The 54,981-nt window shown below is 45.0% G+C and overlaps 1 protein-coding gene and 1 long non-coding RNA gene across 2 annotated transcripts; both read right to left on the reverse strand.

Moving 5' to 3' along the window:
* Nucleotides 1-14,633: 14,633 nt before the first annotated feature.
* LOC124662101 (hydroxycinnamoyl-CoA:5-hydroxyanthranilate N-hydroxycinnamoyltransferase HHT4-like) lies at nucleotides 14,634-15,044 on the reverse strand. The gene has a single exon (XM_047199990.1). It carries the CDS (start codon nucleotides 15,042-15,044, stop codon nucleotides 14,634-14,636), a length of 411 nt encoding a protein of 136 aa, XP_047055946.1.
* A 21,939-nt stretch (nucleotides 15,045-36,983) lies between these two features.
* LOC124659028 lies at nucleotides 36,984-37,904 on the reverse strand. Its single transcript, XR_006989419.1, has 3 exons — nucleotides 37,687-37,904; nucleotides 37,550-37,580; nucleotides 36,984-37,470 (listed from the first exon to the last, which is right to left on the reverse strand). It is a non-coding gene; the product is annotated as an uncharacterized LOC124659028 (long non-coding RNA).
* Between the last annotated feature and the right edge of the window lie 17,077 nt (nucleotides 37,905-54,981).

Consider the following 54,981-nt stretch of genomic DNA (forward strand, 5'->3'; position numbering starts at 1 on the left):
GTTCGATTAAACCTTGGTTTCTTACTGAGGGAAACTTGCCGTCGTGCGCATCACACCTTCCTCTTGGGGTTCCCAACGGACGTGTCAAATACACGCATCAAGCAAATTTCTGGCGCCGTTGCCGGGGAGATCAAGACACGCTGCAAGGGGAGTCTCCACTTCTCAATCTCTTTACTTTGTTTTTGTCTTGCCTTATTTTATTTACTACTTTGTTTGCTGCATTATATCAAAACACAAAAAAAATAGTTGCTAGTTTTACTTTATTTATTGTCTTGTTTGCTATATCAAAAACACAAAAAAGTTAGTTACTTGCATTTACTTTGCTTATTTCATCATGTTTCCTTTTAATTTTACCACAAAGAACATACCGGTAGGACAAGGGTCTATCATTGGGAGAAACAATATAGAAGAATTTTTCACCCATGTTAGTACCGTTGAAGATTTTGAAGATAGACACCTGGTAGACCTTGCTCCCACTTATGAAATTACTGTTGCTGCTTTAGTTCGCTTGTTGGAAACTAAATTTGTTAATCTCAATCCTATAATCCAACACATGTTTCTTACACTTGGTGATATGGAGGAAGGGGAAAAGAAAGATTTTGTTTTAGAAACCCTTCTTAGAGAATTTGGTGGTCTAGCAAGAGAAGCTAGAAAGGTTTTTGCTAAATTTAATATGCTTGGTTCTCATACTAATTTTGTTAGCCTCCTTGAAAAAATGGATATGGATAGGATAAGGTACACTAATAATACTAATGATGGTGGGGAGATCAAAGCACCAATACCATGTAAACTCCTAGCTATGAATGATGCACTAGAACATAACTATGCTTGGCTTGTTCTCGAAAGTTTGTTTGATGAGAGTAGCAAGCCCAAGACTAATGAAAAGGGAGACGCTGAAACTTATGTATCTAATATACTATGCATGGTTGAGAAAACTCCAAACCCCGCTGTAGGTGCACCACCCTTCGATGTTACTTGAGTTACACTTTCTGCGCCTAGCTGAAAGGCGTTAAAGAAAAGCGCTTATGGGAGACAATCCATGTTTTTACTCCAGTATTTTTGTTTTATATTTGTGTCTTGGAAGTTGTTTACTACTGTAGCAACCTCTCCTTATCTTAGTTTTATGTTTTGTTGTGCCAAGTAAAGTCTTTGATAGAAAAGTAAGTACTAGATTTGGATTACTGCGCAGTTCCAGATTTCTTTGCTGTCACGAATCTGGGTCTATCTCCCTGTAGGTAGCTTAGAAAATTACGCCAATTTACGAGCGTGATCCTCAGATATGTACGCAACTTTCATTCAATTTGAGCATTTTCGTTTGAGCAAGTCTGGTGGCCTAATAAAATCCATCTTTACGGACTGTTCTGTTTTGACAGATTCTGTCTTTTATTTCGCATTGCCTCTTTTGCTATGTTGGATGAATTTCTTTGATCCACTAATGTCCGAGTAGCTTTATGCAATGTCCAGAAGTGTTAAGAATGATTGTGTCACCTCTGAACATGTGAATTTTTATTATGCACTAACCCTCTAATGAGTTGTTTCGAGTTTGGTGTGGAGGAAGTTTTCAAGGGTCAAGAGAGGAGTATGATGCAATATGATCAAGGAGATTGAAAGCTCTAAGCTTGGGGATGCCCCGGTGGTTCACCCCTGCATATATTAAGAAGACTCAAGCGTCTAAGCTTGGGGATGCCCAAGGCATCCCCTTCTTCATCGACAACATTATCAGGTTCCTCCCCTGAAACTATATTTTTATTCGGCCACATCTTATGTACTTTGCTTGGAGCGTCGGTTTGTTTTTGTTTTTTGTTTTGTTTGAATAAAATGGATCCTAGCATTCACTTTATGGGAGAGAGACACGCTCCGCTGTTGCATATGGACAAATATGTCCTTAGGCTCTACTCATAGTATTCATGGCGAAGTTCTTCTTCGTTAAATTGTTATATGGTTGGAATTGGAAAATGATACATGTAGTAAATTGCTATAATGTCTTGGATAATTTGATACTTGGCAATTGTTGTGCTCATGTTTAAGCTCTTGCATCATATACTTTGCACCCATTAATGAAGAAATACTTAGAGCTTGCTAATTTGGTTTGCATATTTGGTTTCTCTAGAGTCTAGATAACATCTAGTATTGAGTTTTGAACAACAAGGAAGACGGTATGGAGTCTTATAATGTTTACCATATGTCTTTTATGTGAGTTTTGCTGTACCGTTCATCCTTGTGTTTGTTTCAAATAGCCTTGCTAGCCTAAACCTTGTATCGAGAGGGAATACTTCTCATGCATCCAAAATCCTTGAGCCAACCACTATGCCATTTGCGTCCACCATATCTACCTACTACATGGTATTTATCCGCCATTCCAAAGTAAATTGCTTGAGTGCTACCTTTAAAATTCCATCATTCACCTTTGCAATATATAGCTCATGGGACAAATAGCTTAAAAACTATTGTGGTATTGAATATGTACTTATGCACTTTATCTCTTATTAAGTTGCTTGTTGAGCGATAACCATGTTTCCGGGGACGCCATCAACTATTCTTTGTTGGATATCATGTGAGTTGCTATGCATGTCCGTCTTGTCTGAAGCAAGAGAGATCTACCACCTTCATGGTTGGAGCATGCATATTGTTAGAGAAGAACTTTGGGCCGCTAACTAAAGCCATGATTCATGGTGGAAGTTTCAGTTTGGACATATATCCTCAATCTCATATGAGAATAATAATTGTTGCCACATGCTTATGCATTAAAGAGGAGTCCATTATCCGTTGTCCATGTTGTCCCGGTATGGATGTCTAAGTTGAGAATAATCAAAAGCGAGAAATCCAAAATGCGAGCTTTCTCCTTAGACCTTTGTACAGGCGACATGGAGGTACCCCATTGTGACACTTGGTCAAAACATGTGCATTGCAAAGATCCGGTAGTCCAAGTTAATTAGGACAAGGTGCGGGCACTATTAGTATACTACGCATGAGACTTGCAACTTGTAAGATATAACTTTCATAACTCATATGCTTTATTACTACCGTTGACAAAATTGTTTCATGTTTTCAAAATAAAAGCTCTAGCACAAATATAGCAATCGATGCTTTCCTCTTTGAAGGACCATTCTCTTTACTTTTATGTTGAGTCAGTTCACCTATCTCTCTCCACCTCAAGAAGCAAACACTTGTGTGAACTGTGCATTGATTCCTACATACTTGCATATTGTACTTGTTATATTACTCTATGTTGACAACTATCCATGAGATATACATGTTACAAGTTGAAAGCAACCGCTGAAACTTAATCTTCCTTGGTGTTGCTTCAATGCCTTTACTTTGATTTATTGCTTTATGAGTTAACTCTTATGCAAGACTTATTAATACTTGTCTTGAAGTACTATTCATGAAAAGTCTTTGCTATATGATTCACTTGTTTACTCATGTCATCACCATTGTTTTGATCGCTGCATCCACTACATATGTTTACAAATAGTAAGATCAAGGTTATGATGGCATATCACTTCAGAAATTATCTTTGTTATCGTTTTACCTGCTTGGGACGAGCAGAACTAAGCTTGGGGATGCTAGATACGTCTCCGACGTATCGATAATTTCTTATGTTCTATGCCATATTATTGATGATACCTACATGTTTTATGCACACTTTATGTCATATTCGTGCATTTTCTGGAACTAACCTATTAACAAGATGCCGAAGTGCCAGTTCCTGTTTTCTGCTGTTTTTGGTTTCAGAAATCCTAGTAACGAAATATTCTCGGAATTGGACGAAATGAAGACCCAGGTGCCTATTTTTCCATGGAGCTTCCAGAAGACCGAAGAACACACGAAGTGGGGCCACGAGGTGGCCAAACCATAGGGCGGCGCGGCCCAGGTCTTGGCCGCGCCGACCTGTGGTGTGGGCCCCTCGTCTGGCCCCCGACTCTGCCCTTCCGCCTACTTAAAGCCTCCGTCGCGAAACCCCTGATGCGAAAAACCACGATACGGAAAACCTTACTGAGACGCCGCCGCCGCCGATCCCATCTCGGGGGATTCTGGAGATCTCCTCCGGCACCTGCTCGGAGAGGGGATTCATCTCTCGGAGGACTCTACACCGCCATGGTCGCCTCCCGGAGTGATGAGTGAGTAGTTCACCCCTGGACTATGGGTCCATAGCAGTAGCTAGATGGTTGTCTTCTCCTCATTGTGCTTCATTGTTAGATCTTGTGAGCTGCCTAACATGATCAAGATCATCTATATGTAATTCTATATGTTGTGTTTGTCGGGATCCGATGGATAGAGAATACCATGTCATGTTAATTATCAAGTTATTATACATGTGTTGTTTATGATCTTGCATGCTCTCCGTTTCTAGTAGAGGCTCTGGCCAAGTTTTTACTTTTAACTCCAAGAGGGAGTATTTATGCTCGATAGTGGGTTCATGCCCGCATTGACACCGGGACGAGTGACGAAAGTTCTAAGGTTGTGTTGTGCTTGTTGCCACTAGGGATAAAACATTGGCGCTATGTCCGAGGATGTAGTTGTTGATTACATTACGCACCATACTTAATGCAATTGTCCGTTGCTTTGCAACTTAATACTGGAAGGGGTTCGGATGATAACCTCGAAGGTGGACTTTTTAGGCATAGATGCAGTTGGATGGCGGTCTATGTACTTTGTCGTAATGCCCAATTAAATCTCACTATACTTATCATGTCATGTATGTGCATTGTTATGCTCTCTCTATTTGTCAATTTCCCGACTGTAATTTGTTCACCCAACATGCTTTTATCTTATGGGAGAGACACCTCTAGTGAACTGTGGACCCCGGTCCATTCTTTAATACTGAAATACAAATCTGCTGCAATACTTGTTTTACTGTTTTCTCTGCAAACAATCATCTTCCACACAATACGGTTAATCCTTTGTTACAGCAAGCCGGTGAGATTGACAACCTCACTGTTTCGTTGGGGCAAAGTACTTTGGTTATGTTGTGCAGGTTCCACGTTGGCGCCGGAATCTCTGGTGTTGCGCCGCACTACATCCCGCCGCCATCAACCTTCAACGTGCTTCTTGACTCCTACTGGTTCGATTAAACCTTGGTTTCTTACTGAGGGAAACTTGCCGCTGTGCGCATCACACCTTCCTCTTGGGGTTCCCAACGGACGTGTCAACTACACGCATCAACCACCAAGACAGTAGTTGACCGGACGCAGCCGTCGTCATACCAATCTCAGTTAGGTCCGGCCGAGCCCAGCGGACCTGTAAAGCCCCCGTGGGTTTGAGGAGAACCAGTACCAATAGAGTCTAGCCAAGCCCAGAATGGGCTCGTAAATCCCACCGCCGCGCTACAACAAGCCGGCCGTTGGAGCCGCCAACCCCATCACCAACCACTTCCCCTCCACCTGCAAGGCAACTGGAGAAGGGCAGAGCTCGCCGCCCCTCCCCCGACCTAGATTGGGCCCAAAGTGGCCTCGATCTAGGCCAAATGGGCTCAACCGCCGCCAGCTGTCGTGCGCTGCCCACAGCCCCGAGCCGTGCCGCCGTGACGCCACCGCCTGACCATCGCCATCGCCGTCGCCTGAGAAGCACCACCGCCAACACGGGAGGACCCCACCTCGCCCGCCTTGCATGCGGGTGGAAACCGGTCCGCCGCCGCCGTCACCTCACGGGTCTTTGCCAGGTAGCATACGCCAACGATGGCGGTGGGGGAGAGGGGAAGAAGGACCTGGCGCTAGTAGGATTTGGGGGAGTCACCCGTCTGCGTTCGCGCGGGACGGAGCGGACGCCCTAGGTGTGTCTTACTTTGGACATAGATAAGTTCTTACCAGCAGTCTTACAACCATATAAAAGATACCCCCCCCCCCGCCCCTCCGTTCCTTAATTATTGTCGTGGCTTTAGTTAAAGTTTAAACTATAATCAAGACAAGAATCATGTAAGTTGGGGTGGTATTGTGTTTTTCCATTCGAGATTAGTTCGTAGTTCTGGTGGGTGTAGTTATGAAATCATAGGAGATAATTATATATACTTAATTATGCTTAATGTTACTTCTTCCGTTTCAATGAATAAGGTTTTTCCTGAAAAGTCAACCAAAGTAAACTTTGTCCAAACTTTCAGAAAACAATAACGACTATAATACACTACATATAGATATCATATTGTAATGCATTTCATGATGTATCTAACGGTATTAATTTCGTCTTGTCCATCATACTAATATAATCTAAAAAAAATTAAACTACATGATTTGATTTCTTAAAAAATATATGCCTTTCTTTTTTTACTTGCGTGAGCTGTACCTAAAGTAAATCGACTCTTCTTTTTCTTTCAAAAACAAAGGCATATATTACTAAGACGGCAAGACCATAATAAGATTGTCGTGGTGGCTTTCCCTGGGAAAAAAACACGGCGAGACCATTCTGCACTTAGCTGGCTATATATACGGCGTCCCTGAACCGACCACCCAAAACCCAGAGCGAGACCACATACACACTCGGGCCGGCGCATCTAGCAAGCTCACACGGGCGTGATAATGGCCGACGTCGAGAATCCGAACCTCGAGGACGACGTTCACGCCACGAAGGTGGAGACCGGCGAGAAGATTGATAGCTTGGGCCTATGCGCCGGAGCGTGGGTCACCTGGACGATCCTCGCTGCCGTGGGCGCGGTGGTGTTCTTCTGCCCCTCCGTCCACGCACCCAAGGCCGTTCGAGTCATGGCTAGCATCGGCCTCGCCGTGGCGATCGTGGGCTTCGCCGCCGGGATCGCCTGGTGCGGCAGTGTCATATGGCCGGCAAACCACCACGGTCTCGACCGGTAATCGTTCCAGTTTGTACTTTGTAAACATCGCGCGTTGTCCTTGCTATGTGAAAGGAACGAAAATGTACATCTGTCACGTACGTAGTGTGCGTCTTTCCTATATAAGATTTGTCGTTGGAATTGGCCGTTGTGCTTCTATCACTGTTGATGCTACCAGACGAGGTTGCCCAATATGGCAATATGCATATGCGTGTGTGCCCAGTATATATCTTGTGTTCTTGCAGTTGCACCATGTGTGGTGAGCCACATGTTCTACCTACTCAGGGCATCTCCAGCGGAGCGACGCAAACGGTCGCTCAGCGACCGTTTTCGTCCGCCGTGATCGGAAATGCGTCTGGGACCTGTTCCAGCGGGGCGACGCAAAGTGACCGGGCCGTCCGCGGAGACACAAACCTGGCCCAAATATACGTCAGGTTTGCGTCTCCGCGGACGCTCGGCGGTCGCGCGGAGCGTCCTCCATTTCTTACCCGGTCCCGCAGGTCAGGGATAGCGAAATCGACCGCTTCGATTTGCTTATTTGTCCCCTTCTTTGCTGCCCTAGTGCGTCGCCACCACCCCAACCCCATCCGCCGTCGTCCGGCCGCAGCGCCGCAGTAGACGCCGCCGGCTGCGTTCTTGCCGCGCGGAAGAGCAGGACCATACTCGGGCTTGGCTCCGCCGCGTACTTGCCGGCTGTTTTCGAGCGAAACGCTCCCGGTTGCGCCACCCTTCCGCGCCGCTCACGACCTGTTCGGTCAATTGCGCCAGTAGGTTTCTACTCGTGTTTTCGGCGCTATTGTGCGCGGCCATTGATCCGCAGTTTGTATCCATGCAGATGGACATGTGGCAGATGTTGGACAAGTTCCGCGCGGAGGTCGTCGACTCCTCTTCCGACGAGGAGTCCGATGAGTCGACGCAGACATTGGCAACTACTACGGCCTCCATGATCCACGAGTTCACCTCTAACCCGGGGCCGCAACACCGGGGCTCTGTGAAGGGGCGCTCCAAAAACCGCCGCGCAACAGAGTGGAAGGGCAGGCCCGCCTCCACAAGGACTACTTCCACCTCACCAATCCGATCTTCCCGGAAAAACTGTTCCAGCGCCGATACAGGATGTCAAGGGACCTGTTCTTGGTCATTCTACGGGGCGTCAGAAACTACGACCCCTACTTTCAATGCAGGCGCGATGCAACAGGTGCTTTAGGTTTCACCTCCTACCAAAAATGCTCCGCGGCTATTCGCATGCTCTCATATGGAATGGCTGCGGATATATTCGATGAGTATCTTCGAATGGGTGAGAGCACCTGTCTTGAGACCATGTACAGGTTTTGCCGAGCCGTGATTGCCGTGTTCGGAGAGTATTACTGTAGGGAGCCAACTGTTGAGGATACAAGGCGACTCCTGTCTATCAACGAGTCTAGAGGCTTCCCAGGAATGATTGGCAACATAGATTGCATACACTGGCAGTGGAAAAACTGTCCATTTGGATGGCAGGGTGCGTACAGCGGGCATGAGGAGGGAAGAACTGTCATTCTTGAAGCAGTCATATCTCAAGATTTTATGGATTTGGCATTCATTCTTTGGCATGGCCGGTTCCAACAATGACATCAATGTGTTGCACCGATCACCGGTTTTCAACAGGCTCATGCAACGCAAGCTCCCCGGGTGAGCTATGAGATCAATGGAAATGCATATGACAAGCCATATTATCTTGCTGATGGCATCTACCCTAACTAGGCCACATTGGTGAAGACTATCCGTAATCCAAACTCCGAGAAGACGAGGAGGTTTGCCATTCAGAGTATCATTGGTTAAGACTGTCCGTAATCCAAACTCCGAGAATCCACCAAATCTATTGGTAATCATTCAGAGTACAAAGAACTCTAAAAGTAATAAATACAAATAGACCATTGGTTTGTGTAAAAAAACAAATAGACCATTGGACCACATAACAAGGACTACGACTAGCCGAGTGAGGCAAAGGTGTGCTGCCGTCCTCGACCCCCTCCCTCACTGGAGCTGAGCAACACTCGTCGTAGTAGAGTTTGTTATACTCCCTCCGTTCCTATATATACTAGATTTAGATGTGCGCCTTGGCGCACGATCCCGTGAAGTTCGTGATGATGTTTAGTTTGCATATCGACGATTAAAATTAACTGCCAATATGATAATATATTTGTTAGGCTTTACAAAAGTAGCTTCTATAAACTATATTACCTTGTAGAAGTTTGATGGGTCTTTAAAATAAAAACATTTGCCAAGCCAATGGGGCACCAAAGAGTTTTACTCTTTTCAACCAAAGGCCCTTCTCCTCGAGGAAAGAAATAACCTCTCCAGCATATAAGCAGAAGGCTGAAAACCATTGAACAAAGTTACTTTGTTTCAAGTTAAATAAAAAAAATTATGTGTCTTGGCAATACCAAATAAAGAGCCTTGTACAATCACCCTGCAACATTGTAAAGAATAAATATTGGCTTTACCGTTAATTGGTCATAGTGAAAACAAAGTGTAGCTTAATTCGGATGTACTGACTTGAGGCTTCCATCGTGGAGGAACATTGGGCATGCTTGCATGCATATCTACCAAGCAAGTGTACCAAAAATATGTGTACGTTTTACTGAGCATGTACATGCCACGAGATGAGGCAAAGAGCAAAAATACGAAATGGGAAATAACGGTAGAGATTGAACATGCATCTCTACCAACCAATTATACCAATTTTTCTGTATGTTTTGTCAATCATGTACATGTCGGGACGACAAGAAAGCAAAAGAACTTACGTTTTCGAAGGCTCGCATTACACTCCAACATGACATGCTTATTCATACTAACACGACACATACAATTGAGCAATGCATAATACAAAAAACGAAATGGGTTCTTCAACGTTCAGTTTGGAATTGATCTACGGGATTGAAAGCTTAGTTGTATGCTGCCAAGAGAGGCTTCTCATCCTTCCTAGTCCACTGGATGCTGTATGTTCAGTGTGATGTTTCTCTCCAGAAACAACACCTTATAATACAGTTAAGGATAATAGGCAATGCTCAGTTATCTCCATGCAGAGAAAGAGCCTCAATAAATATAGGAAAAGCAATAAAGGTACTTTTCACATACTGACTTCTTTTATTTTTAAATGTGGGGATTTGGGAGCGGCGATTTGGCTCCCGGGAGCATTTGCTCCCGGTTTTTTCGAAAAATTAAAACAAATCAAAAACTTGTTAAAAAAAATCGAAAAAAATCATGCATGTATCTGACCACGGCACGCATCACCGTGTAAAATTTCGTTGCAAAATGTCATCGTATGCGCCTGGACAAAAATGACAAATTTCTGATATGAAATGAGATCCAAAAATATGAATCTCAGATCTGGAAATTTGTCATTTTTGCCCAGAACGCATACGATGATATTTCGCAGCGACATTTCACAAGGTGGTGCGTGCCATGGTCAGGTACGTGCATGAATTTTTTCGAGATTTTTTGAAAAGTTTTGAAAAACAAAATTTGTTCCCCAAAAATCCGGGAGCAAATGCTCCCGGGAGGCAAGACGAATTTCCGGGATTTTCAGTGCTATTTATTCAATCTGATATTGGGTACTGGGAACACGGTGAGAGGTCGCTAAGGTGGTGTGCCAGAGTGTGGTATAAGGAGCACATGATGCAAGTAGGAGCAGGCAGTCGGTAGCAGGTAGCAGCATACATTGGTGGAAAAGGGCCTTTGGTCGCGGTTCGCAACTGCCATTAGTCGCGGTTGCGCAACCGCGACCAAAAAGCCCCCCCTTTAGTCGCGGTTGCTTACGAACCGTGACTAAAGGCCCGTCCACGTGGGCGCCAGGCGACCGTCGGGCGGAGGACCTTTAGTCGCGGTTCTTCCGGCGAACCGCGACTAAAGCCGCCGCAGGTTTAGGGTTTTAGGCCCCCTAAACCTGCCCCCCTAAACCTGTTTTCTGTTTAATTTGTATTGTTTTATTTCTTTTGTGCTTTATTATAATTTTGAAGGAGTTTCACATATTCTACGGTACTACATACATGCATATGAATGTACAATTTCAAACAAATTTGAAATTAGAACCAAAAAGAATTCAATAGGAATATACAATATATATTCAATATCATCGGATGACCATATACAAGTTTGAACAAGTTTCCATACATAATTTAATGCATGTATAGTTCTACGTCCTCGTAATGGTGTTCTCCTTTAGGATCGAGGACTTCCCTCCTGAACCATCCAGCTAGTTCCTCTTGAAGTGGTCGGAAGCGAGCTTCTGGACTAAGCATCATCCGAAGGTTATTCCTCTGAGCATTGAGATCACTCGGAACGCGCTCAGAGGTGTATCTCCGGATCATCTCACAGACATAGTATCCACATAGATTGGTCCCCGGTGGCTGAATATCGCCACCATTCTTAGCCTTTGACCGCATGAAATGTAGCTCATTTTTGAAATCACCGACCTTTTGATATGAGAACCGTCTCCAAACCCTACGAGGCAAAGAAAATTAAATGAACAAGAGAGTTATTAGTTAATTACTTGAAGCTTAATTAGGAAATGAACGAAATAGGCCGATCGATATAGAGCGCAAATGAATGAAAACAATTACTTTTGAATCATTTTTCTCATGTCGGCCCAAAGCGCCGGATCCATATTCAGAGAGTCGTGGACGACACATTATGATTTGTCAACTTTAATTACTAGCAGAATCCAGTGAAACCTGCGGACACGATACATGCACAATACGTCATGCATAACTCATCGATTAGCCGGCCACATACCATGCATGGAGTAAACAAAAGAGAATGTGCTCAAGACATAAACACTCACCCAAAATGGTAAGGAAATAGAATATCACTTTTGAGTTCCTGCTTTGTAAGAAACTGCCACAGGTCTGCCTCCACGTCGGCGGGGTGATGCTGTAACGTATATCCATTAACGATGTGTGGGTCAATGAACCCAACATCATGGATGTTCCTTACTCAGCATTCCTTAATCTTCAATCTGCATGTATAATAGCGGACACAACAATATAGTTAGGACATATATATTATGCACACTAGTAGGAAAAGCCTCATCAGTGGCGCACCAAAAATGGATTCTGTGGCGCATGGGAGGTGCGCCACAGAAACGTCGCCACAAAAATAAGGTTTCTGTGGCGCACCTGCCCATGCGCCGCAGAATTAAGGTTTCTGTGGCGCACTTGTTCGTAGGTGCGCCACAGAAAAGCGTGCACCACAGAATTGCTTCTTAGTGCGCCACAGAATTTGCTTGTATTATACACGATTTTGTGCTGCCTGCTATACATATGCAGTTTATACACAGCAATACATATACACAATACAGATACACAGGTTATATACATCAACATTCAGATATAATATAAATATCATGTACATTGCACAGATATAACATAGACATCATCATCACATTACTTAGAGCCCGATCGAGATACATATATAGTGGCAAGTGTCAAATGTTTTGCATACAACTCTTAATTCATACAAAATTCACAATTTCGAGATACAAAGTAGTCTTCATCCGGTTCCTCCTTTGCTCCGTCATCTCTACCCACCAGGCTCGCTTGCATCGGGGTCCTTCATCCAGTTCCTACTATGATGAAAATGGAAGAAAGTGAGACCAACAAGTCCGATGCACAAGAGAAATGGAATAAATGCCTCATACATTGTTGGTCAACACAAATATTAACATTCAGGGACGGTGTAAGTGAGACCAAGTCCGATGCACAAGAGATTGATATTTGTGCTATCTTACCAGACTCACTTACGCCGCCCCCGAGTGTACGGTGACCAAACATTTTAATCATCGGCATTTTGAAAATGTCAAAGCAAATGGAATGACAAAATGGAATAAGTGCCTCATACATTGTTGGTCAACACAAATATTAACATTTAGGGATGGCGTAAGTGAGACCAAGTCCGATGCACAAGAGATTGATATTTGTGCTATCTTACCGAGCTCACTTACGCCACCCCCAAGTGTACGGTGACCAACATTTTAATCATCGGCATTTTGAAAATACCAAAGCAAATGGAATGACAAGGGCCTCATACTTTGTTGGTCGAAACAAATATTAACATTCCGGGACGGAGTTAGCGAGCCAGGTAGGATGCACAAGAGATTGATATTTGTGCAATCACACGAGGCTCACTAACACCGCCCCGAGTGTACGGTGACCAAGCATTTTAATCATCGGCATTTTGAAAATCTCAAAGCAAATGGAATGACAAAATGGAATAAGTGCCTCATACATTGTTGGTCAACACAAATATTAACATTTAGGGATGGTGTAAGCGAGGCCGGGTAGGATGCACAAGAGATTGATATTTGTGCTATCTTACCAGGCTCACTTACGCCACCCCCGAGTGTACGGTGACCAAACATTTTAATCATCGGCATTTTGAAAATCTCAAAGCAAATGGAATGACAAAATAGAATATGTGCCTCATACATTGTTGGTCAACACAAATACTTTGCGGAAGGGCCCCTTTCCCCGGTCGGCGTTCAGTCAACGGGTGCTTGACGACACAACAACGCCGATCCGCATCTCCGGCGCGGAACCACGCCGGTCCCTCGCTGTCCAGTGAACGAGTCCTTGATGCAAAGACCGTGCCGGCCTGCCCAGCATTATGCCGGGCCGTGTTGCCGCGCTTCAAGCCGTGTGTCCGCGCCCGCATCTGTTCGCCTTCTTGCCGGTGAACCAATAGGCTGATCGTTGGAATAAGGAAACCGATGACAGCCGGTCGCAAGATTAAATTGCGATCGGCCGTCATCGGCTTCCTTATTCCAACGATTAGTCTATTCGTTCACCGGGCAAGAAGGCGAAGAGTGCGAGGGCGCATGATCGACACGGCCTGAAGCGCGACAACGAGGGTCGGCATGATGCTAGGGAGGCTGGCACCGTCTTGGCATTAAGGACTCGTTCACGTATCGGACGGCGAGAGAAGAAAAGTGGTGCTGCGCCGGAGAGGCATGTCGGCGTTGTTGTCTCATCAAGGACTCGTTCACGGAACGGCGGCCAGGGAAAGGGGGCTCGTCTACAAAGTATATTGCGGCGTATAGGTGACCAAACATTCTAATCATCGGCACTAAAATGGAAGAAAGGCCAATGCAATTAAGAAGTAGCTAGTATGAACTAAATGGAATGCCTCATACTTTGTTGGTCGAAACAAATATGAACATCCCGGGATGGCGTTAGTGAGGCCAGGTAGGATGCACAAGAGATTGATATTTGTGCCATCACACCAGGCTCACTAGCGACACCTCGGAGTGTACAGATTGACCGAACATTCTAATCATCGGCACTAAAATGGAAGAAAGAGCCAAGTGGTATCAACTAAATGGAATGCCTCATACTTTGTTGGTCGAAACAAATATTAACATCCAGGGATGGAGTAAGTGAGGTCAGGTAGGATGCACAAGATATTGATATTTGTGCCATCACACCAAGCCTCACTTGCTCCACCACTACTAGAAAACAGGCTATCAGTGGCGCACCAGTTTTTGCTATCAGTGGCGCACTAGTGGTGCGCCACTACTATCACGCCACTACTAACAACTAGCAGTGGCGCACTAGCGGTGCGCTACTGCTATCTGGCTTAGTAGTGGCGCACCAAGTAGTGCGCCACTACTAGCTTCGCGGTGCGCCAGTGCTGAATGTCTTGAGGTGCGCCACTACTTCCTTACAGAGTGCGCCACTGCTAAAATGTCTGAGGTGCGCCACTACTTCCTTACATAGTGCGCCATTGCTTGTTGAGTAAATAATAAAAAAAAGGCCACGTGGGATAGGCCCTGGGTGCAGTAGCAGTGCATGTGAGTTGACCCATCGATAAAAGTCACTTTTATTCAGTTATTATAAATCATTGTTATTACAGGACCCAAATGAAAAAATACAACCCAGTTTCCAAACTTTGCATCTAGAACCCTAAAAAGAACCAAAAAAAAGCAATCAACTCCTGCACGCCCCCTTCTCCTCGTCCCGATCTCGACCCTGCCGTCCTCGTCCCGCACCAGCCGCCCCGCCATCGGGTAGAAGGGCACGAGCGCGTCCGCCAGCGCGCGCCGCATCCGGTCAGCGTCGAAGAAGGAGCCGTCTCCGGCGTCGGCGCCGGAGTCGGGGCGGCGGTAGAAGTAGACGCTGGGCGTGTGGAAGCGCGGGACCACGAGGTCGAGGTTGGAGTTCCAGAGCCTCTCCCGCGGCCGCTCCGCCGCCGGGCGCACCATGGTCGACCGCCTCACCGTGATCGCCGCCGCCATCTGCATGCCGCCAGACGCATTCGGACGAACGGATCGTGAGCAGAAGGAAATTATAAAAAATAAAAAGCGCGTGTGCCAGGAGAAAGTGAACAGAGCGGAGGCGGAGGGTGGCTGACCTTGAAGTTGAAGATGAAGACGGATCGGATCTGCGGTGGGGGAGCAGAAGACGTGATGGTTGGGCGACAGCAGCAGCTCTAGGTGGAGAGCTGGTTGGCGAGAGGTGGGGCGGAGGTGGTTATATAGGCCCGGGCGGGCGGGGGCGGGGCGGCGCAGCTCCCGTGGCTCCGGTGAGGGGTTGGTGTGGGAAGGCGACCGGAGGCGATAGGGACGGACGGATAGAGGAGCAACGGGAATGTGGTGGCCGGCGCTCGGGATCTGGATCTGTGGATCTGTGGATCTGTTTGGGGCGATAAGTTTGGGAGGAGGGTGGAGATGTCGTGGGGTGGTGGCGATAAGTGTGGGTGGGTGCGGTGGGGTGGTGGGTGCGGTGTGGAGGTGTCGTGGTCTGTGGCGACACGTGCGCGGTGGGTGTGGTGGCGCACCACATCTAGTGCGCTATAGATATGGACATCACAGTGGCGCACCAAATATAGGTGCGCCATTGCTATTGAAATAGCAATGGCGCACTTATATTTGGTGCGCCACTGCTAACTCTAGATCAATCTATAACCCAGTTTTATAATTAGTAGTGGCCCACGATTACACTAGTGCGCCATTGGTATTTTTGTAGCAGTGGAGCACCTATTATTGGTGCGCCACTACTATATAGCAGTGGAGCACCACTAGAGGGGTGCGCCACTACTAGTGATCTTACGGCTAGGCCTTTTTCTAGTAGTGCACCCCCGAGTGTACGAGTGATCGACCAACCATCTAATCATCGACAACTAAATCACTTGGGGTAATGTTAAAATGTTTGTCTCCATATTTGGGAGACATTTTTAATATTGGAGTCTAGCTAATGGAAATCAAGAACTAGTCTTGATCTCCAAATGGTGATTAGAGGGAATTTATTCATCTTAAGCAACATTAGGGACAAATGGGATCATGCAAGGGACTTGGGTCATTTGGATCATAAGGCATCAATTAAGGAGGCAACCAGTGGACAAAGGGAAACATTTGATGATCCATTATCATAGGCAACAAAGCAGACAACTTTTTCCCCTCTAATCTAGCTAGAGTCCTTAAAAGAAATCCATCATAAGCATGGTCAAATACACATATATATAGCATGGGGCAGATGCTCCAAAGGGATTATATATTCATCACTTGGTAATTTGGAGAGCAAACAAGCAGTAGCCATATCACTCAATCCAATAATATAGTAATTTGGATCATAAGGCATCAATTAAGGAGGCAACCAGGGGACAAAGGGAAACATTTTATGATCCATTATCATAGGCAACAAAGCAGCAACTTTCTCCCCTCTAATCTAGCTAGAGTCCTTAAAAGAAATCCATCATAAGCATGGTCAAATACACATATATAGCATGGGGCGGATGCTCCAAAGGGATTATATATTCATCACTTGGTAATTTGGAGAGCAAACAAGCAAGTAGCCATATCACTCAATCCAATAATATAGTAATTTGGATCATAAGGCATCAATTAAGGCCTAACAGAGCATGCAAAACATTTGAAGATCATTGGGGTAATGTTAAAATGTTTGTCTCCATATTTGGGAGACATTTTTAATATTGGAGTCAACCCAAGTCCCAAGCCAGAGCTACACACACACACGACCAAACAGCTCACCGGGCAGGTGTGCATGCCCAACGAAGCACACACGGGCCGGTGAGTCACCACATGCTTGCCAGGCCAAAATGGGTAGAATACCCAGTTTGTATCATCATCCGGCTACTAAGCCATTTGGTGGAAGCAACCGAAGATCAGCCGAAGGAAATCACCAAGGGAACATTGGTATGTCAGTATGGTGACACTACCGAGAGAAATCCAACATGGATTAATCCCTAACTAGCCATCCAAACTCACCTAGCACCACACAGCCTAGTTATACCATCGGAATATAGACATTTAAATGTCTATTTTGTTTTCAACAGAAAAAGCTACTGGTAATCTAGTCATGGATCACCCGGATAGCATGAGAGAGTCACAACAACAGCCACAGGTAAGGGGAGCCACCCTTGGACAACATAAAGGCTGTCAGTGGCTACCTCAAACCCATAGGAACATTCACTAAGCCACCGCATCATAACCCAATAGGGCTCAAGCATGAGCTAGGGTACCCAATCAATGATTGGCAACCCTCTAGCTACATCCAGATCCATCCATGAGATCATTACTTGCTCAGCGAGTTCATCTCATTTATCTAATCAATCAAGTTAAACTAACCGGATAAATGAAATGCATAATTAACGATGCACCAGACTATTGCAAATGATCCGGAGGACATTTAAATCCGACAAAGTAATTTGGAGAGCAAACAAGCAAGTAGCCATATCACTTGGTAATTTGGAGAGCAAACAAGTAGTAGCCATATCACTCAATCCGACAAAGTAATTTCGTCGAGCACTTTGTGCCCGCACGGGAGAGGAAGAGGGAGGGGAGGGAGAGGTGGAGCTCACCGACGATGTCTGTTGGAGGAGCGGCCGGGTAGAGGAAGAGGGAGGGGCCGGGTAGGGGTGGACGAGGAGGTCGACGATGATGGCGAGGGCGGCGGCTCCTCCTCCTTGACGCGGAGCCGGCCCCTCCTCCTCCATGCGGCGGCCGCCCCTCCTCCTCCACGCCGCGGCGGCTTGTGCTGCTGGTGGCGGGGATGGGTGGAGCGTGGCGGCATGCGGCCCTCGCGGAGGAAGGAGGCGGCGGCGGCGACGACGACGGCCACGCTCACCATGGAAGGCAGCGGCGCGCGAGGGAGAGGAAGAGGGGTGGACGAGGAAGTACGGGCGGCGACGCGCGAGGGAGAGGAAGAGGGGTGGAGGAGGAAGAAGTACGGGCGGCGGCGCGCGAGGGAGAGGAAGAGGGGTGGAGGAGGAAGAAGTACGGGCGGGGGGGGGGGGTACGGGTGGTTATAGAAGGCGCTATTTCTGTGGTGCACCAGCACAAGTGCGCCACAGAATCAACTACTTCTGTGGCGCACAAGCACAAGTGCGCCACAGAATCAACTACTTCTGTGGCGCACCAGAGCAGGTGCGCCACAGAAACACTTATTTCTGTGGCGCAGCAAGCCATGTGCGCCACAGAAATACCTAAACCTAATTATTGGTGGTGGCAGGATGTGGGCCCCACATAATTTCTGTGGCGCACGGCACGGTAGTGCGCCACAAAAATAGCTTATTTTTGTGGCGCATTCTTCCTCGTGCGCCACAAAAAATCTTTCTGTGGCGCATTTATTTTGGTGCGCCACAGAACTAAGCTTTGCCTATAAGGGTTTTCCTACTAGTGGCAGGCAATATGAACGAGATGGGGTAGAAATAAATCACTTACAGAACGTAGCAACTGATGATAGATTTGTCGAGCTCGCGCAGATTGAAAAGCTGGAACAATTCACTCGGATGAATTTGTACGGAGTAATGTTTGAAGTGATGCTCATATCCAACTTCCGCATAAATATATTCTTTGGCGTTTTTATTTTTTATGTAACCCTTGTACCATTTCAACAGACCTTTCATTTGTGGAGGTAGATCCTCTTCCTGCGCAGGCTCGACGAGAGGCCCATTCTTCACATATGTAAGTACTACCTCCTTCACTGGCGCCTCATCAAGGCCTAACAGTTCACGAAGAGAAATACCTAAGTTGGCCGCTTGTTCTCTGGCACTCGTTACAGTCAATCCCTGTGCTGCCGCAGCTTCTATGATATCGGGGGCATCCGGACCGGCGGCTGTCACTATAAGCGGGGCAATCGATTGTTTACTTTGTTCCCCGAGCTGGGCAACTCGTTTCCCGCTTTTTTTACTTTCTAATTCCGCTTTCTCGGTCTCCTCTTTCTTCTCCTTGAACATGCGTGCCTGATTACGAAGTTCACGTGCATAGTCGTCAGGCAGATTCTTCGCGGCTTGGGACGGTGTGTTCAAAAATGACTTAGCCCACTTCTTTTGCTCATCAGAAAATACTGGCTTGGGCTCGGGCTCTCTTTTCTTCTTGCAGCCCGCCTTCCATTTCTCATATTCAGCCGTCCCGGCCGCCTCGACTTCCTCGGCACTACGTTCCCAAGGCCTCGTGGGGAGAGGCTTCAGTGATGGCTCCGATACCTTTGTTATCTTAGGTACATAACGGTCCGGGTTAATACTCCAGGACTGCTGCTTCTGCTTCTTCGCCGGAGGTGGATTGGGGGCGGCGTCCGCTTACCCGCCCGGGGCGGACTAGGGGGCGGCGGCTGCTTACCCGCCGGAGGTGAATTGGGGGGCGGCGTCGGCTGACGTGAATGAGGTGTAGGTGAAGCACCACCACCACCACCGCCACCGCCACCACCACCACCGTAGGGGGGTGGACTTGTTGGCACCTCGCCTGGAAACTTGATAAACTTCTTTTGCCATAGAATGAACTGGCGCTTGACATCTCCAAGTCTTCTCGCCCCTTCAGGTGTAGCAATGTCAATGTCCAGGTCCTCAAACCCTTGGACTATGTCCTCCACCGTGACACGAGCATAGCCATCTTGAATGGGGTTGTTGTGGTGGAGTGCTCCAGGTAAACATGGTAAAGCACTGCCGATGGCTACCTTCATGGACATGTTCCCGATAGGATAATACAGATGACATTCTTTCATCTCCTTTATATCGTCCACGGGGTAGCGAGGTGGCTCCGGTGCAGTAATTTCGACCACCAGAGGCTCCGGTGCAGTAATTTCGATCGTCGGTGCACCAGCTGGTGGGGCCTCCGTGGAAGCCACGCTGCTTCTCCGTTGCTGGCTTCCGAGATCCAATGGATGATTGATACGTCTCCAACGTATCGATAATTTCTTATGTTCCATGCCACATTATTGATGTTATCTACATGTTTTATGCACACTTTATGTCATATTCGTGCATTTTCTGGAACTAACCTATTAACAAGATGCCGAAGTGCCGCTTCTTGTTTTCTGCTGTTTTTGGTTTCAGTAAATCCTAGTAAGGAAATATTCTCGGAATTGGACGAAATCAAAGCCCAGGGGCCTATTTTTCCACGAAGCTTCCAGAAGTCCGAAGACGAAACGAAGAGGGGCCACGAGGCAGCCAGAGCATAGGGCGGCGCGGCCCCAGCCCTGGCCGCGCGGCCCTATGGTCTGGGCACCTCGCGCCGCCTCTTGACCTACCCTTCCGCCTACTTAAAGCCTCCTTGACGAAACCCCCAGTACCGAGAGCCACGATACGGAAAACCTTCCAGAGACGCCGCCAACGCCGATCCCATCTCGGGGGATCCAGGAGATCGCCTCCGGCACCCCGCCGGAGAGGGGAATCATCTCCCGGAGGACTCTACGCCGCCATGGTCGCCTCCGGTGTGATGTGTGAGTAGTCTACCCCTGGACTATGGGTCCATAGCAGTAGCTAGATGGTTGTCTTCTCCCCATTGTGCTATCATTGTCGGATCTTGTGAGCTGCCTAACATGATCAAGATCATCTATCTGTAATTCTATATGTTACGTTTGTTGGGATCCGATGAATAGAGAATACTTGTTATGTTGATTATCAAAGTTATATCTATGTGATGTTTATGATCTTGCATGCTCTCCGTTATTAGTAGATGCTCTGGCCAAGTTGATGCTAGTAACTCCAAGAGGGAGTATTTATGCTCGATAGTGGGTTCATGCCTCCGTGAATCCGGAGGAGTGACAAGAACCACTAAGGTTATGGATGTGCTTGTTGCCACTAGGGATAAAACATTAGTGCTATGTTCAAGGATGTAGTCACTAGTTACATTACGCGCAATACTTAATGCAATTGTCCGTTGTTAGCAACTTAATACCGGAGGGGGTTCGGATGATAACCCGAAGGTGGACTTTTTAGGCATAGATGCGATTGGATGGCGGTCTATGTACTTTGTCGTAATGCCCAATTAAATCTCACTATACTCATCATAATATGTATGTGCATGGTCATGCTCTCTTTATTTGTCAATTGCCCAACTATAATTTGTTCACCCAACATGCTGTTTATCTTATGGGAGAGACACCTCTAGTGAACTCGTGGACCCCGGTCCAATTCTCTATCCTGAAATACAATCTACCGCAATACTTGTTCTACTCGTTTTCCGCAAACAATCATCTTCCACACAATACGGTTAATCCTTTGTTACAGCAAGCCGGTGAGATTGACAACCTCAGCTGTTTCGTTGGGGCAAAGTACTTTGGTTGTGTTGTGCAGGTTCCACGTTGGCGCCGGAATCCCCGGTGTTGCGCCGCACTACATCCCGCCGCCATCAACCTTCAACGTGCTTCTTGACTCCTACCTGGTTCGATAAACCTTGGTTTCTTACGAGGAAACTTGCTGCTGTACGCATCACACCTTCCACTTGGGGTTCCCAACGAGCGTGTGCTTTACGCGTCATCAAGCTAAATTTACTGGCGCCGTTGCCGGGGAGATCAAGACACGCTGCAAGGGGAGTCTCCACTTCTCAATCTCTTTACTTTGTTTTTGTCTTGCTTAGTTTTATTTACTACTTTGTTTGCTGCACTAAATCAAAATACAAAAAAAATTAGTTGCTAGTTTTACTTTATTTGCTATCTTGTTTGCTATATCAAAAACACAAAAAAATTAGTTTACTTGCATTTACTTTATCTAGTTTGCTTTATTTACTGTTTCTAAAATGGCCAACGCTGAAAATACTAAGTTGTGTGACTTCACAACCACAAATAATAATGATTTCTTATGCACACCTATTGCTCCACCTGCTACTACAGCAGAATTTTTTGAAATTAAACCTGCTTTACTAAATCTTGTTATGCGAGAGCAATTTTCTCAGTGTTAGTTCTCGATGATGCTTGCTGCCCATCTTAATAATTTTGTTGAACTATGTGAAATGCAAAAATATAAAGATGTAGATGGTGATATTATTAAACTAAAATTGTTCCCTTTCTCATTAAGAGGAAGAGCTAAAGATTGGTTGCTATCTCTCGCCTAAGAATAGTATTGATTCATGGACTAAATGCAAGGATGCTTTTATTGGTAGATATTATCCCCTGCTAAAATTATATCTTTGAGGAGTAGCATAATGAATTTTAAACAATTAGATACTGAACATGTTGCTCAAGCTTGGGAAAGAATGAAATCTTTGGTTAAAAATTGCCCAACCCATGGACTCGACTACTTGGATGATCATCCAAACCTTCTATGCAGGACTAAATTTTTCTTCACGGAATTTATTGGATTCAGCTGCTGGAGGTACCTTTATGTCCATCACTCTTGGTGAAGCAACAAAGCTTCTTGATAATATGATGATCAACTACTCTGAATGGCACACGGAAAGAGCTCCACAAGGTAAGAAGGTAAATTCCGTCGAAGAAACCTCTTCCTTGAGTGATAAGATTGATGCTATTATGTCTATGCTTGTGAATGATAGGACTAATATTGATCCTAATAATGTTCCATTAGCTTCATTGGTTGCACAAGAAGAACATGTTGATGTAAACTTCATTAAAAATAATAATTTCAACAACAATGCTTACCGGAACAATTCTAGTAACAACTATAGGCCATATCCTTATAATAATGGCAACGGCTATGGTAATTCTTATGGGAATTCTTACAACAATAATAGGAACACACCCCCTGGACTTGAAGCCATGCTTAAAGAATTTATTAGTACACAAACTGCTTTTAACAAATCTGTTGAAGAAAAGCTTGGGAAAATTGATATACTTGCTTCTAAAGTCGATAGTCTTGATGCTGATGTTGATCTTTTGAAATCGAAAGTTTTGCCTAATGAAAATCATCATAATAAAATTGTTACTACAGCAAATGCCATCCAAGTTAGAATTAATGAGAATATAAGATTAATGGCTGAACTGCGTGCTAGGTGGGATAGAGAAGAAAATGAAAAACTAGCTAAAGAGAAGAATGTAGCTAAAGTTTGGACTATTACCACCACTAGTAATGCTAATGCTACACATGTTGCTGCACCTCCTACTAATACTAATAAAATAATTGGTGTTATCAATGTTTCCACTTCTAATGCAAAGCGCGAGAAACTGCTCAAACTCGCTAAAACTGCTGAAATTGCCTGTGATAAAGCTCGCTGAAATTTTTTCCAACATTGGGGATGATGATCCCATTGCTTTAGATTATAATGGTTTGAATTTTGATGATTGCCACATCTCTGAAGTTATAAATTTCTTGCAAAAACTTGCTAAAAGTCCTAATGCTAGTGCTATAAATTTGGCTTTCACACATCATATTACAAATGCTCTCATAAAAGCTAGAGAAGAGAAACTAGAGCGCGAAGCCTCTATTCCTAAAAAGCTAGAAGATGGTTGGGAGCCCATCATTAAGATGAAGGTTAAAGATTTTGATTGTAATGCTTTATGTGATCTTGGTGCAAGTATTTCTGTTATGCCTGAGAAAATTTATAATATGCTTGACTTGCCACCGCTGAAAAATTGTTATTTGGATGTTAATCTTGCTGATTATTCTACAAAGAAGCCTTTGGATAAGGTTGATAATGTTCGCATTACCGTTAACAATAACCTTGTTCCCGTTGATTTTGTTGTCTTGGATATTGAATGCAATGCATCTTGTCCAATTATATTGGGAAGACCTTTTCTTCGAACTGTTGGTGCTACTATTGATATGAAGGAAGGTAATATAAAATATCAATTTCCTCTCAAGAAAGGTATGAAACACTTCCCTAGAAAGAGAATTAAGGTACCTTTTGATTCTATTATGAGAACAAATTATGATGTTGACACTTCGTCTCTTGATAATACTTGATACACACTTTCTGCGCCTAGCTGAAAGGCGTTAAAGAAAATCGCTTATGGGAGACAACCCATGTTTTTACCTACAGTACTTTGTTTTTATTTTGTGTCTTGGAAGTTGTTTACTACTGTAGCAACCTCTCCTTATCTTAGTTTTGTGTTTTGTTGTGCCAAGTTAAGCCGTTGATAGAAAAGTAAGTACTAGATTTGGATTACTGCGCAGTTCCAGATTTCATTGCTGTCACGAATCTGGGTCCACTCTCCCTGTAGGTAGCTCACAAAATTAAGCCAATTTACGTGCATGATCCTCAGATATGTACGCAACTTTCATTCAATTTGAGCATTTTCATTTGAGCAAGTCTGGTGCCATTTTAAAATTCGTCAATACGAACTGTTCTGTTTTGACAGATTCTGCCTTTTATTTCGCATTGCCTCTTTTGCTATGTTGGATGAATTTTTTGATCCACTAATGTCCAGTAGCATTATGCAATGTCCAGAAGTGTTAAGAATGATTGTGTCACCTCTGAATATGTTAATTTATATTGTGCACTAACCCTCTAATGAGTTGTTTCGAGTTTGGTGTGGAGGAAGTTTTCAAGGATCAAGAGAGGAGTATGATGCAACATGATCAAGGAGAGTGAAAACTCTAAGCTTGGGATGCCCCGGTGGTTCACCCCTGCATATATCAAGAAGACTCAAGCGTCTAAGCTTGGGGATGCCCAAGGCATCCCCTTCTTCATCGACAACATTATCAGGTTCCTCCCCTGAAACTATATTTTTATTCCATCACATCTTATGTGCTTTTTCTTGGAGCGTCGGTTTGTTTTTGTTTTTGTTTTGTTTGAATAAAATGGATCCTAGCATTCACTTTATGGGAGAGAGACACGCTCCGCTGTATCATATGGACAAGTATGTCCTTGGTTTCTACTCATAGTATTCATGGCGAAGTTTCTCCTTCGTTAAATTGTTATATGGTTGGAATTGGAAAATGATACATGTAGTAATTGCTATAAATGTCTTGGGTAATGTGATACTTGGCAATTTTTGTGCTCATGTTTAAGCTCTTGCATCATATGCTTTGCACCCATTAATGAAGAAATACATAGAGCTTGCTAAAATTTGGTTTGCATATTTGGTTTCTCTAAGGTTCTAGATAATTTCCAGTATTGAGTTTGAACAACAAGGAAGACGGTGTAGAGTCTTATAATGTTTTCAATATGTCTTTTATGTGATTTTTGCTGCACCGGTTCATCCTTGTGTTTGTTTCAAATAATCCTTGCTAGCCTAAACCTTGTATCGAGAGGGAATACTTCTCATGCATCCAAAATACTTGAGCCAACCACTATGCCATTTGTGTCCACCATACCTACCTACTACATGGTATTTTCTCGCCATTCCAAAGTAAATTGCTTGAGTGCTACCTTTAAAATTCCATCATTCACCTTTGCAATATATAGCTCATGGGACAAATAGCTTAAAAACTATTGTGGTATTGAATATGTAATTATGCACTTTATCTCTTATTAAGTTGCTTGTTGTGCGATAACCATGTTTACTGGGGACGCCATCAACTTTTCATTGTTGAATTTCATGTGAGTTGCTATGCATGTTCGTCTTGTCTGAAGTAAGGGCGATCTACACTGAGTTGAATGGTTTGAGCATGCATATTGTTAGAGAAGAACATTGAGCCGCTAACTAAAGCCATGATCCATGGTGGAAGTTTCAGTTTTGGACAAACATCCTCAAATCTCTAATGAGAAAAGAATTAATTGTTGTTGAATTCTTAAGCATTAAAAGAGGAGTCCATTATCTGTTGTCTATGTTGTCCCGGTATGGATGTCTAAGTTGAGAATAATCAAAAGCGAGAAATCCAAATGCGAGCTTTCTCCTTAGACCTTTGTACAGGCGACATAGAGGTACCCCTTTGTGATACTTGGTGAAAGCATATGTATTGCGGTGATAATCCAGGTAGTCCAAGCTAATTAGGACAAGGTGCGGGCACTATTGGTACACTATGCATGAGGCTTGCAACTTATAAGATATAATTTACATGATGCATATGCTTTATTACTACCGTTGACAAAATTGTTTCATGTTTTCAAAAATCAAAGCTCTAGCACACATATAGCAATCGATGCTTTTCCTCTATGGAGGACCATTCTTTTACTTTCAATGTTGAGTCAGTTCACCTATGTCTGTCCACCTCAAGAAGCAAACACTTGTGTGAACTGTGCATTGATTCCTACATACTTGCTTATTGCACTTATTATATTACTCTATGTTGACAATATCCATGAGATATACATGTTACAAGTTGAAAGCAACCGCTGAAACTTAATCTTCTTTTGTGTTGCTTCAATGCCTTTACTTTGAATTATTGCTTTATGAGTTAACTCTTATGCAAGACTTATTGATGCTTGTCTTGAAGTGCTATTCATGAAAAGTCTTTGCTTTATGATTCACTTGTTTACTCATGTCATATACATTGTTTTGATCGCTGCATTCACTACATATGCTTTACAAATAGTATGATCAAGATTATGATGGCATGTCACTCCAGAAATTATCTCGTGTTATCGTTTTACCTGCTCGGGACGAGCGAGAACTAAGCTTGGGGATGCTGATACGTCTCCAACGTATCGATAATTTCTTATGTTCCATGCCACATTATTGATGTTATCTACATGTTTTATGCACACTTTATGTCATATTCGTGCATTTTCCGGAACTAACCTATTAACAAGATGCCGAAGTGCCGAGTTGCTGTTTTCTGCTGTTTTTGGTTTCAGAAATCCTAGTAAGGAAATATTCTCGGAATTGGACGAAATCAAAGCCCAGGGGCCTATTTTTCCACGAAGCTTCCAGAAGTCCGAAGATGAAACGAAGAGGGGCCACGAGAAACCTTCGACCTTCTGACGCCGCCTCCCTATAGTGTCGGCGCCCCTTCGACCTTCTGACGCCGCCTCTTCGCCTATATAAAGCCCCTGGACCTAAAACCTCGATACAAAAAAAAGCCACGGTACAAGAAACCTTCCAGAGCCACCGCCATCGCGAAGCCAAGATCTGGGGGACAGGAGTCTCTGTTCCGGCACGCCGCCGGGACGGGGAAGTGCCCTCGGAAGGCTTCTCCATCGACACCACCGCCATCTTCATCAACGCTGCTGTCTCCAATGAGGAGGGAGTAGTTCTCCATCGAGGCTCGGGGCTGTACCGGTAGCTATGTGGTTCATCTCTCTCCTATGTACTTCAATACAATAATCTCATGAGCTGCCTTACATGATTGAGATTCATATGATGATGCTTGTAATCTAGATGTCATTATGCTAGTCAAGTGGATTTTACTTATGTGATCTCCGGAGACTCCTTGTCCCACGTGTGTAAAGGTGACAGTGTGTGCACCGTGTGGGTCTCTTAGGCTATATTTCACAGAATACTTATTCATCGTTATGGATGGCATAGTGAAGTGCTTATTTATATCTCTTTATGATTGCAATGTGTTTTGTATCACAATTTATCCGTGTGCTACTCTAGTGATGTTATTAAAGTAGTTTATTCCTCCGCACGGTGTAATGGTGACAGAGTGTGTGCATCGTGTAGTACTTGGCGTAGGCTATGATTGTGATCTCTTGTAGATTATGAAGTTAACTATTGCTATGATAGTATTGATGTGATCTATTCCTCCTTTCGTAGTGTGAAGGTGACAGTGTGCATGCTATGTTAGTACTTGGTTTGGTTATGTTGATCCGTTATGCACTCTAAGGTTATTTAAATATGAACATTGAATATTGTGGAGCTTGTTAACTCCGGCATTGAGGGTTCGTGTAATCCTACACAGTTAGTGGTGTTCATCATCCAACAAGAGGGTGTAGAGTCTAGCATCTATCTATTTATTCTGTTATGTGATCAATGTTGAGAGTGTCCACTAGTGAAATTATGATCCCTAGGCCTTGTTCCTAAATACTGTTATCGCTACTTGTTTACTGTTCTACTGCATGTTTACTTCCTACAATATTACTACCATCAACTGCACGCCAACAAGCACTTTTACAGCGCTCGTACTATCGCTCATATTCATTCATACCATTTGTATTTCACTATCTCTTCGCCGAACTAGTGCACCTATTAGGTGTGTTGGGGACACAAGAGACTTCTTGCTTTGTGGTTGCAGGGGTTGCTTGAGAGGGATATCTTTGACCTCTTCCTCCCCGAGTTCGATAAACCTTGGGTGATCCACTTAAGGGAAACTTGCTGCTGTTCTACAAACCTCTGCTCTTGGAGGCCCAACACTGTCTACAAGAATAGAAGCACCCGTAGACATCAAGCACTTTTCTGGCGCCGTTGCCGGGGACGGGGAATTGCCCCCGGAGTCATCTCCACTGCCGTCTCCACCGCCATCTTCACCGCCATCGCTGTCTCCATACTTGGGACGCCTTCTTCATCAATCGGCGTGAGAGGGCGCTCGCCAGGTATGAGGAGGACGGTCTGCCTCCTGGGAACTTCCACGAGGCCGGCCGTCGGCTATGGTCGTACGGCCGGACTCCGGAGCGTCATGGACTACATCACGGCCGGCGATATCCCCCGCCTGCGCTACCCTCGGTTCGAGCCACGAGCGCCGCCCGACGACAGCGGCGACGACGGCGAAGCAACGACGACGGCGGCAACTTAGAAGGCGATGACTACCAGTACAACGGCGGCGGCTATGAAGACTACGAGTATGCATATTATACGCCTAGGCAGGAGTATGACTGAATCACTCCAAATTTCATGTATCATCAGTGCTATCTCGAGTCAATTGAATCATTCGAAAATGGACACCAAACACATCACGGGTAATATAATTCACATGATCCATTCAACAAAGTTTGGTACAATAAATTATTACACATCATTTCTTTCCTTGTGTCCATGCTTGCTTACGATTGTGCCGTATCCATGGAGCATCCTCATCATTTAACTTAATGCTTGGGTCGGTGTTCACTTTGAAGGGCGGAATTTCAGCAAACATATTATAATCTTCTGACATGTCTGTCTTGTCCTCCACTCCCACGATGTTTCTTTTCCCCGAAAGAACAATGTGGCGCTTTGGATCATCGCATGATGTACCGATCGTTTTCTTATCTTTCCGTTTCCTCGGTTTGCTACTCATGTCCTTCACATAGAAAACCTGAGCGACATCTTTCGCTAGGACGAATGGTTCGTCAAGGTAACCAAGATTGTTGAAATCCACCATTGTCATTCCGTATTGCTGGTCCACCTTTACCCCACCTCCCGTTAGCTTGAACCATTTGCACCGGAACAAAGGGACCTTAAAGGAGGGTCCATAGTCAAGTTCCCATATCTCCTCTATGTAACCATAATATGTGACCTTTTGCCCATTCTCGGTTGCTCGCATCAAAGCGGACACCACTATTTTGGTTGGTGCTCTTTTTATCTTGGGCGATCATGTAAAATGTATTCCCATTTATCTCGTACCCTTGGAAAGTCGTTATAGTCGAAGATGGTGTCTTGGCCAACATGTACGAGCTGATCTACAACATGATCGTCATTCATTAAATGTTTTCTCAACCAACTGCCGAAAGTCTCCATGTGGGCCTTCCTAATCCAGGATTCAGGCTTCCCGGGGTTGTCCGAGCGTAAAATATTCTTGTGTTTCTCAAAGTACGGAGCCACCAAGCTGGAATTGGTCAGAATTGTGTGGTGTGCTTCGATCGGAGAATGGCCGTCCATACATATCGTTGATTTCCTTCCGATCGTGCCTTTTCCACTTAGTCTCCCCTCGTGCCGCGATCAAGGAAGACCAATCGGCTTAAGGTCGGGAACAAAGTCAACACAAAACTCAATTACCTCCTCATTTCCATAGCCCTTGGCAATGCTTCCTTCCGGCCTAGCACGGTTACGAACATATTTCTTTAATATTCCCATGAACCTCTCGAAGGGGAACATATTGTGTAGAAATACAGGACCGAGAATGGAAATCTCATCGACTAGGTGAACCAGGAGGTGCGTCATAATATTGAAGAAGGATGGCGGGAACACCAACTCGAAACCGACAAGACATTGGATCACATCGTTCCGTAACCGTGGTAGAACTTCTGGATTGATTACCTTCCGAGAGATTGCATTGAGGAATGCACATAGCTTAACAATGGCTACTCGAACATTTTCCGGCAGGAGCCCCTCAAAGCAATCGGAAGCAATTGCGTCATAATCACGTGGCGGTCGTGAGACTTCAGGTTTTGGAACTTTTTCTCCGCCATGTTTATTATTCCCTTTATATTGGACGAGAATCCAGACGGGACCTTCATACTCGCTCGGGCATTCAAAAAGATGACCTTCTCTTCTTTGGTCGAGTGTAGGCCGGCACGACCTTGAAACCATTCCGGATGCCGGTCATCAGGGTCTTTCAAACGTTGCTGGTCCTGCCGTGCTTCCTTTGTATCATTTGTCTTCCCATACACGCCCAAGAAGCTTAGAAGGTTCACGCAAATATTCTTCGTAACGTGCATCACGTCGATTGCAGAGCGGACTTCTAGGACTTTCCAATATTCTAGCTCCCAGAATATAGATTTCTTCTTCCACATGGCTGCGTGCCCGTCAGCTCCCTTCGGAACTGATTGTCCGCTAGGACCCTTTCCAAAGATGACTTTCAAATCCTTGACCATATCAAATACCTCAGCACTAGTGTGTTCCGCATGCTTCGGCCGGTGATCTGCCTTGCCGTTGTAATGCTTGCCTTTCTTTCTTACTGGATGAATTTTCGAAAGAAATCGACGATGCCCAAGGTACACGTTCTTCTTACAATTTGGCAAATGTACACTTTCAGTCTCATGTAAGGAGTGCGTGCATGCATTGTATCCCTTATTTGACAGTCCCGAAAGGTTACTAAGAGCAGGCCAATCGTTGATGGTTACGAAAAGCAACGCTTGTAGGTCAAATTCCTCTTCTTTGTGCTCATCCCACACACGGACACCGGGTCTGCCCCACAGCTGTAAAAGTTCATCAACTAATGGCCTTAGGTACACATCGATGTCGTTGCCGGGTTGCTTCGGACCTTGGATGAGCATCGGCATCATAATGAACTTCCGCTTCATGCACAACCAAGGAGGAACGTTGTAGATGCATAGAGTCACGGGCCAGGTGCTATGGCTAGAGCTCTGCTCGCCAAAAGGATTCATGCCATCCGTACTTAGACCAAATCTTATGTTCCTTGCGTCAGCTGCAAAATCTTTGAACTCTCTGTCGATCTTTCTCCATTGCGTTCCATCTGCGGGGTGTCTCAACTCCCGGTCCGACTTACGGTCCTCTTTGTGCCATTGCAACAACTTGGCATGCTCTTTGTTCCTGAACAGACGTTTCAACCGTGGTATTATAGGAGCATACCACATCACCTTGGCGGGAACCCTCTTCACGGGTTTCCGGCCCTCAACATCGTCACCGGGGTCATCGCCTCGATCTTATAACGCAATGCGGTGCATACCGGGCATTCATTCAAATTCTCGTATTCACCGCGGTAGAGGATGCGATCGTTGATGCATGCATGTATCTTCGGAACCTCTAAACCTAGAGGGCATACAACCTTCTTTGCTTCGTACGTATCGGCGGGCAACTCGTTATTCTTTGGAAACATATTCTTCAACATTTTCAGCAAGTTTTCAAATGCCGAGTCAGCTACACCTGCTCGTGCCTTCCATTTCAAGCAAATCCAGTGTGCAGCCCAGCTTTTTCGGACCATCATCGCATCCGGGGTACAACGCCTTTCTGTGATCCTCTAACATGCGATCCAAATTCTCCCTCTCCTTTTCGGTTCGCGAGCGTCTCCGTGCATCGGCAATGGTCCGACCAAGATCATCAACGGGCTCATCACGTGCCTCTTCTTCACCTTCCCCTTCACCTTCCCCTTCACCTTCGAGCATCCTCCATGAAAGTATCACCGAAATGAGCAAGATAGCTTTCATCGATGAAATTATCCCCTTCTTCATCTTCTTCCATTATAACCCCTCTTTCTCCATGCTTGGTCCAACAATTATAGCTTGGCATGAAACCGTGCCGAAGCAGGTGCATGTGAACATCTCTTGAGGAAGAGTAACCCTTCCGATTCTTACGGTTAACACATGGACGGATAACAAAACCCCCACGCTTGTTCGCATTAGCCACTACGAGGAAATCTTTCAAACCCGTAGTGAACTCGCCGGAGAGTCGGTTACCGTACATCCATTGCCGATTCATCTGCATTATTATAATATAAAATATATAATTAACCATCATGCATTTGTTAAACTAACTAGCTACAAACAATATAAATTAAACAATGAACTACACACATGCATATTTTATCAATGACACATGAAAGGTTCAAGTTGCTAACCGCGATCGAGGAGGAAAAAATAAATAAGGAAGCTCAAGTGTGGCTCCAACACTTCATATCATGTTTGTTTCATGCTCTTGGGGCATTTTATCAAACACCTTGTGTGCATAAGAGGAACCAAAAGCAAACCTACACCCCCTTGTGAAGCTTGTGAAGAGAAGTGGCACCAAATGGCTAAGTGTTGTGAGCTGAGGCCCTTTTATAGGGATGGGCCTTTAGTCGCGGTTGGCCTGGCCAACCGCGACTAAAGGCCTTCGAGCCAGGCTCGAGGACCTTTAGTCGCGGTTGGCACGGCCAACCGCGACTAAAGCCCCTCCCGTCCACCAGTCCGGCCAGCGAGCGCGCTGGGCCCAGCTCTTTAGTCGCGGTTCACCACCCGAACCGCGACTAAAGACCCATTAGTCGCGGTTCCTGTATTTTGGCGACTAATGGGGCTGGACGGAAGGCCATTTTTCTACCAGTGATAGCACCAAGTAACAGTGCACCAGGTAGCTAGAAGGAGCAGACAAGCACCAAGTAACAGTGCACCAGGTAGCTAGAAGGAGCAGACAAGCGTGTGTGGGACGGGCAAGCTGCTGCGGAATCTCCTCTCTAAAGTCTGAAGATATACGAGTTCTGCAATGTCTCTAGTCCTAAGACTGAAGATATACGAGTTCTGCAATGTCTCTGCTAGAGAATCAGGTGTATATGAGCAAATCACTGTGTAATTTCTAATGTAATCCAAGTAATTTGATGTAATCCAAGATGGTTTATTTTGACAGGGTCATGTGAATTGACTGTTGTAATCTGTGAATGCCCACAGAGAAAAAGAAAGAATTGAATACAATGCATGTCATCTCTTCTCTAAATTTGTATGCACTACCAAGCTATTTTCACGCGTTAAAAGTGGGAGCAATAGAGCATGATTGCTAGAGTATTTTACATATTTTCTTTCAGAAACTGATACGATGCATGGTACAAAACAGAATTGACATAATGATAGATATTGTTCTGGGAATTAGGCATCTCGAAAAGACATTGTTTTGGGCTCAGGCATCTTGCAAAGATATTTTTCTAGGCTTCAGGCATCTTGCAAAGACCTGGAACAAAATAAAATGCATATGTAAGCTGTTTGCCAAGCCTGAGTTTTACATTCGGAGAGACATGTCAGAGTAAATTATTTACTGAAACTGAAACTCTAAAGAACTATAAAATGTCAATTGTTCACTGCAGACTGAAGCGGATGAAAGAAACGTCCATAATTTGGGATGAAGGATATGAGAAGGCCTTGGGAAAGAAATGTCCATGCTGGATATGGAACAGTGGCTACCAAATTATACCTAGACCAGAGATAAATGCTCCCACATGAAAATATGGAACATGGAATATACATGCATAGACCATAGATGAGAGACATGCCTAGGTCCTACCCAGGACAATCTACATAAGAAAATGTGCTCAAAGCTCACAAAACCGGAGTAGCAAATGCTCATTACAAAGAGGAAAAAATGAAGAAATCTTCTCCTAGCCTAAATAACGCATCAATAGCAATGGCATGTATATGAGTGTATTTCATAATTTGACAATAGCACCACTATATCTGATGGTCAACTAGACAATACTAAGCTATTTGAGTATCCAGAAGAAACAAAAGACATCATCACTGTGATTGTTAGTATATTTTAATTTTAATTGTCTCACTTGAGAAATATAGACTGGGCACACATTGCTTCATCACCTTTGATCTGAACCACCAACCTTTGAACCCGGTATTGGGAAATTCTCTTCAGAAGCCATCAATGCACGAACTAAAAGTTGATACTACTACAGTACACATAATTATAGTTGATATACTTAAATAAAATAATTTATAACTTGTAAGACTCTCTTTGGGTCTAAATATAATTTTCAACTAATGTAGTCCAGGCATTGCTTCCAATCACCAAACCGGGTATAAATATTCTCTTCTCTTGATTCTTTTTTTTCTTAGAAAATAATCTAGCGTCCTCTTTGATCAGTACATATACCAGCAATAAACTGACAAGGAATAAAGCAAGTAGGCATGAAATCATTTTCGTGTACAGAAATATGAATAGGATGATTTGTTCAAAACAATTTTCAGGCCCAAACATCCAGTTACAACACCATGAATACTTACGTTCTGAAATAAACAAAATAATTGTGTGCAACATCTAATATAAGATAGTCCTCATGAATGAAAAAATTTCTAATATGATCAATCAGTACAATAGGTACTAACCATTTCTGGTGTGATATGCAATATATTTAAACTAACACTACATAATTGAAACAATCTGACTGGTAACATCATATTTTGAAGTGCAAGCAATCTACACCTATTGTATTCTTGTATCTTCTATTATTAAATCCACCAGATAAGAATTAACAACTCTATTTTTTGAGAATTACAAAAATTCCAAAATATACAAGCAAAATAAGCATATTCATTTTACGAAGTAATGCCTTCTTGAGCAAGTACAACAAATAAGTTAGTGAACACATCAAGAAAACCTATGCCACAAAGAGGAGCTGGAGAAATCTCACCAGGTGACATCAAGAAAAGAACAGGAGATCATGTGCACCTTGTAACTGTTCGCCGACATCCCGCAGAATATCGAAACATCAAGAAAAACATGAACACATCTAGGACCCCAAGCAAAGCTGGTTAAACCAATACATTATATAGATATGCCGATTAGTTTTCTGGTAACTTCATTGTGAATCTCTCACTAATTTTTCCTAATCATCTTTCTTAGGTGGACAACTAAGCCACTTTAGCATAAGAGGTAGTATCAACAACAAAAAAATCCCCAAGTTATCTATTGTGTTTTTTACTTATGGCTAAAACATGGCCTCTAATGAGGCGGTGAAAGACAAGTTTAAAATAGAAAGCTTCATCATCCAGTAAAACTCACCTTTAATTCTTTTCGCACACATTATAGAAGAAACCAATGGAACTCTTTGAGCATGCAGAATGCATATGCAGACTGGCACAGGCCATTGTACCTTGTTTTAATCAACCTGCATATATAAGAAACGACGATGAAATTCTCTTTAGAGACAAAGAATAGAAGCCAATGCAAATAAATAATAGCAGGCAAAATTAGCAAAACATTGTTTTCAGCCATAGAACAACTTCCTTTAGGTAATTGCACCTACAAATCAACATGAAGAATGAACTAATTAATAGGACTATATATACAGTTCAGTTGTTAGGCATTCAACACAAATAAGAATATGTAGAAAGAGCCTGTTTACTAAGCAGACAATAGTGCGGACCGGATCAGCTAGTGCTCTGCTGCTAGGCATCGTATATGTTTTTCAAAAGCATAAGAAGACAGAGTAAAAATTCAAAAGGTAAAATAAGAAAAGATATTCATGGAAGAGAAGCATCAGAGTTATTTCTACTCTCATAATTAACCATGCAGCAACACACAATTCAGTGTAGTGACACAATCATAATTATACATGTTCATGTTAGTACTACCATAGCACCAAGCAGATAGGTGGAAAGGAGCCTAAAATCAAATCTTGCAGCAAATTTTGGAAGTAAACATTGTAATACAGATTCTGTGAGATCCTGCTTGATTTCTCCAATATTTTTAGAGTTCTAAAAAAGTAAAAATATTTCTATAAATAGGATATCAGCATATAGTGAAAGCTGAGATTTTTGATAGGTACTCTACCGCATTTTCTCGCACAAAAAAGCATGCAGCAGAGAGACTCAGACTAACATTATACACTAATCAAAGATGACATTGGCTGTTTAAAGACAGTTCAAAGACACACACTGCCTAATGCTGCAGATTTTATCAGAGCTTCTTGCACACATTTCTATCTGCATGCATGGTTATCACAATTCATTTACTTAGTTTACCATGTGCAAGGAAGCCAGATAGTAATGTTTATGTATGTAAACAAAAAGTAGCTAAATCATATTTTTTTCACAAAATGGGGATTTCTGGATCAAACATTTAGCGACTTTTGGATAGAACAATCAGGAGGCAGTAGTAACCGTCAAATAACCATCTGGTTATATAAGGAAGAAGGGAGGCAAAATAACCTAAATCTTTTTTTAAACATGGAGACTAATAAATCAAGTGAAGAAGATAGTCAGCTAGGATTAGGACTTTCTGTATATTGCAACCAATGGTAGCCTCACAACACCCTTCACACAATACGAACATATATGTGAAACCACCAGCGCCTATCTGGAAGTAGAAAAAAACATTATGTACTACTTTGATCCACCATCTCTAGTATTGACCATGTGTAATATCACATTCAGTAAGCCCAACCAGATACCAATGGCTTATGTATGTCACAAATAGTAGATGAATGCTATTTTTTGCAAAAGAGGGAAATATTCTGAATCAAGCAATTAGCAACTTCCCAGAAGAATAATTAGCAGACACACCAAATAATCAGATTAAATTCATGAAAGGTAAGAAAAAAGAGGCAATAAGAACTGAATATGTACCAACCCAAATGTCTCACAAGCTCTCAACACCATAAGGAGGAGCGGATATGAGACCTGGACCTACTCGCCGCCATGTGGATTTTATACCTCTGGAAAGGGAGCAGCTTGTCACACGACCCACACTTGATCTTGCAGATGGACAAACAACCATTAACAGACCACACGATCTGAAAGGGAGATCCTCTTATATAAATACAGAAACCAACCTTCTGCACTAAATTGAACACAATTACAGGATCATGCGGAACAATTTCTTCCTATATCATTAGGTGGACAAGAGAAGCCTCAATTAAAGCAAAAAGATGTAATCAAAGAAAAAGTTTCCATATAAAATATGCAGAATGAATTTCTCTACATATCCACAACAACAATTGGTCCTCCTCTTTATTTCTCCTACTAAATAATGGGAGAACAACAACGGAAGAAAGTGCCATACTATAAGCAGCACTTCGCCATCTATCCTGTTAGATATGTCTCAAAAAATATTTAGAGTTCCTCAAGTACTTATCCTGTTACCATGCCAAGTCATGAGAACATCTAAATACTGAAAGTGATTTAAATGGTACAAACAACCAGAAAAGGGCACATTTTGTTTTACCCATGGCGGGACAGCAGATCACAGAAAACACAATATTGAGGTTGCAAAGAGGCATACCAGCAGATCAACTAACAAAAATTACTCCAGAGATGCAGCCGAGTTTGCAACAACATCATAATGGATTGTGTCACCTCTGATCTGTGCAATGAAAGATAAATTTTAGTAGAAAGGAATTATTAATTGAGTAGACATCATAACATACAAAGGAAATACGTACCTGCAGCCTGCTTGGATTTTCCTCAAACATCCTATATGCATAGATACAAAAAACATTTGCACAAAAAAAGATGAGAAACTATGGAGAGTGGAGGAGAAATGGGAAGAGGAAAATAAGAGGAAGAGAGGGGTAGGCACCTGGAATCGGCAGGTCTGGCCGTGGAGAGATGGGGCCGGAGGAGGCCGAGCCCAGCCGGCCGCTGCTCGAGGTAGAGAAGCTGGGGATGGAGGTTCCATACCACCTCTTCCTACCACTGCTGCTCCATCTCCTCTGCCTGCTCCTCCTTCTTAAGCCGCCTCCACTTTGTTCTGCGTCAGGGAGGAGGAGGAAGAGAGCTATAGGAGGAGGAGGAGGAGGAGGAGGAGGAGGAGAGCGACGGGATTGGGGAGAGACGGGCGGCGGCTAGGGTTTCTCACAGTGGGGCGTCCATTTTATATGTCCGCGGTGAAAAAAATGGACGGACGAGATCCGTGGCCAGAAAAGATCTGACGGCTGAGAACCTCAAATCGCCGTGAGGCCCCCTATGGTGGCATCAATTATACCTTTAGAAGCCATATAGTTTTTTGAGAACAATTTCAGAATAGATTCATTGCGTTGCCCTACTTGTATGGATAATATTTTTAGAGATTTGATTAGGTTTACTTATCCTATGCAAAGTTCTCTATTAGCTCATTGCAATTACGTACGGTTAATCCTAACCAAATATGGTGTAATTTTTCATAAATATACGTTCCTTAATTTCCTGCCAAAAACTATATGGCTAATATTTAGAACCGGAGGGAGTAGTAAACAACAAGAAGTCGTCGTGCTAAAATCCTAAAGGACCAACGCACTGGAGCAACAACAATTAATCGCCAATGATGAGAATTTGGAGAGACGGACCGGCAACCATACCAATGAAAAAAATACTGACCGGATCCCATGACATCCGTCGGACACACCATCACACGCCCTTGTTAGTGCTAGACCCACCACCGGACCAGGGATAGGGTAGGGAGGACATTTTTCTAACTTCAAAATGTTGCCGCTTCACCAGCCCAAAGAAAACAGGAAAAATGTCTAAAGGAAAGATGAAAACCCTCGTGCCAGCGAGGGACCAATGTTTGCCGCACCTCCGAGGCCCCTAGGGCCGCCGAAGGTGGGACGAACTGGGCAGCTTCACCGGCAAAAAAATTATTCATGCTAGAATTGTTATGTGCATTCTCACTCGTGATTGTATTCGTACAAAATAATGAACCTCAAACGACTTCGACAACCGAATGCGCGGTGCGAGGGACATGAACAAGTTGTTCGACCACACCTCCGTGTGTCGTCAGTGGCAGTCCGCCGTGGAGATCTTGCGAAAGATTTTGTTTTGTTCGCTAGTTTTTTTTTTTTTTTTGCAAAAATTCACTGATCTATTCATAATCTTGAAATAAGAGAAAACCCAGAAGTAACAAAACTACAAAAAGTTCTTTGGACCACCTAGCTAGAAGAAAGCTTAGGGAACACCTGCGTTTAGCTTCATATAAGACTAGTCACAATGGGAGTATCATAAGTAGTATCATGCATGTCATATTGGTAAAAATCTGATGTGGCGCACCAATTAATGAGGTGAGAGATGAGAGTGGTACTCAGAGTGTAAGTCACATTCCCAAAAACTATTTGTCTCATAAGACTAGTCACAATGGGAAGTATCATACACTAGTATCATGTACATAATATTAGTTTATGATACTATCCCCACAATGCATAGTATCATAAGATAGTATCATAATATCATCACATTTAATGTTTTGTAGAATCTCAATGCAAATTTGTGTACATGATGTGTTTGGCACTAAGTTTTCTAGTTTTACGTGCTATGATACAGTATCATATTATGATACCACTCACATCTCTCACCTCATTAAATGGTGTGCCACATCAGATTTTTGCCAACATGGCATGCATGATACTACTTATGATACTCCCATTGGGGCTAGTCTAAACATTGATCAAAATGGAGCCGATATTCCTTTTTTGCTGCCACGAATATGCATCAAGCAGTCAATCTAGTATGCCCGCCCTGGCGACGCGTTCATGTTCACACATTTTCCTTTTTCTGCTGAGAAGCCCAACCCACCATCTGGTCGTCTGGGGCTGGCCGACGCTACACGCTAGCTGCTTTTCTTTTCGTTGTTTTCGTGAACGATGCACACAACGCCATGTCAGGTTAGGATCAATGCGCCCTACGTCAGCTCGGCATGCGTCTCTCTCTCACGCAAACTGGCACAAACAGTAGCAGGACGGGTCAACAGCTCAAGCAGGGCAGAATAGGTCTCCCTCCCAACACTCCACCTCTAGCGTTCGTATGCAGGAAATAATGGTGTGGCGTTGTAGCCACTAGCCGAGAGAGGGAGAGGGGTGTCATCCACTGTGAAGCTGATCGAGGTTCTTCGTTTGTCCATCTCCCACCACTTAATTAAAACAACAACAAAATCATTCGTCCTGCCAGCATTCGAAAGGAAAATGGACTTACCAGAGATCATGCGAGCGTCGGTTAATTTGTTCTCTCCGGGCCCTCCCTGACTTTTCACCCGCTAGCTGTCCAACCCTCTCTCTCTTGCTAGCCCATGGCCCCGTCTCATTGGTCAGCGAGTTCCCGGTTTCCCGTTGATCTAGCGACCTATGCATACCACGGTGAACCCATACTCTGTAGTTTGTACACCGGGCGAATAGAAGAGGACGAAGCAGATGTATTTACTCCGCTCGTCTCTACCATCAGCTGCTTCATTTGCCTCTGGATAGTTATGGCTATCTCCCCCCTTCATAAAGTATCTCAACCTTTTCCTTGTTCTCTTGAAAACATGACTGACAGCATCTCCACTCATTTGGCCTGCCCACGACAAATTCGGACGAAACAACCGCCGGATTGGACGAAATAAAGTCATGGAGAGTACCGTATTTCCAGTCGTCCACCCGGAGTTCGGCGGACATAGTTTAAATTTAAACAAACCGTCGTCCCGCGCTACAAGTACGGTCAGTTGATCGGCAAAAAGAGCAAAAGGATCGGCCACAGATCGGCGATAGGAGGGAAATTACACGGAAACAGGCTCATCGGCAGTCCCGGCCGGCACGGCGGTGTCGGGCGGACCAGTTTCCTCACACGCCGTGGTCGAAGCGGCTGCGGCTGCGGCAGTCGACGACGAAGCAGCGGCAGTCGACGAGGTAGACGGTGTGGAAGACGAGGTAGGAGCCGGCGGAGACGACGAAGGACTGGCCGGAGTGGCTCGGAGGATGTCGCTGCGGTGGCCCTGGTACCAGTTCCTCGTCTCCTCGTCCATCAGTTCCATGTTTCCGCGGCCCATCAGGAACGCCAAGTCCGTGTTCCTCTTCTTCGCCGCCGCCGTCGTCTTCAGCAGGGCGATCCGGACGCCTTGGTTGGCGAGCATCTCCCGCCACCTGCCGTTGAACTTGTCGTTCCTCCCGTCGGCGTGCGTCCTCAAGTCGGCCCAGCACTTGTCGATCGACGCCTGCATCCTGTCGGCGGGATTGCCCGTCTTTTTGAGCTCTTTGAGCTTCTTCTGGCCGAGTTCCGGGCGCCCTTCTGCCGAGCCAGCCGCCGGAGCGTCGGGGTTGTACTGCTCGGTCTTGCTCTTCGAGAGGGTCTTGTGGGTTTCCGTCCACTTCTCGCAGTTCTCGATGCGGGCGTAGACGTTCAGGAACTTGAACTGCATGCCGGTGTCGTCCATGTACATGTCCAAAGCACGGCGCAGCTGGGGAAAAAGAGTACGGCGATACGGGTCAGCTCACGATGATGTACACGGTGCACAGCTAACCTCGGTGATGCAGGGTCGACGGAGCATAACTTTTGCTCTAAGTCGTGGCCGCTGATCGGCCGTTCTTCGACCTCCTCCTGTATGCCGTGCCATTTGCTGCACGCCGTCTGCATGATCCCCCAATGGGTGGCCATTGCCTTGTCTCCCCGGTTCATGTTCATGTTCGTCTTGCTGAAGTAGGGATCGACGAGTTTGCGTTCGTCGAACGCCTGCTTCACATGAAGCCAATAAGTGTCGAACGACTGATTGGCCCCGGTTATGCCGTTCATGGACACGGTCATCCAAGCTTCGGCGAGGCACTCCTCTTCTTTCGACGTCCATTTGATACGCGATTCGGCAGGTGGCGAGTCCTTCTTCCTCTTCTTCTTCCCCTTCGACAGGTTGGCGGCGGCTTGAGTTGGCTGTTCTTCTTCTTCGTCTTTTTCTTCGACGGCTTGGCTTCCGTCGGCCACATCCTCCCCATACTCGTTGCGCGCCGCGACAGCTGCCGTCGCCCTCGCCTCCTCTTGCGTGAAGAACCCCGGGCTCGCAGCGGCGGCGGCCATGAAGAACCCCGGGCTCGCAGCGGCAGCCATGGAGCCAGAGGTGATCATCTCGTGGATCTCCTCGTCGTTCGGCGCCGCCATCGCACCGAACGGGAGCGGCCCTCGTCGCAGGGCCGGCGAGGTGCCCTCGAACTGGCCGCCGCTGCCGACGTCGAGCTCGGGCGGCGACGGCGTGAACCTGGACGGTTGGACGTAGGCGCCCTCTTGGAACATGGCAGGCGGCGACGGCGAGTACATCGAAGGGGAGAAAGACGACGGGGAACTGCTTGTACCTTGCGTCGGCCATTGGCCGGGGAACATGGCGCCGCCGCCGTGAACATGGCCCATGCTCATAGCCATGCTGATCTTACTCGCTTGTTCGTCCTGGGCCGCCGCCGCCCTCTTGGCGGCGGCTTTTTTCACCCTCTCCGCCCTGCCGCTTGTTTCGACCTCGCGCCGGATCTCGTCCGCCGCCCACTCTGCATTCGACATGCCCGGCGGCCGCTCCTTCTTCGCCCACGGCTTCCTCGTCGTCGCCTTCGGTGGCATTGTGGTGGATGAGAAGACGAGGAGGAGACCGGTGGTGGGCGAGAAGACGAGGCCGGGAACTGGAACTGGAAGACGAGGAGGAGAATGGACAAATTCGGCGGGAGAGAATGGGGATATGCAAGCAAATTGGAGGGAAAATCGACAGGATTTGGTTTTCCTGTCGCCGACTATGCGGGTCCACACGACGTTTCGCGCCAAATTCGTTCGTCCGGAGTCCCCGAGCGCGCCCCGGGGGACCGGGGATGGCGTGGGCTCGTCAGATGGATGAAGGGCCGAATCCGGACGAAAACGAGGAACCGGGGGTGCGACTGGGCCGAATTTCGCCGTCCGGATGAGAAAAACGTCGCTCGGGGGCCTCGTCGGGGAGACGAGTGGAGATGCTCTGAGAATCTCACTAGCATCTCTCTGGCTAGGCCAACTAAGTAAAAATATTTGCTCCTTTCATAAAAAGGTGTCTTAGCTTTAGACAAGTTTAGACGTATGTGTAGATACTAAAAATAGATCTAGATACATTTAAATTTTGACAAAATTAATATATTCTTTTATTCTACTTTTATATAAACTTTCTACCACTTGTTTCCTTAACTTGTTGAAAAGAATGTGACGCTGTCATGTGGTTCTTAAATGCATAGCGATTTTAGACATATACAACTTTTTTTTGCGCAAAAAGAACTGATCAATTAACCAAGATTCATACAGAAAAGTTTAGGAAACAAAGAAAATTACAATAAGGTCCTCCTGAACCCCAGCTTCATCTTCAACATGCAACATGATATGCCGACGAATACCGCTGCTTCGCCACACTTTGCTTGGACTGGATGGAACCCCCAAGCAGCCAGGAAGTCGACGCCACGCCACCGAAGCACCTCCATCATGCGCGCCGGCCGACGACGCTAGCTTGGTCAACGCGAACAGCTCCCACCAGATCTACAAAAGCCGGATCCTCCACCATACAGACTCCGGTACGGGGACGGCGCACATCACGCCTCCGACGAGACGCGAGCGTAGCAAAGACGATAGATCCGATGCTGGCCTCCACAGGAGCATCGATCGCGAAGGAGAGGACAGGCGCCTTCAAAAGCCACTCCGGCCACGCCACCAACTCCCCAGCGCCGCCGGCTAGCAACCTACTGCTACCTACACTATGTACACGCCGTGATCCGGCGATTCCCCATCCTCCCGCCGCCGAGGCGGCCATCGGAGGGTGGGGAATCACAAGAATCGCCGGCGGCGAGGTGGGAGCACGAGGTGGCTTCAGAAAAAGCCTGCCTCTACTGTAGCGGGAGGATGGGAAACAACTTTGACCATTATTTATATTATTAGACTGATTACCAAAACCTTTTAGCAAACTGAGTTTTTAAGCATATGTATCTTAGTTTTGTCTTTTAATCAAGTTAGAAACATAGTAGTATTGAGAGCAACTGATGGTTAGGAGTGGGTATATCCCACTCCGTCATAGATCAAAACCTAGTATTGATGTCGTGTGTGTTTGATTGAGGCAAAAGAAAAAGTTATCCATGGAGGGCCAGTACGTCCCCACCTCGCCAGATATCTTTCTTGACTTATCCATGTGTGCCAAAATTCAAATGTAGCCTTTGTTTGGACATTGATAGTGTAACATCTATGTTTAAGATGGAACACACATTCCATTAAAACATGTCCTCGGCAAAAAAAAGCTGGCCAACGAGACTGAAAACAAAAAAACTGATCCCGGCATGTTCTGTACGAGCATTCTATTAAAACATATTTCAAAAAGTAAAAGAATTTAGGAAACAAATTTTATGTGTAGAGCGACATGTTTTGTGTGTGCAAGTAAAGTTTCACATAAAACCGATATTTTTTGTGCCATGTGCAAAAAAGACAAAAAAAGTTTTAGCACGAATATCTATCTTTTTTACACGGGATACAAAACATTTCGGGTTTTGCTGAAACAACTTTGTGAGTATGTGACATGTTAAGACATACAACCGATATTTTTTTAATACTTTTATGACATTTTCAAATATGTTCAAAATATGCACCCGGTGCAGAAACACCTTGTCTTGATTTGGCTGCCATTTATCCACATAGTTTTAATTGGATACATTCAAATTTTAACAAAGTTAAAACAATTTTTATAGGACTGGATGGTGTGCCATTCAGCCACGTAGATACGACCGGCCACTTGGTCTGACTCAGGGCATCTCCAGCGGCACGACGCATTTTAGCGTTCGCGCGCGTCCGTTTGCGTCGACCATTTTGGTCGAAATCGACCGCGCGTCCGTTTACGTCGGGTTGCTCCAGCGGCACGACGCATTTTTGTAGGACGACTCATTTTTTTTAAACATGAAACATAGTTTACATACTTAAAACATAAAAAGGCCTGCTGCCATTCGTGGGTGAACTTCGCCATCTCGTCGTCCGTCATGTTCTCCGGGAACTCGAAGTTCCGGCCCTCCGCCAAGGCCTGCTGCCATTCGTGGAAGACGACAGCGACGTCCTCGCTATGGTACACGAGCGCCAAGGCCTCGAAGTCGTTTTTCTTCCCCATGGTTCTGCGCCGGTGGTGGTGCGAGTGGAGGTGTGGTGTGGGTGAAGGAGCGACGCGGCCGGTGGACTTTTAAGGGCGGCCGCGCGCGGGATACGATGCCATTGAAGGCGGCGCAGAAGCCCAGCCGCCGCCCGCCAGTGCGCGTGCAGAACAGGCAGCCGCGCCATTGATGGCGAAGGCTGCGGCGCAGACGCGGAAGCGCTGACCGCCGAAGCGATGCCCTCGATGCAGGCTCGCTGCCAGGCGGGCCCGGTGGAGAAGCGAGCGGACACTTTGCGCGTCCGCCAAGCGTCCGCAGAGACGCAAACCTGGCACATATTTGGGCCAGGTTTGCATCTCCGCGGACAGCCCGGTCACTTTGCGTCGCGCCACTAGAGATGGTGCACGACACATTTTTGATCAAGACGGACACAAACGGTCAGCGTCCGTTTGCGTCGCACCGCTGGAGATGCCCTCACTCTTTGGCCGGGCTGGGTTCGTCACGAAGCCAACTGACACAACTCCACACTGTTTGGAGTAGCTATAGACTCTAGCTAGCTCTCCCCTCTCTCCATCCTAAGAGCATCTCCACTCGTCTCCCCGATGAGGCCCCCGAGCGACGTTTTTTCCATCCGGACGGCGTAAATCGATCCAGTCGCGCCCCCGGTTCCTCGTTTTCGTCCGGATTTGGCCCTTCATCCATTTGGCGAGCCCACGCCATCCCCGGTCCCCCGGGGCGCGCTCGGGGACTCCGGACGAAAGATTTTGGCGCGAAACGTCATGTGGACCCGCGTAGTCGGCGACAGGAAAATCAAATCCTGTCGATTTTCCCTCCAATTTGCTTGCATATCCCCATTCCCTCCAATTTGCTTGCACATCCCCATTCTCTCCCGCCGAATTTGTCCATTCTCCTCCTCGTCTTCCAGTTCCAGTTCCCGGCGTCGTCTTCTCGTCCACCACCGCTCTCCTCCTCATCTTCTCATCCACCACAATGGCGCCGAAGGCGACGACGAGGAAGCCGCGGGCGAAGAAGGAGCGGCCGCCGGGCATGACGAACGTAGAGTGGGCGGCGGACGAGAAACGGCGCGAGGTCGAAACAAGCGGCAGGGCGGAGAGGGTGAAAAAAGCCGCCGCCAAGAGGGCGGCGGCGGCCCAGGATGAACAAGCGAGGAAGATCAGCATGGCCATGAGCATGAGCCATGTTCTCGGCGGCGGCGGCGGCGCCATTTTCCCCGGCCAATGGCCGACGCAAGGTACAAGCAGTTCCCCGTCGTCCTACTCCCCTTCGATGTACTCGCCGTCGTCGCCTGCCATGTTCCAAGAGGGCGCCTACGTCCAACCGTCCAGGTTCACGTCGTCGCCGCCCGAGCTTGATGTCGGCAGCGGCGGCCAGTTCGAGGGCACCTCACCGGCCCTGCGACGAGGGCCGCTCCCTTTCGGTGCGACGGCGGCGCCGAACGAAGAGGAGATCCACGAGATGATCACCTCCGGCTCCATGGCCGCCGCTGCGAGCCCGGGGTTCTTCATGGCCGCCGCCGCCGCGAGCCCGGGGTTCTTCATGCAAGAGGAGGCGAGGGCGACGGCAGCGGTCGCGGCGCGCAACGAGTATCGGGAGGATGTTGCCGACGGAAGCCAAGCCGTCGAAGAAGAAGACGAAGAAGAAGAAGAGCCAACTCAAGCCGCCGCCAACCTGTCGAAGGGGAAGAAGAAGAGGAAGAAGGACTCGCCGCCTGCCGAACCGCGTATCAAATGGACGCCGAAGGAAGAGGAGTGCCTCGCCGAAGCTTGGATGACCGTGTCCATGAACGGCATAACCGGGGCCAATCAGTCATTCGACACATATTGGCTTCGAGTGAACCAGGCGTACGACGAACGCAAACTCGTCGATCCCTACTTCAACAAGACAAACATGAACGTGTACCGGGGAGACAAGGCAATGGCCACCCATTGGGGGATCATGCAAACGGCGTGCAGTAAATGGCACGGCATACAGGAGGAGGTCGAAGAACGGCCGATCAGCGGCCACGACTTGGAGCAAAAGGTATGCTCCGTCGACCCTGCATCACCGTGTACATCGTCGTGAGCTGACCCGTATCGCCGTACTCTTTTTCCCCAGCTGCGCCGTGCTTTGGACATGTACACGGACGACACCGGCATGCAGTTCAAGTTCCTGAACGTCTACGCCCGCCTCGAGAACTGCGAGAAGTGGAAGGAAACCCGCACGACCCTCTCGAAGAGCAAGACCGAGCAGTACAACCCCGACGCTCCTGCGGCTGGCTGACACGCATACAGCACGCGACCGTTGGGAACCCCAAGTGGAAGGTGTGGTGCGTACAGCAGTAAGTTTCCCTCAGTTAGAAACCAAGGTTTATCGAACTAGTAGGAGTCAAGAAGCACGTTGAAGGTTGATGGCGGCGAGATGTAGTGCGGCGCAACATCAGGGATTCCGGCGCCAACGTGGAACCTGCACAACACAAACCAAGTACTTTGCCCCAACGAAACAGCGAGGTTGTCAATCTCACCGGCTTGCTGTAACAAAGGATTAGATGTATAGTGTGGATGATGATTGTTTGCAGAAAACAGTAGAACAAGTATTGCGGTAGATTGTATTTCAGTATAGAGAATTGGACCGGGGTCCACGGTTCACTAGAGGTGTCTCTCCCATAAGATAAACAACATGTTGGGTGAACAAATTACAGTTGGGCAATTGACAAATAAAGAGGGCATGACCATGCACATACATATTATGATGAGTATAGTGAGATTTAATTGGGCATTACGACAAAGTACATAGACCGCTATCCAGCATGCATCTATGCTTAAAAGTCCACCTTCGGGTTATCATCCGAACCCCTTCCGAGTATTAAGTTGCTAACAACGGACAATTGCATTAAGTATTGCGCGTAATGTAATCGGTAACTACATCCTCGAACATAGCACCAATGTTTTATCCCTAGTGGCAACAGCACATCCATAATTTTAGAGATTTCGTCACTTCCCAGATTCACGGAGACATGAACCCACTATCGAGCATAAATACCCCCTCTTGGAGTCACTAGCAAAAACTTGGCCGAGCCTCTACTAATAACGGAGAGCATGCAAGATCATAAACAACACATAGATATAAATTGATAATCAACATAACATAGTATTCTCTATTCATCGGATCCCAACAAACACAACATATAGCATTACAGATAGATGATCTTGATCATGTTCGGCAGCTCACAAGACCCGATAATTAAGCACAATGAGGAGAAGACAACCATCTAGCTACTGCTATGGACCCATAGTCCAGGGGTAGACTACTCACACATCACTCCGGAGGTGACCATGGCGGCGTAGAGTCCTCCGGGAGATGATTCCCCTCTCCGGCAGGGTGCCGGAGGCGATCTCCTGAATCCCCCGAGATGGGATTGGCGGCGGCGGCGTCTCTGGAAGGTTTTCCGTATCGTGGCTGGGGGTTTCGCGACGAAAGCTATTTGTAGGCGGAAGGGCAAGTCAAGGGGCGTCACGAGGGGCCCACACCATAGGTCGGCGCGGCCAGGGCTTGGGTTGCGCCGCCCTGTGGTCTGGCCACCTCGTGGCCCCACTTCGTTGACTCTTCGGTCTTCTGGAAGCTTCGTGGCAAAATAGGACCCTGAGTGTTGATTTCGTCCAATTCCGAGAATATTTCCTTACTAGGATTTCTGAAAGCAAAAACAGCAGAAAACAGCAACTGGCACTTCGGCATCTTGTTAATAGGTTAGTTCCAGAAAATGCACAAATATGACATAAAGTGTGCATAAAACATGTAGATATCATCAATAATGTGGCATGGAACATAAGAAATTATCGATACGTCGGAGACGTATCAGCACCCCCAAGCTTAGTTCCTGCTCGTCCCGAGCAGGTAAACGATAACAAAGATAATTTCTGGAGTGACATGCCATCATAACCTTGATCATACTATTGTAAGCATATGTAGTGAATGCAGCGATCAAAACAATGTAAATGACATGATTAAACAAATGAATCATATAGCAAAGACTTTTCATGAATAGTACTTCAAGACAAGCATCAATAAGTCTTGCTTAAGAGTTAACTCATAAAGCAATAATTCATAGTAGAAGCATTGAAGCAACACAAAGGAAGATTAAGTTTCAGCGGTTGCTTTCAACTTATAACATGTATATCTCATGGATATTGTCAACATAGAGTAATATAACAAGTGCAATATGCAAATATGTAGGAATCAATGCACAGTTCACACAAGTGTTTGCTTCTTGAGATGGAGAGAAATAGGTGAACTGACTCAACATTAAAAGTAAAAGAATGGTCCTTCAAAGAGGAAAGCATCAATTGCTATATTTGTGCTAGAGCTTTTATTTTGAAAACAAGAAACAATTTTGTCAACGGTAGTAATAAAGCATATGTATCATGTAAATTATATCTTACAAGTTGCAAGCCTCATGCATAGTGTACTAATAGTGCCCGCACCTTGTCCTAATTAGCTTGGACTACCGAGATTATCGCAATGCACATGTTTTAACCAAGTGTCACAAAGGGGTACCTCTATGCCGCCTGTACAAAGGTCTAAGGAGAAAGCTCGCATTGGATTTCTCGCTATTTATTATTCTCAACTTAGACATCCATACCGGGACAACATAGACAACAGATAATGGACTCCTCTTTTATGCATAAGCATGTAGCAACAATTAATTTTCTCATATGAGATTGAGTATATATGTCCAAAACTGAAACTTCCACCATGGATCATGGCTTTAGTTAGCGGCCCAATGTTCTTCTCTAACAATATGCACGTTCTAACCATAAGGTGGTAGATCGCCCTTACTTCAGACAAGACGAACATGCATAGCAACTCACATGATATTCAACAAAGAGTAGTTGATGGCGTCCCCAGGAACATGGTTATCGCACACCAAGCAACTTAATAAGAGATAAAGTGCATAAGTACATATTCAATACCACAATAGTTTTTAGGCTATTTGTCCCATGAGCTATATATTGTAAAGTGAAGAATGTAAATTTAAAGGTAGCACTCAAGCAATTTACTTTGGAATGGCGGAGAAATACCATGTAGTAGGTAGGTATGGTGGACACAAATGGCATAGTGGTTGGCTCAAGTATTTGGATGCATGAGAAGTATTCCCTCTCGATACAAGGTTTAGGCTAGCAAGGTTATTTGAAACAAACACAAGGATGAAGTGGTGCAGCAAAACTTACATAAAAGACATATTGAAAACATTATAAGACTCTACACCGTCTTCCTTGTTGTTCAAACTCAATACTAGAAATTATCTAGACTTTAGAGAGACCAAATATGCAAACCAAATTTTAGCATGCTCTATGTATTTCTTCATTAATGTGTGCAAAGTATATGATGCAAGAGCTTAAACATGAGAACAACAATTGCCAAGTATCACATTATCCAAGACATTATAGCAATTACTACATGTATCATTTTCCAATTCCAACCATATAACAATTTAACGAAGAAGAAACTTCGCCATGAATATTATGAGTAAAGCCTAAGGACATATTTGTCCATATGCAACAGCGGAGCGTATCTCTCTCCCACACAAAGAATGCTAGGATCCATTTTATTCAAACAAAACAAAAACAAAAACAAACGACGCTCCAAGCAAAGCACATAAGATGTGATGGAATAAAAATATAGTTTCAGGGGAGGAACCTGATAATGTTGTCGATGAAGAAGGGGATGCCTTGGGCATCCCCAAGCTTAGACGCTTGAGTCTTCTTGATATATGGAGGGGTGAACCACCGGGGCATCCCCAAGCTTAGAGCTTTCACTCTCCTTGATCATGTTGTATCATCTCCCTCTCTTGATCCTTGAAAACTTCCTCCACACCAAATTTAGAACAACTCATTAGAGGGTTAGTGCACAATCAAAATATACATGTTCAGAGGTGAAATAATCATTCTTAACACTTCTGTACATTGCACAAAGCTACTGAAAGTCAATGGAATCGAAATAACCATCAAGCATAGCAAAATAGGCAATGCGAAATAAAAGGTAGAATCTGTCAAAACAGAACAGTTCGTATTGACGAATTTTATTGAGGCACCAAACTTGCTCAAATGAAAATGCTCAAACTGAATGAAAGTTGCGTACATATCTGAGGATCACTCACGTAAATTGGCATAATTTTCTGAGTTACCTAAAGAGAATTTTGCCCAGATTCGTGACAGCAAAGAAATCTGTTTCTGCGCAGTAATCCAAATCTAGTATGAACCTTACTATCAACGACTTTACTTGGCACAACAAAACACTAAACTAAGATAAGGAGAGGTTCCTACAGTAGTAAACAACTTCCAAGACTCAAAATAAAAATAGAGGTACTGTAGTAAAAATATGGGTTGTCTCCCATAAGCGCTTTTCTTTAACGCCTTTCAGCTAGGCGCAGAAAGTGTGTATCAAGTATTATCAAGAGACGAAGTATCAACATCATAATTTGTTCTAATAATAGAATCAAAAGGTAACTTCATTCTCTTTCTAGGGAAGTGTTCCATACCTTTCTTGAGAGGAAATTGATATTTTATATTACCTTCCTTCATATCAATGATAGCACCAACAGTTCGAAGAAAAGGTCTTCCCAATATAATGGGACAAGATGCATTGCATTCAATATCCAAGACAACAAAATCAACGGGGACAAGGTTATTGTTAACGGTAATGCGAACATTATCAACTTTCCCCAAAGGTTTCTTTGTAGAATGATCAGCAAGATTAACATCCAAATAACAATTTTTCAGCGGTGGCAAGTCAAGCATATTATAAATTTTCTTAGGCACAACAGAAATACTTGCACCAAGATCACATAAAGCATTACAATCAAAATCTTTGACCTTCATCTTAATGATGGGCTCCCAACCATCCTCTAGCTTTCTAGGAATAGAAGCTTCGCGCTCTAGTTTCTCTTCTCTAGCTTTTATGAGAGCATTTGTAATATGTTTCATGAAAGCCAAATTTATAGCACTAGCATTAGGACTCTTAGCAAGTTTTTGCAAGAACTTTATAACTTCAGAGATGTGGCAATCATCAAAATTCAAACCATTATAATCTAAAGCAATGGGATCATCATCCCCAATGTTGGAAAAAATTTCAACAGTTTATCACACGCAGTTTCAGCAGTTTTAGCAATTTCAGGCAGTTTTTCGCGCTTTGCATTTGAAGTGGAAACATTGCTAACACCAATTCTTTTATTATTATAAGTAGGAGGTGCAGCAACTTGTGTAGCATTAGCATTACTAGTGGTGGTAATAGTCCAAACTTTAGCTATATTATCTTCTTTTTCATTTTCTTCTCTTTCCCACCTAGCACGCAATTCGGCCATCAATCTTATATTCTCATTAATTCTAACTTGGATGGCATTTGCTGTAGTAACAATTTTATTATGATGGTTTTCATTAGGCATAACTTTCGATTTCAAAAGATCAACATCAACAACAAGACTATCGACTTTAGAAGCAAGTATATCAATTTTCCCAAGCTTTTCTTCAACAGATTTGTTAAAAGCAGTTTGTGTACTAATAAATTCTTTAAGCATGGCTTCAAGTCCAGGGGTGTATTCCTATTATTGTTGTACGAATTCCCATAAGAATTGCCATAGCCGTTGCCATTATTATAAGGATATGGCCTATAGTTGTTAGTAGAATTGTTCCGGTAAGCATTGTTGTTGAAATTATTATTTTTAATGAAGTTTACATGAACATGTTCTTCTTGCGCAACCAATGAAGCTAACGGAACATTATTAGGATCAACATTAGTCCTATCATTCACAAGCATAGACATAATAGCATCAATCTTATCACTCAAGGAAGAGGTTTCTTCGACAGAATTTACCTTCTTACCTTGTGGAGCTCTTTCCGTGTGCCATTCAGAGTAATTGATCATCATATTATCAAGAAGATTTGTTGCTTCACCAAGAGTGATGGACATAAAGGTACCTCCAGCAGCTGAATCCAATAGGTTCCGCGAAGAAAAATTCAGTCCTGCATAAAAGGTTTGGATGATCATCCAAGTAGTCGATCCATGGGTTGGACAATTTTTAACCAAAGATTTCATTCTTTCCCATGCTTGTGCAACATGTTCGATATCGAATTGTTTAAAATTCATTATGCTACTCCTCAAAGATATAATTTTAGCAGGGGGATAATATCTACCAATAAAAGCATCCTTGCATTTAGTCCATGAATCAATACTATTCTTAGGCGAGAGATAGCAACCAATCTTTAGCTCTTCCTCTTAATGAGAAAGGGAACAATTTTAATTTTATAATGTCACCATCTACATCTTTATATTTTTGCATTTCACATAGTTCAACAAAATTATTGAGATGGGCAGCAACATCATCAGAACTAACACCAGAAAATTTCTCTCGCATAACAAGGTTCAGTAAAGCAGGTTTAATTTCAAAGAATTCTGCTGTAGTAGCAGGTGGAGCAATAGGTGTGCATAAGAAATCATTATTATTTGTGGTTCTGAAGTCACACAACTTAGTATTTTCAGGAGTACTCATTTTAGCAGTAGTAAATAAAGCAAACTAGATAAAGTAAATGCAAGTAACTAATTTTTTTGTGTTTTTGATATAGCAAACAAGATAGCAAGTAAAGTAAAACTAGCAACTAATTTTTTTGTATTTTGATATAGTGCAGCAAACAAAGTAGTAAATAAAACTAAGCAAGACAAAAACAAATTAAAGAGATTGGGATGTGGAGACTCCCCTTGCAGCGTGTCTTGATCTCCCCGGCAACGGCGCCAGAAATTTAGCTTGACACGCGTACAGCACGCGACCGTTGGGAACCCCAAGTGGAAGGTGTGATGCGTACAGCAGTAAGTTTCCCTCAGTTAGAAACCAAGGTTTATCGAACCAGTAGGAGCCAAGAAGCACGTTGAAGGTTGATGGCGGCGAGATGTAGTGCGGCGCAACACCAGGGATTCCGGCGCCAACGTGGAACCTGCACAACACAAACCAAGTACTTTGCCCCAACGTAACAGCGAGGTTGTCAATCTCACCGGCTTGCTGTAACAAAGGATTAGATGTATAGTGTGGATGATGATTGTTTACAGAAAATAGTAGAACAAGTATTGCAGTAGATGGTATTTTAGTATAGAGAATTGTACCGGGGTCCACAGTTCACTAGAAGTGTCTCTCCCATAAGATAAACAGCATGTTGGGTGAACAAATTACAGTTGGGCAATTGAGAAATAAAGAGGGCATGACCATGCACATACATATTATGATGAGTATAGTGAGATTTAATTGGGCATTACGACAAAGTACATAGACCGCTATCCAGCATGCATCTATGCCTAAAAAGTCCACCTTCAGTTTATCATCCGAACCCCTTCCAGCATTAAGTTGCTAACAACAGACAATTGCATTAAGTATTGCGCGTAATGTAATCAATAACTACATCCTCGGACATAGCATCAATGTTTTATCCCTAGTGGCAACAGCACATCCATAACCTTAGAGGTTCTTGTCACCCCTCCAGATTCACGGAGACATGAACCCACTATCGAGCATAAATACTCCCTCTTGGAGTTACAAGCATCAACTTGGCCAGAGCATCTACTAGTAACGGAGAGCATGCAAGATCATAAACAACACATAGATATAAATTGATAATCAACATAACATGGTATTCTCTATTCATCGGATCCCAACAAACACAACATATAGCATTACAGATAGATGATCTTGATCATGTTCGGCAGCTCACAAGACCCGACAATTAAGCACAATGAGGAGAAGACAACCATCTAGCTACTGCTATGGACCCATAGTCCAGGGGTAGACTACTCACACATCACTCCGGAGGCGACCATGGCGGCGTAGAGTCCTCCGGGAGATGATTCCCCTCTCCGGCAGGGTGCCGGAGGCGATCTCCTGAATCCCCCGAGATGGGATTGGCGGCGGCGGCGTCTCTGGAAGGTTTTCCCGTATCGTGGCTCTCGGTACGGGGGTTTCGCGACGAAGGCTATTTGTAGGCGGAAGGGCAGGTCAAGGGCGCGCACGAGGG

This window comes from Lolium rigidum, chromosome 6, assembly GCF_022539505.1.
Source record: "Lolium rigidum isolate FL_2022 chromosome 6, APGP_CSIRO_Lrig_0.1, whole genome shotgun sequence".
Lineage (NCBI taxonomy): Eukaryota > Viridiplantae > Streptophyta > Magnoliopsida > Poales > Poaceae > Lolium > Lolium rigidum.

Bases quoted from the DNA above. Each gene is read 5' to 3' on its own strand.
- LOC124662101 (XM_047199990.1), bottom strand. From the start codon at position 15,044: ATGGCGGCGGCGATCACGGTGAGGCGGTCGACCATGGTGCGCCCGGCG.